Below are 51,136 nucleotides of genomic sequence, written 5' to 3' on the forward strand. Positions count from 1 at the left end.
CCGAAAAAATCAGAATATCATCCAGATACACAATCATAAATTTATCCAAATAATCGCGGAAAATGTCATGCATAAAGGACTGGAAGACTGAAGGGGCATTTGAAAGACCAAAAGGCATCACCAAATACTCAAAATGGCCCTCGGGCGTATTAAATGCGGTTTTCCACTCATCCCCCTGCTTGATTCGCACCAAATTATACGCCCCACGGAGATCAATCTTAGAGAACCACTTGGCCCCCTTTATACGAGCAAACAAATCAGTAAGCAGTGGTAACGGATATTGATATTTAACCGTGATTTTATTCAAAAGTCGATAATCAATACACGGCCTCAAAGAGCCGTCTTTCTTAGACACAAAGAAAAAACCGGCTCCTAAGGGAGATGACGAAGGACGAATATGTCCCTTTTCCAAGGACTCCTTTATATATTCTCGCATAGCCGCGTGTTCAGGCACAGACAGATTAAATAAACGACCCTTAGGGTATTTACTACCCGGGATCAAGTCTATGGCACAATCGCACTCCCGGTGCGGAGGTAGTGAACCAACCTTGGGTTCTTCAAAAACGTCACGAAAGTCAGACAAGAATTCAGGAATCTCAGAGGGAATAGATGATGAAATGGAAACCAAAGGTACGTCCCCATGAGTTCCTTTACATCCCCAGCTTAACACAGACATAGCTCTCCAGTCGAGGACTGGGTTATGAGATTGCAGCCATGGCAATCCCAGCACCAAAACATCATGTAGATTATACAGCACCAGAAAGCGAATAACCTCCTGGTGATCCGGATTAACACGCATAGTCACTTGTGTCCAGTATTGTGGTTTATTACTAGCCAATGGGGTGGAGTCAATCCCTTTCAGAGGTATCGGAGCCTCCAATGGCTCCAAATCATACCCACAGCGTTTGGCAAAGGACCAATCCATAAGACTCAAAGCAGCGCCAGAGTCGACATAGGCGTCCGCGGTAATAGATGACAAAGAACAAATCAGGGTCACAGATAGAATAAACTTAGACTGTAAAGTGCTAATAGAAACAGACTTGTCAGGCTTCTTAGTACGCTTAAAGCATGCTGATATAACATGAGTTGAATCACCACAATAGAAGCACAACCCATTTTTTCGTCTAAAATTCTGCCGCTCGCTTCTGGACAGAATTCTATCACATTGCATATTTTCTGGCGTTTTCTCAGTAGACACCGCCAAATGGTGCACAGGTTTGCGCTCCCGCAGACGCCTATCGATCTGAATAGCCATCGTCATGGACTCATTCAGACTCGCAGGCACAGGGAACCCCACCATAACATCCTTAATGGCATCAGAGAGACCTTCTCTGAAAATCGCCGCCAGGGCGCACTCATTCCACTGAGTAAGCACAGACCATTTGCGGAATTTTTGGCAGTATATTTCAGCTTCATCTTGCCCCTGAGACAAGGACATCAAGGCCTTTTCCGCCTGAAGCTCTAAATGAGGTTCCTCATAAAGCAACCCCAAGGCCAGAAAAAACGCATCCACATTGAGCAACGCAGGATCCCCTGGTGCCAATGCAAAAGCCCAGTCCTGAGGGTCGCCCCGGAGCAAGGAAATTACAATCCTGACCTGCTGTGCAGGGTCTCCGGCAGAGCGAGACTTCAGGGACAAAAACAATTTGCAATTATTTTTAAAATTTTGAAAGTGAGATCTATTCCCCGAGAAGAATTCAGGCAAAGGAATTCTAGGCTCAGACATAGGTGCATGAACAACAAAATCTTGCAAATTTTGTACCTTTGTGGCGAGATTATTCAAACCTGTAGCTACACTCTGAAGATCCATTTGAAACAGGTGAACACAGAGCGATTCAAGGATTAGAAGGAGAGAAAGCGAGGAAGGCTGCAGTATAGGCAGACTAGCAAATGATTCAATTAAGAGCACACTCAGAACTAGAGGGAAAAAAAAAAAAAAAAAAAAAAATTGTAGCAGACTTCTTTTTTCTCTCCTTTCTCAGCCAGTAATTTAACCCTTTTTTGGGCCGGTCAAACTGTCATGATTCTCAATGGCGAGAGAACATAGCCCAGCATATATGAGAACTAGCTCTTGGAAGATGGAAACTATACTGACCATGAACTAAACCTGCCGCACAACTAGAAGTGGCCGGGTAGCATGCCTACGTTTTTTATCCCTAGATGCCCAGCGCCAGCCGGAGAACTACCTAATCCTAGCAGAGGAAAAGACAGTACTGGCTCACCTCTAGAGAAATTTTCCCAAAAGGCAGACAGAGGCCCCCACATATATTGGCGGTGATTTTAGATGAAATGACAAACGAAGTATGAAAATAGGTTTAGCAAAATCGAGGTCCGCTTACTAGATAGCATGAAGACAGAAAGGGCACTTTCATGGTCAGCAGAAAACCCTATCAAAACACCATCCAGAAATTACTTTAAGACTCTAGCATTAACTCATAACACCAGAGTGGCAATTTCCGCTCACAAGAGCCTTCCAGACACAGTAACGAAACAGCAGCTGTGAACAGGAACAAAATGCAAAAACACACAAGGACAAAAGTCCAACTTAGCTAGGAGTTGTCTAGTAGCAGGAACATGCACAGAAGGCTTCTGATTACATTGTTGACCGGCATGAAACTGACAGAGGAGCAAGGTTATATAGCGACTCCCACATCCTGATAGGAGCAGGTGAACAGAGGGGATGATGCACACAAGTACAATTCCACAAGTGGCCACCGGGGGAGCCCAGAATCCAATTTCACAACAGATACCTTTCACAAGGATCTGGATTTGCTCCAGACTGATGACCATGATTGCTTCACCATCATACAACAGGAAACAGCAGGATTACCCAATGTGGCGGATGAGCCACTGACCAACCCAGAGTTGATCCTCTACATAGATGGCTCCAGATTTTCAGATGATGAAGATTTCACATGGGATGTGCAGTGACAGCAATCAAGAAATCCTATGGTCCAGAAGTCTACTGCTTAGCCTGTCACCCCAGGAAGCAGAACTGATAGCGCTGATGAAGGCCTGCCAGATTGCGAAAGGCAAAACTGTGAACATATATACCGATTCAAGGTACTTGCATTGCATAGCACATCATTTTGGACCTATCTGGGCTGCAAGGGACTTCATCACAGCAAGCGGAACAACCGTGAAGCATCATGGAGCCATCAGGGACCTACTGGACACACTCCAACTTCCAAAAATGGTGGCAATATTAAAAGTCAAAGCACGTGGAAAACTGAACACAGTAGAGGCACGGGGCAATAACATGGCTGATATGGCAGCCAAAGGAAGACAATATGGAGAAGTGGGAGAGGTCGCAGAGCCGGACGGCTACTACATGACAACTGAAGACAAGAAACCTGACAAAATGACGTCTTGGGATCTGTTCAAGAAGTTGCAGAACCAGGCTCCGAAGGAGAAGGAAAGCTGGATGGGGAAGGGAGCAACACGTGAAGAAGGATGGGTATACACAATGGACTACAAACCCTTTTTGCCCCGAAGCATGTACCCTATGGTGGTTCAATGGGCACATGGGCCCACACACAGATCAAAGACACAGATGAATGATCTGATCGGTGCTTACTGGCTCGCTCTGGGGATTTTCACCCTAACAGCCAAATTCACTAGCAGCTGTTTGACCTGCGGCAAATGCAACCCTGGACGAGTCGAGCTACTTTCAGAAATAGTGTGCAGATATGGGGTTCCAGAAGTGACAGAGAGTGATCAGGGATCTGCAATCACAGCAAACCTAACACGAGAGATCTGGTCAGCAGTAGGGTCAGATTTAGGCCTACACACTCCCTACCATCCCCAAAGTAGCAGGAAAGTGGAAAGACTAAACGGAACACTTAAGAACAGGATGTTGAAAGTTGCCCAAGAGACAAACAAATTATGGCATGAGACACTCCCAATCACACTATTTAGTGCAAGACACATTCCCAGAGGCCCAGAAAAGCTGTCGCCATATGAAATTTTGATTGGGTCTAGTCCCAGGTTAGGAATATCCTTCCCTCAGCAGCTGACCATGCAATATGATACTTTGTCAGCATATATAATTGAGCTCACCAAGAAACTTGCTAATATCCATTCTCGAGTTTTTTCTTCATTGCCAGATCCAGATTCAGTATCCAGTACGCACTCCTTGAAGCCAGGAGACTGGGTGTTGTTGAAAAAGTTTCTAAGGAAAACACCACTCGATCCCAAATTTGATAGTCCTTTCCAAGTGCTGATGATGACACCAACCTCTGTGAAACTGGAGGGAAAACCCACTTGGATTCATGCATAGCATTGCAAGAAAGCTCCCATACCAGAAGATACACCCAAGCCAGAATGATGTTGTGGATGCTCTGCCTGACCGGATAGATGACCTACCTAATAAAGAATACAAATCGCTGACTACACCTGCTGTTAACTAAGAGACTATGATTACAATGCCATGAACCCCCGTTACAGACCTGACCGCCCATTTGCAAAAGTCTGAATGGAGTGGGGTGTATGAGCTAGGCATGCATCAGCTCACCGGCAGCACAAAAGAGTTGCAGCACTTTGGGACAAGAGGTTACTATGAGGGCAAGTCATATCTAAGGGGGGGATTGTGATGGAAATGTATACATTTCATATAGATCTCACTTGCATATATACTCATATGTACTCATATGAACTCATATATACTCACAGCTAATATATACACTATAAACAATTGCTTAACTTAACCCCATGAGCCAGACCAGCTCAAACTAGACAGCTCTTTGGCATATCTAGACAGCAAAAACAGGACCCAACACCAGATGTCTTTGATGTGTAGATTTTTGCTGAATAGCAGGAAAAAGACGACAGCTACTTATGAAGTGCTAAATCAGCTTGTTGTTTTGCCTTAACCAGAATCTTTCATGTATCCAGACAACCAATAACAGAGGAGCTTGACAATATGGTAATTAACTAAACACCCCTTTCTATATGCAATTTTAAAGCCATGTAGAATTGGTGGAATGTTATTCTGTCACCATGGTGTACAGTCTCATTCTTGATGAGCGCTCAAAATACTCAGTCTTATTGGGAACGGCCGCAGCACACACAGGGATAGATTTATCCAAACCAAATTTCGATAACAGGAATACAGGTGGAACGCACACAAACTGCGGTGGAATGCACCAGCTGCTACTTCCGGTTACCAACTGAGCAGTGGAATGCATACCTTACATAGTTATTAAGGTTGAAGGAAGACTGTAAGTCCATCTAGTTCAACCCATAGCCTAACCTAACATGCCCTAACATGTTGATCCAGGGGAAGGCAAAAAAAACCCATGTGGCAAAGAGTAACTCCACCATGGGGAAAAAAATTCCTTCCCGACTCCACATACGGCAATCAGACTAGTTCCCTGGATCAACGCCTTATCAAGGAATCTAGTGTATATACCCTGTAACATTATACTTTTCCAGAAAGGTATCCAGTCCCCTCTTAAATTTAAATAATGAATCACTCATTACAACATCATACGGCAGAGAGTTCCATAGTCTCACTGCTCTTACAGTAAAGAATCCGCGTCTGTTATTATGCTTAAACCTTCTTTCCTCCAGACGTAGAGGATGCCCCCTTGTCCCTGTCTCAGGTCTATGATTAAAAAGATCATCAGAAAGGTCTTTGTACTGTCCCCTCATATATTTATACATTAAAATAAGATCACCCCTTAGTCTTCGTTTTTCCAAACTAAATAGCCCCAAGTGTAATAACCTATCTTGGTATTGCAGACCCCCCAGTCCTCTAATAACCTTGGTCGCTCTTCTCTGCACCCGCTCCAGTTCAGCTATGTCTTTCTTATACACCGGAGACCAGAACTGTGCACAGTATTCTAAGTGTAGTCGAACTAGTGACTTGTATAGAGGTAAAATTATGTTCTCCTCATGAGCATCTATGCCTCTTTTAATACATCCGATTATTTTATTTGCCTTTGTAGCAGCTGCCTGACACTGGCCACTGAATATGAGTTTGTCATCCACCCTTACACCCAGGTCTTTTTCATTGACGGTTTTGTCCAGAGTTTTAGAATTAAGCACATAGTTATACATCTTATTACTTCTACCCAAGTGCATGACCTTACATTTATCCCCATTAAAGCTCATTTGCCATTTATCAGCCCAAGCTTCTAGTTTACATAAATCATCCTGTAATATAAAATTGTCCTCCCCTGTATTGATTACCCTGCAGAGTTTAGTGTCATCTGCAAATATTGAAATTCTACTCTGAATGACCCCTACAAGGTCATTAATAAATATGTTAAAAAGAAGAGGGCCCAATACTGACCCCTGTGGTACCCCACTGCTAACCGTGACCCAGTCCGAGTGTGCTCCATTAATAACCACCCTTTGTTTCCTATCCCTGAGCCAGCTCTCAACCCACTTACACATATTTTCCCCTATCCCCATTACTCTCATTTTATGTAACAACCTTTTGTGTGGCACCGTATCAGAAGCTTTGGAAAAGTCCATATATACTACGTCCACTGGGTTCCCTTGGTCCAGTCCGGAACTTACCTCTTCATAGAAGCTGATCAAATTAGTCTGACATGATCGGTCCCTAGTAAACCCGTGCTGATACTGGGTCATGAGGTTATTCCTCTTCAGATACTCCAGCATAGCATCCCTTAGAATGCCCTCCAGGATTTTACCCACAGTAGAGGTTAAGCTTACTGGCCTATAATTACCGAGTTCAGTTTTTGCCCCTTTTTTGAATATTGGCACCACATTTGCTATACGCCAGTCCTGTGGTACAGACCCTGTTATTATGGAGTCTTTAAAGATTAAAAATAATGGTCTATCAATGACTGTACTTAGTTCCTGCAGTACTCGGGGGTGTATCCCATCCGGGCCCGGAGATTTGTCAATTTTAGTTATTTTTAGACGCCGCTGTACTTCCTGCTGGGTTAAGCAGGTGACATTTAATGGGGAATTTTTTTCACTAGTCATTTTGTCTGCCATGGGATTTTCTTTTGTAAATACTGATGAAAAAAAGTCATTTAGCATATTGGCTTTTTCCTCATCCTCATCCACCATTTCACCCAGACTATTTTTAAGGGGGCCAACACTGTCATTTTTTAGTTTCTTACTATTTATATAGTTAAAGAATATTTTGGGATTATTTTTACTCTCTCTGGCAATGAGTCTCTCTGTCTCAATCTTTGCTGCCTTGATTTGCTTTTTACAGAATTTATTTAATTTTCTGTATTTATTTAATGCCTCCTCACTACCTACTTCCTTTAATTCTCTAAATGCTTTCTTTTTGTCCCTTATTGCGCCCCTTACAGCTCTATTTAGCCATATTGGTTTCCTCCTATTTCTAGTATGTTTATTCCCATACGGTATATACTGTGCACAGGTCCTATCCAGGGTGCTAATAAATGTCTCCCATTTTCTTTGTGTATTTTTGTGTCTCAGGATATCGTCCCAGTTAATTGCACCAAGATCCTCTCTCATCCGTTGGAAATTTGCCCTCCTGAAGTTTAGTGTCCTTGTCACCCCCCTACTACCCATCTTATTAAAGGTTACATGAAAACTTATTATTTTGTGATCACTATTCCCCAAGTGACCCCCAACCCTTATATTTGATATGCGGTCTGGCCTGTTGGTTAATATTAGGTCTAGCAGTGCCCCCCTCCTTGTTGGGTCCTGAACCAGCTGTGAAAGGTAATTGTCTCTCATAGTTGTCAAAAAACGATTACCTTTGCTGGAACTGCAGGTTTCTGTTCCCCAATCTATTTCAGGGTAGTTGAAGTCCCCCATAATAATGACTTCTCCTTGAGTCGCAGCTTCATCTATTTGCTTTACGAGGATATTCTCCATTGCTTCCATTAGTTTTGGAGATTTATAACAAACCCCTATCAGTAATTTATTATTTTTTCCCCCTCCCCTTCTCTCCACCCACAGGGACTCTACATTTTCATTAAATTCACCTATATTATCACGCAGGATGGGTTTTAAGGAAGATTTTACATATAGACACACCCCTCCCCCTCGCTTATCTGTACGGTCATTTCTGAACAGGCTATAGCCCTGCAAGTTAACAGCCCAGTCATGGCTCTCATCCAGCCACGTCTCAGATATCCCCACCATGTCATAATTATGCTCCAACAACATTAGTTCTAATTCATCCATTTTGTTGGCGAGGCTTCTGGCATTAGTATACATGCACTTGATGTTCCTCTCTGTACCTCTATTCTTTCTTAAATTACTAACTGTTCTAACCCCACCCCCCATGCCACCGCCACCCCCAACTTCCTTATTTGTGCCCAGGTCTCTATCTGCACTATCTTCCCCTCCTATAAAATGAATACCCTCCCCCCCAATCCCTAGTTTAAACACTCCTCCAACCTTCTAACCATTTTCTCCCCCAGCACAGCTGCCCCTTCCCCATTGAGGTGCAGCCCGTCCCTAGCGTAGAGCCTGTAGCCAACTGAGAAGTCAGCCCAGTTCTGCAGGAACCCAAACCCCTCCTTCCTACACCAATTCTTGAGCCACTTATTAACCTCCCTAATCTCCCGTTGCCTCTCTGGCGTGGCACGTGGTACAGGCAGTATTTCGGAAAATACCACGTTGGAGGTCCTTGCTTTCAGCTTGCAGCCTAATTCCCTGAAATCATCTTTAAGGACCTTCCACCTACCTCTAACTTTGTCATTTGTGCCAATGTGCACCATGACCGCTGGGTCCTCACCAGCCCCTCCCAGTAATCTGTCCACCCGTTCAGCGATGTGTCGGACTCGAGCGCCAGGTAGGCAGCACACCGTCCGACGATCCCTGTCTTTGTGACAGATTGCCCTATCTGTTCCCCTAATAATTGAGTCCCTCACTACCAGCACCTGTCTGGCCTGCCCTGCTCTCCTATTTCCCCCCTTACTGGAGCAGTCACTCCTCCGGCTTTCAGAGGACATGCCTGGCTGCAGCAGTGCTACCCCTGTACTGGCACCCCCCTCATCTGCCAACTTAGCAAACTTATTGGGGTGTGCCAGATCAGGACTAGCCTCCCTGGCACTCTTCCCTCTACCCCGCCTTCTATCTGTCACCCAGCTAACTGCCACACTGTCCTGCAGCTCCATCCTACCATCCCCCTCCTCATCTATCCCATTGAGCGTCTGCTCTGTGAGCAGAAGACTCCTCTCCATATTGTCTATGGATCTCAGTGTTGCCAGCTGCACATTTAGATCCAGTATCTGGGTTTCCAAATGCACAATGTGCTCACATCTCGCACAGCAGTATGCACCCTCGACCGGCTGGTCAAGGACTGCATACATGTGGCAAGATGTACACTGGATGGCATTAACAATTGTGGAGCACATTTCCTAATGGGGATTGCACCACACAGAAACGTTAATTAAAAATAAATACAAAGTATTAATTAAACCAAAAAAAAACCAGAAGCAATTTCTCCCTTGGAAACTCCCTGATTCCAAAGTCACTGAATCACAAGTCACACACTTACCGCCGTTCACACTTACGCTCAGGTCACACTCAGCTCGCTCACACTCGCTGTGCTGAAGATTTATAGATTTTTTTTTTCTCTGTCTATCTCCCCTCAACAGCAATCCACCTTGCTGTTCAGATGCACTTCCAAAAAGGACTTGAGCCCCAAACAGCTGCCCCTTATAGCCCCTTAATTATGAGCCCCCACCCTAAGTTAACTCCTTATGAATATAGCTACTCCCAATTCAGCAACTCACACCAATTCACACAGGTATTTGTTAAAGGCCTTCCAAATACCTCCTCACTGAATCACAAGTCACACACTTACCGCCGTTCACACTTACGCTCAGGTCACACTCAGCTCGCTCACACTCGCTGTGCTGAAGATTTATAGATTTTTTTTTTCTCTGTCTATCTCCCCTCAACAGCAATCCACCTTGCTGTTCAGATGCACTTCCAAAAAGGACTTGAGCCCCAAACAGCTGCCCCTTATAGCCCCTTAATTATGAGCCCCCACCCTAAGTTAACTCCTTATGAATATAGCTACTCCCAATTCAGCAACTCACACCAATTCACACAGGTATTTGTTAAAGGCCTTCCAAATACCTCCTCACTGAATCACAAGTCACACACTTACCGCCGTTCACACTTACGCTCAGGTCACACTCAGCTCGCTCACACTCGCTGTGCTGAAGATTTATAGATTTTTTTTTTCTCTGTCTATCTCCCCTCAACAGCAATCCACCTTGCTGTTCAGATGCACTTCCAAAAAGGACTTGAGCCCCAAACAGCTGCCCCTTATAGCCCCTTAATTATGAGCCCCCACCCTAAGTTAACTCCTTATGAATATAGCTACTCCCAATTCAGCAACTCACACCAATTCACACAGGTATTTGTTAAAGGCCTTCCAAATACCTCCTCACTGAATCACAAGTCACACACTTACCGCCGTTCACACTTACGCTCAGGTCACACTCAGCTCGCTCACACTCGCTGTGCTGAAGATTTATAGATTTTTTTTTTCTCTGTCTATCTCCCCTCAACAGCAATCCACCTTGCTGTTCAGATGCACTTCCAAAAAGGACTTGAGCCCCAAACAGCTGCCCCTTATAGCCCCTTAATTATGAGCCCCCACCCTAAGTTAACTCCTTATGAATATAGCTACTCCCAATTCAGCAACTCACACCAATTCACACAGGTATTTGTTAAAGGCCTTCCAAATACCTCCTCACTGAATCACAAGTCACACACTTACCGCCGTTCACACTTACGCTCAGGTCACACTCAGCTCGCTCACACTCGCTGTGCTGAAGATTTATAGATTTTTTTTTTCTCTGTCTATCTCCCCTCAACAGCAATCCACCTTGCTGTTCAGATGCACTTCCAAAAAGGACTTGAGCCCCAAACAGCTGCCCCTTATAGCCCCTTAATTATGAGCCCCCACCCTAAGTTAACTCCTTATGAATATAGCTACTCCCAATTCAGCAACTCACACCAATTCACACAGGTATTTGTTAAAGGCCTTCCAAATACCTCCTCACTGAATCACAAGTCACACACTTACCGCCGTTCACACTTACGCTCAGGTCACACTCAGCTCGCTCACACTCGCTGTGCTGAAGATTTATAGATTTTTTTTTTTCTCTCTCTATCTCCCCTCAACAGCAATCCACCTTGCTGTTCAGATGTACTTCCAAAAAGGCACCTGTTCCCTGGAATGCAGGGAGACTTCCGCTGACGCCACTTCCGGTCTCCGACGGCCGACATCACAGCGCAACCCTGCACACTGTTTTTACCGCCTCCCTCCCTTTATATACCCTGCCTTTTTACTACACCACAGACCAGCGGTGGATGCAGCGTCTGCACTGCCAAGTCACAGGTAATTTTTTCCCAGTTACCTTTATTTGTATATAGCGCTCAGCCCATTAACTAGGCATTGTGTCTGATTCCAGGCTGCAACTAGGTTTTGCCTTCCTCTCCATAGACTGAATAAGTCTCAGTGCATCTATATACGGGTATGTTTTAACCTCTCATTGCACCCCACACATCAATTGCTCTACATACAATGCACTCCTCTCTTTTATACTATAGGTATTTAACCCCATCATATCCAGTGATCTTCTCTCTTTTTTTTGGTCTTAGCTAACCATTCACGTCCCACTTACTCTGGAGTATGGTATGTTTTTCCTCTTAGTACTTTTCATCACATATACATTATGTCACAACCCGCCTCTTCTAATATCATTTTTTCGATTAATAGGTCTTTACTGACAAAAATTTCTTGTATATACTTTAGTTATTTTTCCTTTTTTTCCCACATATATTATGTATTTGCATTTATTTTGGTTACTATGTGTTTCACAGCAACTGATGAAGGTCTATGTTTGAGACTGAAACGTTTTGTCATACTTTGACATACCACTGTCTGGGACCGAATAAAATTATTTTCATATTCACATAAGTTGAGTGCCAGGTTCTGCCTTCTACATATTGTCACGGTTTGGGAACCTACCTGGGCACCACAAAATAGTTGTGCGCACTTTTATCTTCGAACCTGCTGCTCAGCACAGACGTCGCTCTCAGCGTCTTGCTCAGGCTCGTGGTATTCCCTTGGTTACTTCTGGCTCTTCAGCCAAGTCTATGGTAGCCAGTGATGCGCAGGTGCAGTCTTGTGCTCTGGAGTCTAAGTCCAGAGAGCACCTTACTGAGCATGTTCGTGATGTGGCGGCTTCTCATTGGTGGTCGGACGTTAACTGCTCTGGTGATGTGGGAACTCCGGATGGGCCCACAGGCGATGTCTCACCCGACTGGGCGTGTATGGGGTGGAGCCTAGCACATAAAAGGCTTTCAGTGGCGAATGTGGGCGTGCTAGTGTCATCTATGTTTGGTGTATGTGGGTGGATACTCTACCACTCTGCACATTTGTGTGTGTGTGTGTGCGCCTTTGTTCTGAGGCTGTAGTCTGCTATATGCTTGGGTGCTGGTCACACATAGGTTTAGTACAGTCAGGACTGGGGTAATTGCATCTGTTTAGTTCATGTGTGCAGTTAACACAGTTCAGTTACAGAGCCAGCTCAACTCTTATGCATCCTCTCTGTGAAGTCAACAGGGTATTGTACCTAGCGTCATATGAGTTTCTTCCCTTGGCTTAGCATCTGTTTCGTTCATGTGTGCGATTGGCACAGTTCAGTTGCAGAGAAAGCTCAATCCTAGTGCTAACATTCCTGTGACGTTATCTGGGTGCAGTACTTAGCATTCTTTAGTTCAGTACCTCTCTGTGCTATAATGGAGCATGGTACTCAGTGTCCTGTTCACACTGTGTGGGGTTAACACAGTGTGTTCTAGCAATCACTCGCTGTTTGCTTCCGTCATTGTTCACGCTAGCAGCCGATTCATCTCTGCATGGTGGACCCAGGGTTGCGATTGCACTTTATGATTATATTTTATTTAGTGCAATCCACCAGCCCTAATAACCACTGTATATGTAGATAGGAAAAGATGACAAGGGTGGAAAGGGGTGGGTATGGAATGAAGATGGGGAATTGTGGCTAGGGAGTGAAGGCACAGTAGGTGCTCATCCACTCTGATACTACCTGCAAGAATCTTGTGAAAGGGAGAGAAAAAAAGGGGACTGAAATATATTTGATAATTTATATTTTATTAATAGCTAATTTATAACCCAAACTTGTTGATTGTGTGGATGTGTCTGGCCTAAGAGAGAATTACAGGGAGTGAGTGTGTGAAGACAAAGTATGCAAATTGCCTCTTCTGAGAAAAAGAGGACTTAAACTCTATAGCGCCACCTGTTGGAAGTAGCGATCCTACAAGTCACAATCGACCCTTTAACGAGTCGTGCAATATGACTTAGGATAAAAGCCAAATCAGTATCTCAATTCGCAGACACGCTGTTTCGGGCTGTTTGCCCTTGTCAGTGCGAAGCATGAGAACTGATTTGGCTAGGTGAGAGGCTCTGGACTGGGGTCTAAGGGGTAAAGTTTCTGAATTGAAGACAAAGTAGTATTTTGACACGGTCACTGCTTCATATAGTCTTCATTGCAGGTGCATAAATCAAGAAACAGTAGAACGTGACAAACCGCACAATGTCCACATACCGAAGAGGCATACACAGATAAGACAGATCTATAGAGATGATTACATTACCCAGATATGCCCTTTTACACACGTTTCACTTGTGATGCTTCCTCTAAAAGGGTTTCTGAGGAAGCATTACAAGCGAAATGTGTGTAATGTGCGGTTTGCCACGTTCTGCTGCTTCTGGATTTAAGCACTTGCAATGAAGTCTATTTGAAGCAGTGACCGTGTCATGCACATAATACCACACATGCCCTAGGGAATTGGGTTTATAGCATTTATTGTTTGTAATATTTTTGAATGTTTACATGAGTACTGTCACTTTATTAGTCTACAATTTAATATTCATGTGTGGATTGTAAATCCGTTCTATATATTTTTTTGTATCTGGGCTTATTGTGAATTGCTATCTACCTCTCGGCAGAAACCTTACACCTGAGATTGTTAATGACATAGGATGATATGGTATATAATTGTTATATACTGCTCAAAAAATAAAGGGAACACTTAAACAACAGAATATATGTCCAAGTAAATCAAACTTCTGTGAGATCAAATTGTCCACTTAGGAAGCAAACCTGTTTGACAATCAATTTCACATGTTGTTGTGCAAATGGAATAGACAACAGATGGAAATTATTGGTGATTATCAAGACACACTCAATAAAGGAGTGGTTCTTCAGGTGGGGACCACATCTCAGTACCAATGCTTTCTGGCTGATGTTTTGGTCACTTTTGAATGTTGGTTGTGCTTTCACACTCGTGGTAGTATGAGATGGACTCTACAACCCACACAAGTGGCTCAGGTAGTGCAGCTCATCAAGGATGGCTCATCAATGCGAGCTGTGGCAAGGTTTGCTGTGTCTGTCAGCGTAGTATCCAGAGGCTGGAGGCGCTATCAGGAGACAGGCCAGTACACCAGGAGACATGGAGGGGGCCGTAGGACAGCAACAACCCAGCAGCAGGACCGCTACCTCAGCCTTTGTGCAAGGAAGAACAGGAGCACTGCCAGAGCCCTGCAAAATGACCTCCAACAGGCCACAAATGTGCATGTGTCTGTGTCAGGAACCTGAACATTTTTTACCTTTTGTGCATTACTGCCCTTTTCCAAGATGGCGTCTTTGGTCTCATGTGCACTGTCTTCCTGCTATAAAACTCCACCCCAGCCTTCAGTCTGTGCTAGAGTATTCTGCCTTGCATCCAGCTCCTGACCTGATTACTCCCTGGCTATACACCTGCTCCTGTGAACCTGTGTGGTGATCCTGCTACTCAGCTCTGAGTTCCTGCTGCATACACAAGTTTCCAGTAATCCTCCTTCATTTGCTGTTCGTGTTTACTTCCTGCTGCATTTCCTGGACATGTAAGCTGTTTCTGCTTTGCAATAACCTGAGACTATTAACCAGGCCTCCCTGGTTGAGCCAAGATATGATTTGAACTGCCTAATAAGCATATCTATCTGTGCCTGGACTAAGACAAGGATTTATTCGTGTCAAGTATCCTCAAGAATAACTGCTTCATAGACTTTCTGCTTGATTGCATTTTCCTCTGAAGTTTCCTATAGACTGCTAAGCTACATTTAATATTTACTCCAAGTGTTGTGGACTTGAGTTTCTCTCTGCACCTGTTTGAATCACCGTGTGATAATATAGACTTTACCACTTATAAAACTGTGTCCTGTAGTTGTCTTGTTCCACGCAAAGAGTCTCCTGAGTTATCCCCTATAATTATTACAGTCTGCACAAACGGTTAGAAACCAACCCAATGAGGATGGTCTGAGTTCACGATGTTCACAGATGGGGGTTGTGCTCACAGCCCAGCACCGTGCAGGACACTTGGCATTTGCCACAGAACACCAGGATTGGCAAGTTCCCCACTGGCGCCCTGTGCTCTTCACAGATGAAAGTAGGTTCACACTGAGCACATGTGACAGAGTCTGGAGACGCCGTGGAGAACAATCTGCTGCCTGCAACATCCTTCAGCATGACCAGTTTGGCAGTGGGTCAGTAATGGTGTAGGGTGGCATTTCTTTGGAGGGCCGCACAGCACTCCATGTGCTCGCCAGAGGTAGCCTGACTGCCATTAGGTACCGAGATGAGATCCTCAGACCCCTTGTGAGACCATATGCTGGTGTGGTTGGCTCTGGGTTCCTCCTAATGCAGGACAATGCCAGACGTCATGTGGCTGGAGTGTGTCAGCAGTTCCTGCAAGATGACGGCATTGAAGCTATGGACTGGCCCGACCGTTCCCCAGACCTGAATCCGATTGAACACATCTGGGACATTATGTCTCGCACTATCCACCGACTGTCCAGGAGATGGCAGATGCTTTAGTCCAGGTCTGGGAGGAGATCCCTGAAGAGACCATCCGCCGCCTCATCAGAAGCATTCCCAGGCATTATAGGGAGGTCATACAGGCACGTGGAGGCCACACACTACTGGGCATCATTTCCTTGTTTTAAGGCATTTCCACTGAAGTTGGATTAGCCTGTAACTTAATTTTCCACTTTAATTTTGAGCATCATTCCAACTCCAGACCTCCGTGGGATATTAGTTGTGATTTACGTTGATCACTTTTAGGTTTTATTGTTCTCAACACATTTCACTATGTAATTAATGAAGATTTACAACTGGAATATTTAATTCAGTGATATCTAGGATGTGGGATTTTAATGTTCCCTTTATTTTTTTGAGCAATGTACTTCTTCCATATGAGCGTTCCACTTAAAATTATATACTGTATATGCAAAGGATTTTACTAAACTATACTTTGGGACAGATTTAAATAAGTTTTATATACCCGATTATTTTTCTCTGTATAATCTCTTCTTCTTATATGTTTTTATGTGTTTAGTTGAAATAAAGATATTGTATTTCATACTGAAATTTTGTTTATGGGTGTAACGTTTGTAGGCTATGCTGTTGATTTACATACATATACAGGTCCTTCTCAAAAAATTAGCATATAGTGTTAAATTTAATTATTTACCATAATGTAATGATTACAATTAAACTTTCATATATTATAGATTCATTAGCCACCAACTGAAATTTGTCAGGTCTTTTATTGTTTTAATACTGATGATTTTGGCATACAACTCCTGATAACCCAAAAAACCTGTCTCAATAAATTAGCATATTTCACCCGACCAATCAAATAAAAGTGTTTTTTAATACCAAACAAAAAAACCATCAAATAATAATGTTCAGTAATGCGCTCAATACTTGGTCGGGAATCCTTTGGCAGAAATGACTGCTTCAATGCGGCGTGGCATGGAGGCAATCAGCCTGTGACACTGCTGAGATGTTATGGAGGCCCAGGATGCTTCAATAGCGGCCTTAAGCTCATCCAGAGTGTTGGGTCTTGCGTCTCTCAACTTTCTCTTCACAATATCCCACAGATTCTCTATGGGGTTCAGGTCAGGAGAGTTGGCAGGCCAATTGAGCACAGTAATACCATGGTCAGTAAACCATTTACCAGTGGTTTTGGCACTGTGAGCAGGTGCCAGGTCGTGCTGGAAAATGAAATCTTCATCTCCATAAAGCATTTCAGCCGATGGAAGCATGAAGTGCTCCAAAATCTCCTGATAGCTAGCTGCATTGACCCTGCCCTTGATGAAACACAGTGGACCAACACCAGCAGCTGACATGGCACCCCACACCATCACTGACTGTGGGTACTTGACACTGGACTTCAGGCATTTTGGCATTTCCTTCTCCCCAGTCTTCCTCCAGACTCTGGCACCTTCATTTCCGAATGACATGCAAAATTTGCTTTCATCAGAAACAAGTACTTGGGACCACTTAGCAACAGTCCAGTGCTGCTTCTCTGTAGCCCAGGTCAGGCGCTTCTGCCACTGTTTATGGTTCAAAAGTGGCTTTACCTGGGGAATGCGGCACCTGTAGCCCATTTCCTGCACACGCCTGTGCACGGTGGCTCTGGATGTTTCCACACCAGACTCAGTCCACTGCTTCCTCAGGTTCCGGTCACCTCTTCTCGTTGTACAGCGTTTTCTGCCACATTGTTTCCTTCCAACAGACTTACCATTGAGGTGCCTTGATACAGCACTCTGGGAACAGCCTATTTGTTGAGAAATTTCTTTCTGGGTCTTACCCTCTTGCTTGAGGGTGTCAATGATGGCCTTCTTGACATCTGTCAGGTCGCTAGTCTTACCCATGATGGGGGTTTTGAGTAATGAACCAGGCAGGGAGTTTTTAAAAGCCTCAGGTATCTTTTGCATGTGTTTAGAGTTAATTAGTTGATTCAGAAGATTAGGGTAATAGGTCATTTAGAGAACCTTTTCTTGATATGCTAATTTATTGAGACAGGTTTTTTGGGTTATCAGGAGTTGTATGCCAAAATCATCAGTATTAAAACAATAAAAGACCTGACAAATTTCAGTTGGTGGATAATGAATCTATAATATATGAAAGTTTAATTGTAATCATTACATTATGGTAAATAATGAAATTTAACACTATATGCTAATTTTTTGAGAAGGACCTGTATGTATGACCTCATTTGGGCTTTTTATATATGGTTAGACAAAGGAACTACATATAGCGGCAAAAGGTGTATACATGATAACCTCATACTGCAGGGAAATACATATATTTTAGAACAACAAAGAAAGTGATAATACAACATGACAATATTTAGGAGTATTTCACCAAACACCATTCGATGTGAATACTTTTCTGCCCAATGATGACAGAAGTATTCTAGGAGTGATACCTTGATACGGCTAACACGGTACCACAATATAATTTGTTACTGTACATCACCAAACACCATTACAATCCTTAAATCCCCATGTTCCTTTTAACTAATGTGGTTACTCACATTACTCTTCACATATTGACAACTATATTGTCCTTGTCACAGACACTACTTACTACCATATGACACCTCTTATTCACTCTCACAATGCGCTGCAGCTACTCCTATCAACCTTTGTGCATGCCTACCATACATGCTAACGACTGATGTAATTTTATGTCTCGATTCCGGCTAGAGCTCTGATAATGGCATTCCATTAGCTGCAAAGTTAGTTAGCGAAAGTTTTTCCAAGATGGCAGCTCAGTCCGACATGGCTGTTCAACATATTTAGTACTGATCGTTCTCATACAATGAGTGTTTTTATATTAACATGGCCAAACATGAGGAATGACAAGAGGTTGTCCTAGTAGTGGTAAACCCCTTTAAGAAGATATAATTAATTTTCTGTTAAAATAACTCCAACATTTTGAACATGAAAAAGACTTCTCCCCTCTGTGACTTCCCTGATTTTTATTAAGAGATGATTTATGAGAAAGGATTTCCCACATTAAGAACATGAAAAAGGTTTCTCCCGTGTGTGAGTTCTTTGGTGACTAAGAAGAGATGATTTCTTCACAAAACATTTCCCACATTCTGAACATGAAAAAGGCTTCTCCCCTGTGTGAGTTCTCTGATGTTTAACAAGACTTGATTTATCTACAAAACATTTCCCACATTCTGAACATGAAAAAGGCTTCTCCCCTGTGTGAGTTTTCTGGTGCTTAACAAAATTTGATTGATGGTTAAAACATTTCCCACATTCTAAACAGGAAAAAGGCTTCTCCCCTGTGTGAGTTCTCTGGTGCTTAACAATATTTGATTTCTGGTTAAAACATTTCCCACATTCTGAACAAGAAAAAGGTTTCTCCCCTGTGTGAGTTCTCTGGTGCTTAACAAAATTTGATTTCTGGTTAAAACATTTCCCACATTCTGAACATGAAAAAGGCTTCTCCCCTGTGTGAGTTCTCTGATGATTAACAAGACTTGATTTATCTACAAAACATTTCCCACATTCTGAACATGAAAAAGGCTTTTCCCCTGTGTGAGTTTTCTGGTGCTTAACAAAATTTGATTTACGGTTAAAACATTTCCCACATTCTGAACATGAAAAAGGCTTCTCACCTGTGTGGGTTCTCTGGTGGCTATCAATAAGCATTTTCTGGTTAAAACATTTCCCACATTCTGAACAGCAAAAAGGCTTCTCCCCTGTATGAGTTCTATGGTGATTAATCAAATCTGATTTCTTTGTAAAACATTTCCCACATTCTGAACAGCAAAAAGGCTTCTCCCCTGTGTGAGTTCTATGGTGATTAACCAAATCTGATTTCTGGATAAAACATTTCCCACATTCTGAACAGGAAAAAGGCTTCTCCCCTGTGTGCGTTCGTTGGTGCTTAATCAAATCTGATTTCTGGATAAAAGATTTCCCACATTCTGAACAGGAAAAAGGCTTCTCCCCTGTGTGAATTCTCTGGTGCTTAACCAAATCTGATTTCTGGTTAACGCATTTCCCACATTCTGAACATGAAAATCTTTTCTCTGTTATGTGTATTTTTTCATGTTTAAGAAAAGTCTTTTCCAGAAAACTATTTCCATATTCTGAGTATGAAAATGGCTCCTTTCCTTTTGAATCAATTTGTTTTTTAATGCTTATTTTGTGACGTTGATTTTCCTTAGTAGTTGGTAATGAATCAGAAGACAGATCCTGTTTCAAAGGATCAGATGACAGATCTTTGCTGTGAAGGGAAGATGATATATCTGGAGTAATGGCATTCACTTCAATTGTATCCTGTTTAATCTCAAGATCATCTGATTTAAAAATTGAAGATGTCAGCTGTCCCTCTGATCTCCTGGTACAATCATCTGCTAAAAATAAAACCAATTAATAATTTTGAATAAAATATCCTCAAATGTTATACTTTTGAACATTTTTACTTAAGCTGTTCGTAAAAATTACAAGCTTTTTAAAAATACTGAATTATTCACCAAAACGATGACAGTTCAGTCTAATTGAAAGCCTCATAGTATGAACCAGTGGATCGTGGTGTTCAACGGTTTGTTCATTCTGCCTCCCAAACATGGAATAAAAAGCCACCAATGTTATATAGGCGAAAATTATACCAATAAAACTTCTACTTATCTCACGAAATACAAGACACCACTAAAGTCCATCATCTACCAGTGGAAAAACAAAAGGTTTCCACATTATTTGTGGCTCAAAAGCTCTTGAAAAGTCACATGGCTTCCATAAACCAATCCAGCAAAATCCGCTTTCCCAAAGTCAAATTTCCACTCACTTCTGAGCTTTGTAGTGTGCCCAAACCACATTCAGCATCCATATATTTGGTTTTACTAAAGTGAGAAGAACCCACTTAATTTACAGTGTGTGTGTCTTCTGGAGCACAATCTGGGCACTATGTGTTGTATAATAAGATGGCAAATTTCTGTAAAGTGGCAGTGGAGTCAAAATAGTCACTACTCCCATAGAATAATTTACTGAGGGTTATAATTTCCAAAATGGAATCACTTCATGGGGATTTCTACTGCTTTAGTTTTCTGTAATTTTGTTATATTAGGGCATCTGCAAATGGTGTGCCCCCTCTCCATTGGAATCTGCTCCTGCGATGTTTGATTCCATCACCAGGCGGCGCCTTATTTATTGTGCAGGCATTGCTGGTAATAGAGGTCAAAACTAGAAGCTCTGGTTGGTGCCGGCTCTGTCCAGCCACAAAGATTAGGGTGTCTGAGACAAGTAGTTTCATCCAGTCTGGCAGTATGGATTTGTGTGCTGTCCAGCTGGAGTAATCTGCTACTTGCTTAAGCCAATTAGAAAGCACCGAACATTACTAAAGGTTGAAGCATATTGCCGGAAGCTGCCAGATACAGCCTTGTTTGCCTCTGGTTCAGTCATCTGTGCTCAGCTCCCCGCTGTTGTATTTGTTTCCTGCTGTGATCCCGGCCCGGACGATGAGCAAGGCAATCCCTGGCATTAGGAAAATGGAGTAGGTGGTCACTGACAAGGCGGTAAATCCGGGAGCCCCAGTGGGACGTTAATGAAGGCAGAGGAGGCGGAACCCGGTGCGCAGAGTATTGAGTGACAGCTGGGAGGTGTTTCTGTCCAGGGGAAAATATATGCCCCCAGGTCTATTTCAAGGTATCAGAGAGAAATTATAAAAGCGATTATTTCAGCGTTTTCAGGGAACCGAACTAAAAAAAGAGCCACTTTGACAGAATGCAGCATTAGTGCTGCACAAGGTGGCTCTTTTAGTTAAAAACGCCTGAGGGGGGTGACAGGTTCCCTTTAAACAGTTTTTGCCTAAGGGTATGTAGAGATGGGCCGATGATAAAGACACATATGTGGACACCAATGTAAGTAATGATTCTGAATAATTACTAAAGAATAATAGTGCTTGTCAAGAAATTTTTAGAAGACTATAAAAATACCAGATCTCTGTAATAAGGCCTGAATGACCTATGTGTCCTCCTAAATATGAGAATATATGTGTGAAATCTTACTGCATTTGCCCAAACCTGTAAGGGATAGAGCGTCAGTCATATCCCTATAATGGGTCATATAATGATCATATGCATGAGAAATAGATTTCTCTCATCCCTGGTGACAGTTTGCCAAGATGAAGGGTAGTGCTAATATTGCTTTCATAAAGTGCTGATAAATGAGCAAAAATATAGCTTATAAAAACAAACGGAAACCATGATACATGATAAGAACATGCTGCCCCAAGTATGCCAAGATAAATGATAGCATCCTATGTGTCGAAGCAAACTATACTTACCCAGGCCTATGAGGAATAAAAGATGTGCCGCGTAACAACGCGTGTCGCTATGCCATATAGCTTCGTCAGGGGAAGTAAACTTCTTGTTTACTTCCCCTGACGAAGCTATATGGCTTGTAACTTACGCTGTATCCCTTACAGGTTTGGGCAAATGCAGTAAGATTTGACACATATATTATATTTAGGACACATAGGTCATTCAGGCCTTATTACAGAGATCTGGTATTTTTATAATCTTCTAAAAATTTGTTGATAAGCACTATTATTCTTTAGTAATTATTCAGAATCATTACTAACATTGGTGTCCATATATGTGTCTTTATCATCGGCCCATCTCTACATACCCTTAGGCAAAAGTAGTTTAAATTTATTACACACTAACATTCTGCTGATATATCATATGCAAATACTTGGAATCATCCCCTTGTGGGCATATGCTTTGATGTAATTGGTCCATCGTAGCATTGCCGACATAGGCCTGGAGAGTTATTTTATTGTAATTGTGTATTTACTAACACGCCTTAAGGTACCGTTACACTAAACGATTTACCAACGATCACGACCAGCGATACGACCTGGCCGTGATCGTTGGTAAGTCGTTGTGTGGTCGCTGGGGAGCTGTCACAAAGACAGCTCTCCAGCGACCAACGATGCCGAAGTCCCCGGGTAACCAGGGTAAACATCGGGTTACTAAGTGCAGGGCCGAGCTTAGTAACCCGATGTTTACCCTGGTTACCATTGTAAATGTAAAAAAAAAAAACACTACATACTTACATTCCGGTGTCTGTCACGTCCCTCGCCGTCAGCTTCCCGCACTGACTGTGTCAGTGCCGGCCGTAAAGCACAGCACAGCGGTGACGTCACCGCTGTGCTCTGCTTTTACTTTACGGCCGGCGCTCACAGTCAGTGCGGGAAGCCACCTGCGGGGGACGTGACAGACACCGGAATGTAAGTATGTAGTGTTTTTTTTTTTTACATTTACAATGGTAACCAGGGTAAACATCGGGTTACTAAGCGCGTCCCTGCGCTTAGTAACCCGATGTTTACCCTGGTTACAAGCGAACACATCGCTGGATCGGTGTCACACACACCGATCCAGCGATGACAGCGGGTGATCCAGCGATGAAATAAAGTTCTGGACTTCTAGCTCCGACCAGCGATGTCACAGCAGGATCCTGATCACTGCTGCGTGTCAAACACAACGAGATCGCTATCCAGGACGCTGCAACGTCACGGATCGCTGTCGTTCTCGTTGGAAAGTTGCTCAGTGTGATGGTACCTTTACTGTGAGTCATTGCTATGCTTCATGTTTATGTTAATTTTAAATGTTTATAATGGTTGCACTGATTGATTACCCAATAAAGCTTGTTTCACACTTTATTTAGTGGTGTGCACAGTTGTTTGTGCCTTCTTTTCCCTTGTTTGTGCCTTCTTTTCCCTTGCTTGCGCCTTCTTTTCCCTTGTTTGTGCCTTCTTTTCCCTTGCTTGCGCCTTCTTTTCCCTTGTTTGCCTCAGCATTCATTTGGGCGCAATGGTAGCACCCCGTCATCAACATTATTTCTTTATTTATGAGGGATGCCCGCTTCTCCTTTATATAGCTATGACCATCTTTTAATCTGCCCGGTGATCACTGACAGTGACCCCAATACATTGTGTCTGCAAACTATTCAAGCAAGATCTGCATTCAAATAGCTAAATGGTGCTCCTTCCTTTATTAACCCTGCTATGTGCCCTGAAAATAGTGTAGAATCATATATAGGGTGTTGTCGGATTCAAGAGATGTTGGAAAATAATTTGGAAGGTCCATTGGTTTCCTATTATTCTGGTGAAAACTCTATGGGTAACTAGAGTATGTAGCGTGATGGCTATTTGCAATGTAAACAATCGTAAGGGCCAATATTTTCTGTCAGATGAGTTTCAAGAAGAAATATTAGACATCTTTATAATAGTGCAGAGCTGAGGTGTCTTAAATTTAGATCTCAGGCATTTGGAAGAGCTAATGGAGACCTTCTTTTAAAGGTTACCAGGTAGTTGCAGACTCACATAAGTGAGGCAGGCCGATCCCACCATCATAAAACTACCATACAAAATGTACCTGTACTAAAAGAACTAGAATAAAAAAACATGGTATATCCCCAACAACAACATATGTTTGGGAGAAAGGTCCATCACTAAACTGGAATTGCACTTATTTATGGTGGACCATTGGAGCTACTGAGTTGAAGTTCTGAAATTATTTATTGCTCCCCATATCGGGAGAGATTGGGCAGTAATCTCAATTCCTTATGATCGAAAACATAATCAAATTTATGACGTGGAGTGAATCCATGAAACCAGAGCTCGAGTCATGCCAACATATCTCCTGCAGGCATGAATAAATGTATATTATGTATACATGTATATTACAGCCATCAGCCATGCACAGCTTAGAGATATATCATGGCACAGGTGTAATGGTTTTATGTAGTTTATCACAATGCAGTTTGAAGTTAGTTGGTTTTAAAAGAAATTGAAAAGTCAGGATAAAGGGAAATTCTGCTGTTCTTGTACAGAAATTCACACTTGGCCTCACTGCACATTTAATGTTGTCAATCATAAAAGTGAAGTTTGGCCAGAAAGTCTGGAGCTGATCTTGTAGGGATCATATGAGCACATTCAGCAGCACAGAAGGGAGAGAAGGTAGATTCATCCAATAAGATATCAGGGTTCTAGGAAGCCGACAGCATCATTACCCTCCGCTTTCTCTTACACGCCTATCATAATAGTTTTCTTCAAGTGATTTTCTAACTTGTCAGCACATTCTACGTACGCTGTCATTTGGCTTTGTAATTTACAGATCTGGGCAGGTAACGGTCAGCATCTTCTAATTGAAGTAGGTGGATCTTCCAGGTTGTAAGTTCTATAAAAAAGGGCTTTCAATGTCCAAACTCATTTGAACATAGTTTGGCGGAGGAGAATGTTGTGTTGTTGGTCTAGAGAAAAACTGGAGATCGCATGATTGTGATACGGCCGGACTACATGACCCGATGAAGCAGCCACAGCTGGTGACGGAGAAGAATCTGTGACTTCTCTGTATTTAGTGGTTACTACTCACCTGGGTAGTCATATGTAGGAATCTCCTCTTTACACCACTCATCACCCCTCACATATGGCTCTGCAGAATTCATATGGGTTAGATCTTCACCCTGAAACAAATATTGTAAAAGTCATAGATAGATGGAGAAGTCACATCTATGATCAGCTCTAATCCTAATCCATCTCCCCTTTTCTCATTACACAAGTTCTGGGATGTGTTAAGAGAAGCATAGAGTCTAGATCATGTCAAATAATTATTCTCGTCTACTCCTCCTTGGTCAGATCTCCTCTGGAATATTGTGTCCAGTTCTGGGCACCACATTTAAAAAAAAACATTGAAAAGCGGGAGCAAGTTCAGAGAAGAGCTACCAGGATGGTGAGCAGACTGCAAAGTATGTCCTACGATGAATGGTTAAAGGATTTGGAAATGTTTATTTTGCAAAAAGAAGGCTAAGAGGAGGCTTAATAACTGCCTACAAATATTTGAATGGATGTCACAGTGTAGAGGGATCATCCTTAGGCCGGCGTCACAATTCGCGTAGGGAAATACGGTCCGTTTTTGTACAGGCGCAATACACAGAAAAGTTCCTGAGCAGTGATCCGTATTCAACGCGAGGATGCGACTATTTCTCTAAAAATTATCCGTGTGTCATCCGTATGGCATCCGTACAGCGAGACAGCTTGCAAAATGGACATACAATGGATCCATGGGCTCAAATATTCATGAAAACATATATACAGTCTATATATATATATATATATATATATACAGTACAAACCAAAAGTTTGGACACACCTCATTTAAAGATTTTTCTGTATTTTCATGACTATGAAAATTGTACATTCACACTGAAGGCATCACAACTATGAATTAACACATGTGGAATTATATACTTAACAAAAAAGTGTGAAACAACTGAAATTGTGTCTTATATTCTAGGTTCTTCAAAGTAGCCACCTTTTGCTTTGATGACTGCTTTGCACACTCTTGGCATTCTCTTGATGAGCTTCAAGAGGTAGTCACCGGGAATGGTTTTCCAACAATCTTAAAGGAGTTCCCAGAGATGCTTAGCACTTGTTGGCCCTTTTGCCTTCACTCTGCGGTCCAGCTCACCCCAAACCATCTTGATGCGCCCCCTGATGGCATAAACTCATATGAACTCTAGCGTGGGAAAATATTCAGAAAAATTCCCACGCTAGACTTCATAGGAGTTTATGCCAGCAGGGGGCGCATCACCGCATGTCTACGGTGCTACGTTCCCCTGCATTCCATTCATTCCCCAATTTTTACAACCAGGAGCAACAGCTGCATTAGCAGGCTCCTGGTTGTAAATTTATTTAATCCCTTCAGATGGATTTACAGAGTGGGACATGACTGGTCGCCGGAAAGGTATGGGATATTGTTGCTTTTTTATTTTTTTACAGAACGATGGTCTTTAGGTGGATTAAGCATACAATAAAGATTTTAAAACCCTATGTGTGTATTTATTTCATTAAAATACTTTATTCATAATGTGTGTGTATTATTAACCCTTTACTACTATTGGATTAATAATGGATAGGTGTCTTATTGACATCTCTCCATTTCTAACCAGGCTTAATGTCACCTTACATTAGCAAGGTGACATTAACCCTTTATTACCCCATATCCCACCGTTACTCGAGAGTGGGAAGAGAGTGGCTACGTGCCAGAATAGGCGCATCTTACAGAATTGCCTTTTCTGGGGTGGCTAGGGGCATATGCTTTTAGCCAGGGGGGGGGGGGGGGGGCAATAACCATGGTCCCTCTCTAGACTATTAATATCTGCCCTCAGTCACTGGCTTTCCCACTCTGGCAGAGAAAATTGCGCGGGAGCCCACGCCAGTTTTTTCAGTGATTTCACCCTTTATTTTAACACCCAGAGCCACCAAATTTTGCACACAGACACTTCTCACATTAGTAGTGAGGAATATGTAAAAAAATAAGGGATATGAAATGGTGCATGTAAACCATGTCTCATATCCTGCCGGGTTTGATAAGGAGATAGCAAAAGCCGGCAATTGAATTACTGGCTTTTAAGCCATCCAGCCCTGTATGAAATTATATATATGTGTCTCAATGACATATACTTATATATATATTGAGGCAGTGACCCCTGTTACAGCTAGGGGGCGCTGTATGTACTCTCCAGAATGTGCATGGAAGCGTAGTGAGGCCATAAGGGTGTACTGCAGACACAGGTGTCGCTGTAATTAGAATAGTGAAGCAGTGACTGATTTAAAGCCCTGGAGTAGAGGGGGAGGTGTGTCAGTGTTGAGCTTGGAAGCAGACAGAGCAGTTGTCTGCAGAGCTCTCTCTGTGTGGAGCAACACAGAGGCAGAAGGAACCAGAGAGACTAACACCCTGTATCTTGGGCCGTCTTGTGTTTACCTGGCTGCAATCCGGAGGATAAAGAGTGCAGTGCACTGAGTGAGTACAGAGACTTGATAACGGCATGTGGTCACCAAGGGAAACTGGACAGATGGAAGTTCGGCCTGTTCATTGACTGCATCATATAGCCAAGTATTACTAATGGACTGTATGAAGAAGCCGTATAAGGTATAGACTGTGTGAGGTAACACAATAAAGGAACATTTTGTTTGAACTTGCTTGGGTCAATGCTTTTTCACTGCGTATGGTCCTACCGCTGCATTACATATGGTGGAAAGAATGTGGGCCATGTGAACTAAGGCATACCCAGAGAGTGCTGTAGATCGTTGTGCAAGTCTGCTGGAGAAATGGAGGAGCTTTTGGAGCAGGTTGTGCTCAATCAGCAAAGGCTTCAACAAGAGACGCTGCAGTTTCAGCATTCACAGCAAGAAGGAGTCTATTTGTGCCCAGCCAGTCTATATCACCACTACAGGCACAGCCGGTAGCGAACCTGAATTGTGCCAGGTACTTGTGAATGGGTGCCAAACAGAGGCTCTCCTGGACACGGGGAGTAAAGTGACTCTGGTCCATCGGTCCCTTGTTGCTGGGGACAACCCCAAAGGATCGAGAGTGGAGGTGATGGGTATCCATGTGCAAAACTGGGAGTACCCGACCGTGGAGGTTAATTTTCCCACAACAGGTGGGGACATTAAACATGTGATGGGAGTGGTGACTACCCCTGACGAAGCGGTCTTGGAAACCGCGATACGCGTTGGGTCCTCCCACCTCCGGTCCTGCTCTTTCCACTGGCCGTTCAGGTCACTTCTTTATTCCAGGTGATTCTTGGGCAACTCTTTATACTGCTTGGGCTGCGGTCCTGTCAGGGTCTTCACGGCTGCCATACTCCTCTTTATTTACATGAGTAGCCACCTTGCTTTGTGCATCAGGGTGGGTGCCCCCTTCATACCTGGGGCAATATCCATGTATTAGCAGCCCACTGGGGACCTTGCCCTCTCTATCATTCGCTGGGATCTAGCACACTCAAAAGGTTTATATTCCTCTTATTTGATGTGTGTTTTATATTTTATTTTTCCAGCAGTATACTTTATTGTATGTGTATATTTGTATTTTTGATCATTGCCATGTGGATTATTGTGGTTATATGTGCAGATTGTATCATGAGCAGGCCCTATGGGGGAGGTTCTTTTTGTATTGGTTTTAATTGTTTTTAGCATTTTGTTACCAATAAAGTTTGTTCCTTTTTCAGATATTTGATTGGTGGTGTGCAGATTTTATAGTGCCTTCTTTTCTTCTTCTGGGGGAGTGGTGAAGACTCTTCCATATGGGGCTGTGTTGGGGAGAGATTTGCCCCTGTTTTGGTCCCTGTGGGAGACAAGGGTCAACCCTCACAAGGAAAGTGTTGTACCGGGTGCAGAACCCAACGATATTGATATACCTGCCATAGGGGTCGCCAACCTAGGGACAGAGTGTAATCCCAATAGGCTCCCCCTAGATGTAATGGCAGGAGAAACTAAAGATGTTGTTTCGGGCATAGAACCCGAAGATCCTAAGATGTATGCCACAGGGGTCGCCAATTTAGGGTTAGAGTGTAATCCCAATAGGCTCCCCCTAGAGGTTGTGGCAGTAGAGGTCGTGGGGACCCCATTGAACCCTGAGCTGAAGGTGTTCCCTGCTAAGGTTAGCACAGCTCAGATCCAGAGTCCCACACGGAGACGCAGATATAAAAGACGCAGGTATGAAAAGAGCTGGGAGTGTATGGTCGCAGAGGCGACTGGTGACGTGCGCATGAGGAATCCTCTGGCACCGGTCAAGGATGGGGTCGGGGGTCAGGGTAAATTAGATAGAGCGCTCACTAGACAGCAGTGTCGGGAGGCTCAGGTTCGGGTGCTGCGTAGTACAGATGTATGCCGGAGTTGCCAGCGCGGTCCGCAGTGTTTCAGCGTGATATAGTCACTGAGGCAAAGGTAAGGGTACAGAGGAAACGGTACCAGGGGCTCGAAAGCAGATACTTAGGTGACAGGATGACCCGTGGGGTTAATGTGCCCAAAATAAACAAGCTCGAGACCACCCAAAACTGGGCCAAATCTGTGGTTAAACAGAAAAGAGGGCTTGCCTTCTGTAATGGAGAACAAGGTGGGTGGTCCTATAATGAAGTGTGGAGGAGAAACGCAAAGGGGAGGGATGCATGCGCCGATCGATGGTTCCAGTCCCTACTTTAGTTTCTTAGTGTAGTGTCAAGCGGGGATGTCACAGGGGCATACCGACATCCTGTCTCGCGCCCTTATGGGGTAACAAATGTTCAACCCCACAGGTATGAACAGGGGGGAGGATATGTGAGGCAGTGATCCCTGTTACAGCTAGGGGGCGCTGTATGTGCTCTCCAGAATGTGCATGGAAGCGTAGTGAGGCCATGAGGGTGTACTGCAGACACAGGTGTGGCTGTAATTAGAATAGTGAAGCAGTGACTGATTAAAAGCCCTGGAGTAGAGGGGGAGGTGTGTCAGTGTTGAGCTTGGAAGCACACAGAGTAGTTGTCTGCAGAGCTCTCTCTGTGTGGAGCAACACAGAGGCAGAAGGAACCAGAGAGACTGACACCTTGTGTCTTGGGCCATCTTGTGTTTACCCGGCTGTAATCCAGAGGACAAAGAGTGCAGTGCGCTGAGTGAGTACAGAGACTTGATACCGGCGTGTGGTCACCCAGGGAAACTGGAGAGATGGAAGTTCGGCCTGTTGTTGACTGCATCATATAGCCATGTATTACTAATGGACTGTATGAAGAAGCCGTATAACGTATAGACTGTGTGAAGTAACACAATAAAGGAACATTTTGCTTGAACTTGCTTGGGTTACTGCCGTTTCACTGCATATGGTCCTACCGCTGCATTACTATATATATATAATATATATACTAGATGGTGGCCCGATTCTAACGCATTGGGTATTCTTGAATATGTATGTAGTGGCCCCCGGAGCCAGGCCAGGCCTTGACCGATGCTCGTCGCGACGCTCCGTTCCCAGTAATGCATTGCGGCAATAACACGTGATGATGTAGCGGTCTCGCGAGACTGCTACGTCATCATCTCGCGAGACCGCTACGTGATCTTGAGTTACTGCCGCAATGCATTCTTGGGAACGGAGCGTCGCTAGGACCGGGATAGGCTGGCGCGGATGACAGAAGGTGAGAATATGTTGTTTTTTTTATTATTATTTTTAACGTTATATGTTTTTACTATTGATGCTGCATAGGCAGCATGGGCACACTTACACGGTTAATGGCAGAGTTAAGGGACTGCGTTACACCGCGTTATGGCGTGGTGTAACGCAGTCCTAAAATGCTATGTGGGCGCTGACTGGAGGGGAGTATGGACGGGGCACTGAGTGGACAGAAGTGGGGAGGGACTAATTCGTGGCAGGACTGTGCCTGTTGCTGATTGGTCGCGGCCGATTCGTTACAGACAAACAGACGGAAGTACCCCTTAGACAAATATACAAAAATATATATATTTATTTATTCTATTCTGACCTGTCAGTGTGATTTTACTGTACACTGCGCTGAATTACCGGCTTTTCTATAGAACACCGCTGCGTATTTCTCGCAAGTCACACTGATGGTCCGTGTGTAATCCGTATTTTTCTCGTCTCCATAGACTTTCACTGGCGGATTTTTTGCATGCTGCGATTTTCTCAGTCCGTAAAATACGGCTGCGAAATATACGGCAGATAGGAGCTGCCCCATAGAGAAACATTGGTCCGTGTGCAATGCGTTGTTTTTGCCCTCTCATACATCTGTAAATCTCTCTAGTGTGACCCCGGCCTTATTCTAATTTACACATGGAAACCCAAGGAGCAATGGAATATATCTGAAACTATGAATCTAAGTATAAAATACTAATACTGGTGGATAAAATAAGACTGGACACGACCTTCACAGAAATCTACACATTAGAGGGTAGATCTCATGACACCTTCTCTCCATCTACCTGATGATCCTGAGGAACACTGTGATCTTCTTGTTTACAGTCCCGTGGAAGAAGAGGACGGGGACATCTCTCTGGTGTTGTCCTCTTACTGGATAGATCTGGAGGAAACACATACAGGGACTGAATTCATTCTTTACATACAGATAATTATAGGCCGCGTGTATTTAGTCTGGTCTATTACCTGGTGATGTGAGGGGCTGGGGAACCTCCATCATGACGTCCTTGTACAGATCTTTATGTCCTTCTAAATACATCCACTCCTCCATGGAGAAATAGACAGCGACATCCTGACACCTTATAGAAATCTGACGCATACAATAATAAAGTCATCCCCCCGATCAATTCATAACATTACTGTATAATGTCCCAGCATTCCCAGTAGTGTCACCTCTCCATTCAGCAGCTCAATCATCTTGTAGGCGAGTTCTAAAATCTTCTGGTCTTTGATGTCCTCATGTATCAGGGGGTGAGGTGGAAGCCCCGTGATTGAGCTCAGGGGTCTTCCCCATCTCTCAGACACAGGGTCCTGACAGCGCTCACTAGAGGTCTTCACTACTGTGTAATCCTGGTTATGGAGAGACATAAAAATACATCTCACTACAGACATTTCCAGAGTTCTCACCTCTCCAGTTCTGTTCATCTGTCATTCCCATAGATAAGAATGATGTAATGTGACGTCATCAGAATCTCTCACCTCTCCAGTAAGCCGGAAGAGGATCTCTAGGGTGAGGTGTAATATCCTCTCCGCCATCTTGTCTCTGTCCATATCCTTTCTTGATGAATAAATTAGGAAAATTCTCTCATATAGAAGATCTTTACTGAGAGGATCCGATAATGTAGAGACCTGAATGAGAAGATGAGCCGATGTAAGATCATAAAAATCCTGTGTAATAATACAATTACTGGACATAATAAGGGAAACATAAGAGGAGATTTTTTATTTTACAGTATTTAGTATTCTTTACATCTACTAATAGAACCTGTATATTTTAGGCCACAGACAACAAGCAGTTTCTTCCTCGTTTACATATCATAGGGGAGGTCTAATGACTCCTTTCCATCTACCTGATGATCCTGAGGAACATCGTGGTCTTCTTGTTTACAGTCCTGTGGAAGAAGAGGATGGGGACATCTCTCTGGTGTTGTCATCTTACTGGATAGATCTGGAGGAAACACATACAGGGACTAAATTCATTCTATACAGAGAGATAATTATAGGCCGTGTGTATGTAGTCCTGTCTTTTACCTGATGATGTGAAGGACTGAGGAACCTCCATCATGACGTCCTTATACAGATCTCTGGGTCCTTCTAAATACTCCCACTCCTCCATGGAGAAATAGACAGCGACATCCTGACACCTTATAGGAACCTGACACATACAATGATACCGTCATCCCCCAGGTCCCTTCATAGCGTTACTGTATAATGTCCCAGCATTCCCAGCAGTGTCACCTCTCCAGTCAGCAGCTCAATCATCTTGTAGGTGAGTTCTAGAATCTTCTGGTCATTGATGTCCTCATGTATCAGGGGGTGAGGTGAAGGCCCTGTGATTGGGCTCAGGGGTCTTCCCCATCCCTCAGACACAGGGTCCTGACAGCGCTCACTAGAGGTCTTCTTCACTACTGTGTAATCCTGGTAATGGAGAGACACATTAATAAATCTCACTACAGACATTTCCAGAGTCCTCACCTCTCCAGTTCTGTCCATCTGTTATTCCCATAGATAAGAATGATGTAATGTGACGTCATCAGAATCTCTCACCTCTCCAGTAAGCCGGAAGAGGATCTCTAGGGTGAGGTGTAATATCCTCTCCGCCATCTTGTCTCTGTCCATATCTATCCTTGATGGGTAAATCAGGAAAATTCTCTTCTATAGAAGATCTTCACTGAGAGGATCCGATATTGTAGAGACCTGAATGAGAAGATGAGCCGATGTAACATCATAAAAATCCTGTGTAATAATACAATTACTGGAGATAATAAGGGAAACATATGAGGAGATTTATTATTTTACAGTATTTAGTTTTCTTCTTTACATCTACTAATAAAACCTATATATTTAGGCCACAGACAACAAGCAGCTTCTTCCTCGGAGTCGGCAGCTGAATACGTTTCTCATAGACCCATCTTCCATAACGCTAATTCTCGTCTCATTTACAGACACTGGAATCGGCATTAGCAATACTGCAGGAGATATTCATTACACGTGACAGGAGAAATAACTACTTCATGATGAGGACGACATCTTCATCTTCTACTACGGCTCTAGAAACATATTTGTCCAGAGTCGGTCACTGACTCCATCCCCACCGGCGTCTATATGAAGGTTTCCCGTCTTCCCCGCACTGTAATCACGTTAGATCTCAGGTCTGATTCACACATAGAAGTTTGAGGCTTTTATAAAAAAAAAACTGTTTTGACAGACACCGTGGACAGAAATTATTTGATCCCAAAGTCTCCATGTACAGAGTTTTATGAGATTTATTTCTGGCCTTAGGCTTTCCTATATTACAAGAAAAACACCAGAAAAATCAGATATTAAAATGATTCAAAAGAAAATTGGCTCCAACGATTCTTGCAAAAATAAAAAAACATAAAAAAGCAGGAGACATATTTTATTATTTTTTAACAAGTGAAACTTTTTTTTTACAAATTAACTATTTTGGGCACCAGAACATAGATGTACACCGCAGGGACGGCACAGGAGCGGCTGCAACAAAAGCCCTGGCAGTTTAACCACTTGCTGCTCTGAAAAGCAAACATGGCATCTAAGAAGGTGTGACAGAGTTCAGCTGAATGCCCCTCCGCCCCCAAGTACTCGATAGTATGGGGCGGCCTGGTTACTACGATACTTACATGCCTAATAATGGGCCTGCAATGTATGAAGGTCTATTAGGCCGGGCCAGAGGCAGCGCCCAATAAGTTACCTTTTAATCACTGTATTGGTTTGTACTCACTCGGCTGCGGTTGAGGTCGGCACAGACAGTGGTATTGCTGCAATGTCCAGGCAAGTTTATTTAACCCCTTTCTGTCATTAGACGTACTATTCCGTCCATGTGGGGTGGGCCCTACTTCCCAAGGACGGAATAGTACGTCATACGCGATCGGCCGCACTCACGGGGGGAGCGCGGCCGATCGCGGCCGGGTGTCAGCTGCCTATCGCAGCTGACATCCGGCACTATGTGCCAGGAGCGGTCACGGACCGCTCCCGGCACATTAACCCCCGGCACACCGCGATCAAACATGATCGCGATGTGCCGGCGGTGCAGGGAAGCATCGCGCAGGGAGGGGGCTCCCTGCGGGCTTCCCTGAGCCCCCCGCAGCAACGCGATGTGATCGCGTTGCTGCGAGGGTCTTACCTCCCTCCCTCCCTGCTCCAGACCCGGATCCAAGATGGCCGCGGATCCGGGTCCTGCAGGGAGGGAGGTGGCTTCACAGAAGCCTGCTCAGAGCAGGCACTGTGAAGCAGCCTGCACTTCTCGCAGATCGGTGATCTGTCAGAGTGCTATGCAAACTGACAGATCACCGATCTGTATTGTCCCCCCCTGGGGCAAAGTAAAAAAGTAAAAAAAAAAAATTTCCAAATGTGTAAAAAAAAAAATAAAAAAAAATATTCCAAAATAATGAAAAAAAAATATATATATTATTCCCATAAATACATTTCTTTATCTAAATAAAATAAAAAAAACAATAAAAGTACACATATTTAGTATCGCCGCGTCCGTAACGACCCGACCAATAAAACTGGCCCACTAGTTAACCCCTTCAGTAAACACCGTAAGAAAAAAAAAAAAAAAACGAGGCAAAAAACAACGCTTTATTATCATACCGCCGAACAAAAAGTGGAATAGCAGGCGATCAAAAAGACTGATATAAATAACCATGGTACCGCTGAAAACGTCATCTTGTCCCGCAAAAAAAGAGCCGCCATACAGCATCATCAGCAAAAAAATAAAAAAGTTATAGTCCTGAGAATAAAGCGATACCAAAATAATTATTTTTTCTATAAAATAGTTTTTATCGTATAAAAGCGCCAAAACATAAAAAAAATGATATAAATGAGGTATCGCTGTAATCGTACTGACCCGACGAATAAAACTGCTTTATCAATTTTACCAAACGCGGAACGGTATAAACGCCTCCCCAAAAAGAAATTCATGAATAGCTGGTTTTTGATCACTCTGCCTCACAAAAATCGGAATAAAAAGCGATCAAAAATGTCACGTGTCCGAAAATGTTACCAATAAAAACGTCAACGCATCCTGCAAAAAACAAGATCTCACATGACTCTGTGGACTCAAATATGGAAAAATTACAGCTCTCAAAATGTGGTAACGCAAAAAATATTTTTTGCAATGAAAAGCGTCTTTCAGTGTGTGACGGCTGCCAATCATAAAAATCCGCTAAAAAACCCGCTATAAAAGTAAATCAAACCCCCCTTCATCACACCCTTAGTTAGGGAAAAATAAAAAAATTAAAAAATGTATTTATTTCCATTTTCCCATTAGGGTTAGGGTTAGGGCTAGAGTTAGGACTAGAGTTAGGGCTAGGGTTATTGCTAGGGTTAGGGCTAGGGTTGGGGCTAGGGTTAGGGCTAGGGTTGGGGCTAGGGTTGGGGCTAGGGTTGGGGCTACAGTTAGGGTTGGGGCTAAAGATAGGGTTAGGGTTTGGATTACATTTACGGTTGGGAATAGGGTTGGGTGTGTCTGGGTTAGAGGAGTGGTTAGGGTTACTGTTGGGATTAGGGTAAGGGGTGTGTTTGGATTAGGGTTTCAGTTATAATTGGGGGGTTTCCACTGTTCGGGCACATCAGGGGCTTTCCAAACGGGATATGGCATCCGATCTGAATTCCAGCCAATTCTGCGTTGAAAAAGGAAAACAGTGCTCCTTCCCTTCAGAGCTCTCCCGTGTGCCCAAACAGGGGTTTACCCCAACATATGGGGTATCAGCGTACTCAGGACAAATTGGACATCATCTTTTGGGGTCCAATTTCTCCTGCTACCCTTGGGAAAATACAAAACTGGGGGCCAAAAAATAAGTTTTGTGGGAAAAAAAGATTTTTTATTTTCACGGCTCTGCGTTGTAAACTGTAGTGAAACACTTGGGGGTTCAAAGTTCTCACAACACATCTAGATAAGTTCCTTGGGGGGTCTAGTTTCCAATATGGGGTCACTTGTGGGGGGTTTGTACTGTTTGGGTACATCAGGGGCTCTGCAAATGCAACGTGACGCCTGCAGACCAATCCATTTAAGTCTGCATTCCAAATGGCGCTCCTTCCCTTCCGAGCTCTGTCATGCGCCCAAACAGTGGTTCCCCCCCACATATCGGGTATCAGCATACTCAGGACAAATTGGACAACAAATTTTGGGGTCCAATTTATCCTGTTACCCTTGTGAAAATACAAAACTGGGGGCTAAAAAATCATTTTTGTGAAAAAAAAAAAATTTATTTTCACGGCTCTGCGTTATAAACTGTAGTGAAACACTTGGGGGTTCAAAGTTCTCACAACACATCTAGATAAGTTCCTTGGGGGGTCTAGTTTCCAATATGGGGTCACTTGTGGGGGGTTTGTACTGTTTGGGTACATCAGGGGCTCTGCAAATGCAACGTGACGCCTGCAGACCAATCCATTTAAGTCTGCATTCCAAATGGCGCTCCTTCCCTTCCGAGCTCTGTCATGCGCCCAAACAGTGGTTCCCCCCCACATATCGGGTATCAGCATACTCAGGACAAATTGGACAACAAATTTTGGGGTCCAATTTATCCTGTTACCCTTGTGAAAATACAAAACTGGGGGCTAAAAAATCATTTTTGTGAAAAAAAAAAAAGAGTTTATTTTCACGGCTCTGCGTTATAAACTGTAGTGAAACACTTGGGGGTTCAAAGCTCTCAAAACACATCTAGATAAGTTCCTTAGGGGGTCTACTTTCCAAAATGGTGTCACTTGTGGGGGTTTTTAATGTTTAGGCATATCAGGGGCTCTGCAAACGCAACATGGCATCCCATCTTAATTCCAGTCAATTTTGCATTGAAAAGTAAAATAGCGCTCCTTCCCTTCCGAGCTCTGCTATGCGCCCAAACAGTGGTTTACCCCCACATATGGGGTATCGTCGTACTCAGGACAAATTGCACAACAACTTTTGTGCTCTAATTTCTTCTCTTACCCTTGGGGAAATAAAAAAATGGGGGCGAAAAGATCATTTTTGTGAAAAAATATGATTTTTTATTTTTACGGCTCTGCATTATAAACTTCTGTGAAGCACTTGTTGGGTCAAAGTGCTCACCACACATCTAGATAAGTTCCTTAGGGGGTCTACTTTCCAAAATGGTGTCACTTGTGGGGGGTTTCAATGTTTAGGCACATCAGGGGCTCTCCAAATGCAACATGGCGTCCCATCTCAATTCCAGTCAATTTTGCATTGAAAAGTCAAATGGCGCTCCTTCCCTTCCGAGCTCTGCCCTGCGCCCAAACAATGGTTTACACCCACATATGGGGTATCAGCGTACTCAGGACAAATTGCACAACAATTTTTGGGGTCCAATTTCTTCTCTTACCCTTGGGAAAATAAAAAATTGGGGGCGAAAAGATCATTTTTGTGAAAAAATATGATTTTTTATTTTTACCGCTCTGCATTATAAACTTCTGTGAAGCACTTGTTGGGTCAAAGTGCTCACCACACATCTAGATAAGTTTCTTAGGGGGTCTACTTTCCAAAATGGTGTCACTTGTGGGGGGTTTCAATGTTTAGGCACATCAGGGGCTCTCCAAATGCAACATGGCATCCCATCTCAATTCCAGTCAATTTTGCATTGAAAAGTCAAATGGCGCTCCTTTCCTTCCGAGCTCTGCCATGCACCCAAACAGTGGATTACCCCCACATATGGGGTATCAGCATACTCAGAACAAATTGTACAACAAATTTTGGGGTCTATTTTCTCCTGTTACCCTTGGTAAAATAAAACAAATTGGATCTGAAATAAATTTTGTGTGAAAAAAAGTTAAATGTTCATTTTTATTTAAACATTCCAAAAATTCCTGTGAAACACCTGAAGGGTTAATAAACTTCTTGAAAGTGGTTTTGAGTACCTTGAGGGGTGCAGTTTTTAGAATGGTGTCACACTTGGGTATTTTCTATCATATAGACCCCTCAAAATGACTTCAAATGAGATGTGGTCCCTAAAAAAAAATGGTGTTGTAAAAATGAGAAATTGCTGGTCAACTTTTAACCCTTATAACTCCGTCACAAAAAAAAATTTTGGTTCCAAAATTGTGCTGATGTAAAGTAGACATGTGGGAAATGTTACTTATTAAGTATTTTGCGTGACATATGTCTGTGATTTAAGGGCATAAAAATTAAAAGTTGGAAAATTGCGAAATTTTCAAACTTTTCGCCAAATATTCGTTTTTTTCACAAATAAACGCAACTTATATCGAAGAAATTTTACCACTATCATGAAGTACAATATGTCACGAGAAAACAATGTCAGAATCGCCAAGATCCGTTGAAGCGTTCCAGAGTTATAACCTCATAAAGGGACAGTGGTCAGAATTGTAAAAATTGGCCCGGTCATTAACGTGCAAATCACCCTTGGGGGTGAAGGGGTTAAACTTCATAAACCGCTCAGGATAGTAAAACAAAAGAACAGCCTTTTCAGGTACAAAGTGAAAACAAAGTAAAAAGTCCATACAGCACACAGCGGGTCCGCCTGCTCAGGATAGTGTCCAATTCTTTAGCACTGACCAACACACAGGAGATCCACACATCCAGCACCAGACACTGAATGAGAGACCCGGCCTCCATTTTTATCTGCCAAATCATGCCCCTGGGGTTATACGAGCAGTCATTGCCACCCATCTCTTATGACTGCTCGTAAAACCCGGCCCTGAGAATGGCTTAATAAGTCTCTCAGCACTATATGTTCTGGAGCATGCTTCCAAGCTCACATCACCGCACCTAATAGCCGCAATGATACATATCTCCCCTCAAGGACTTGTCTGGCAGCCATCGTACACCCCCATACAAGTTAGATTAAAGCTAAATGAAAGCACTGATTTCAGGGGGTTTGGTCGACTATATAATGCATTTGGGGGCCTCACGACAGATGATGTCAGGGCAGAGAAGGATCTGGCATCCTGAATTTCAGAGGCTAACCCATTTGTTCTTCCTGTAGATAATCCTCCTCTAGAGGAGTCTGGAGGCGACTCTCTCATACCGACCACAGGAAAGCTGGAATATTTGTGTGGATGGGGGAGTCGGGAGAGATGGCCGTCTGCCCAATGACCGTTCAGCCTACACTTATCTCATGTGTATGGGGCCGTTAGTATTACACTGACAGCAGTGATGATACACGGCACTACAGGAGTACAGGGCATCACTGGAGCCATCAGAGGCTTGTATTCAAGAACTGAAATAAATTACCTTTTAGATGATATTCTAATTTTGTGAGATGCAAATGTATGTGTGGGGGTACGGTGGAACTGTGGGAATATCTTTTGAGTGAGAACTGGCAGTACTGTGGAAACTATAAAACTGTGTGAGGAGCATCATATATAATGAATAAGGGGTGTAACATGGTGTGTCATAAGAAGAACAATTCCTCAGGGCGCACTGTGCGGCATTTGTACAAAATAACTGCCATCCGCCATCCAGACGGGACCCTACGTAATCAGTGGGAAGAGGGAGAGTTTCAGGAAGGAAGAGTCTAGATGGTACACCAGGTCAGGTGACCTTGATGACACAGTTTCCTGTTATTATGAAGGTCATAGCTCCAAAGCCGGAGAACTCATTGTGTATCTGATATTGTATATTTCACCTCGTAATCACCCTGTTCTGCATTATTCACTGTTGCCATAGTGATCACAATTCCTATTATCAGGGAAATAAATAATTGTATTGGTTGCTTCCACATTGTGTTTTGTCTGTGTGTTGTTTCCTTGCTTGATAAAGGTCTGTTGACCGAAACGTCGCTACAGGAGGCAGAATAAATGTAAGCTCCTATTTTATCACCATCCATTGTGGCACTGACTTTTTGTTCTTTGTGGTCTTGACACTGGCCAGGATGGGCTCCCTGGTTTTGGACGTGCGCCCTTGTGTCCGCTGAGACCTTCAGTTTATATATGAAAGGGTGCGGTTTTGATTTTCTTTTGTTTTGACTCTGTGTGTTGTATCCGGTCACCTGCCTACAGGGGCATAATGGGGGCATTATACTGTGTGGGGGGCATCATATATACAGCATAAGGGACATAATGGGGGCATTACACTGTGTGGGGCCAAGACAGGGGCCCTGTACTATGAGAAAAATCTGTTTCCTCACTTCCTGTCTTCCATAGTTGAGTTGTATGTACCCCAAAAGATTCTCAGCGCTCAGTAATGGGGAATCTCCAGCACCTACCTCCACCCGCAGAGCCGCACTCCACATATATGGCTGCTCTGTGCGCACAGGACCTGTGATGAGGTCACAGGAGGGGAGGAGTCAGGGGTCACATGATCAGGGGCCGCCCTCAGGGAATGATATCCGCAGTGAAGACCCTACATGGAAACTTCTCCTCAGTCAGTGACATTCCCGCCATTATTCCCCCTCACTACTGGCACAATTACCCCGCGCCGCCTTTTCTACACAGTGTTATGTGTGGAATGTAACGTGTGATTTCTCTGGAGACAAATAGACCCCACACATGAGGGAATTATCACCAGTTACCGGACTTCTACTATATGGCGACATATGATTGTGCTATCGACTCCTTACCAGGAGCTGAAATTACGAAATCTTGTTTATTTAACCCGTTCCCTTCCAGAGTCCGGTTAAGGCTCATATACGGCCATCCAGTTCTCCAGTCGTCGTGAGTTTTTTTGGTAAAAGGATGGAGGGCGGCGTCCGTGCTTGGATTTTAGAAAGATTAATACAAGCACGGTGCACAATCCCTATCCTTTACCCCTTATACCTGACCTGTTTAACCCATTATCTGGAGGTAAATGAATTCACAAACTCAACGTGAGTGGGGCATATAACCTTATACGTGTACGCCATGGTGACGAATGGAAGACCGCATTCAATACACCTGAGGGTCATATTAAAAATTTGGTGATGCCATTCGGATTAACTAATGCTCCGACAGTCTTTGAAAATTTCATAAATTATATGTTTTTCTCACTGATGAGTAGATTTGCAGTAGTATACCTGGATGATATAGTGAGTTACTCACGTACTCTGCACGAGCATCATGAATATGTCAGACAGCTGGAGTGGGAAAAACATTACCTATCAATGCTCCTTTGACATTTCGAATAGAGCTCCATCATTAAAAAAATGTCCTAGCAACAAGAAAGATAAAAAAGAAGATGGATGATTTGCTAAAAGTGGCATGTCTTCCGAATAAAGTCATTACATGCGATCTGAAACATTGTCTATGTTGTCAAGCGATCTGCCATGGTCTCTCTGAACTCACCCTTAATTTTACAGGTGAAATGACCATGTCATGTTCCACCAGTTATGTTACCTATGTGATTATATGCTAATGTCAGAATGTATATGTGGGAAGGACGACCCAACCCCTCCACAAAAGGCTGAACTCGCACCCTGCCAATATTCAAAAGGGTTTTCTCAATCATTGGCTTTCACGCCACTGCACCATCAAATGCAATAAAGATTACAAACAAATAAAGACTAAATACCACAGTATATGATGCCATGCTTGGGGGTAAACTGTCCGAGGTGTTAAAATTGAGAATGAACCAGTGGACCTGGCTGCTTAATTACCTACTTCAATCATGAAGCTGGGTATTGTTCTTGTGAATAAAATGACATGATGCAAGGTGTACAAGAGAATCACATTCACAAAAACCACCCCTCAGTGTTCTGCAAATATAATGACATAGGTATATGCGGTCTTATCGCTTACCCTAGGGGTGGTTTCCTTGTCTCCGGCATCCAGAGCGCTTCTCCAATGGATCCTCCGTTCTGTAGCCTGAGTCATCGGCCGACACTCTTTGTATCGCATTATTCACCTCATCTACAATACCTCCCTCATTTTCCCTCACTCCCATTCACTACACATTCTATCAGCTTCCACCATGGCAGCTTGACCCCGATACATGCTCACTAGGTTTATGTCTCCTGTTACCAGAACAGCCGCGATCAGGAACCAACACGCGCTCTTCGAATAGACAGCCGTCACATACAAGATTCAATCACATTCTTGTTTTGTCATCACTTCCATTTCTCACTATGTAACACCCCAGGCTGACATTCATTCTTATTACTTATTAACCATTGGGTTAAGTATTTGTCTTCTGGTTTTATGGATTCTTTTCCAATAATCCTCTTTTTTTCAGTCCGATGCTGATCCATCAAGTTCACTAGTGGCGCACAGCTTTACACCACTATACCTGTGACTTCAGAAACTTACAGAACACCAGTTCACATCTCATATAGGAAACTACTGACACAACTGAATAAAACCATTTATAAATGATTTATATAATGGCAAGAACTTTTTCTTTCATTTCACATACATTTTTATTCATTCTTTTAGGTGACCTCACTAAATTCATAGGTACTTTTTAATATAATTAATGTATGTAAGTATTTTTTTGTTTTTTCATGAACCATAATTTATTTTACTGACTTTCTCATGAACTTTTTTCCATTTATGACACCACACCTGACAATACATCTGTAGGAACAAATGCCCTGGTTCCTTTTTCTACCCCAGTTACTCTCTCCCAAAAAGGATAAAATAAATCATTTTTTTCCCCTAAAGCCAGGAAAAAGAAAAATTCATATAGGGGATCCAGGGGAGGAAGAAAGAGAACAAAAGATAGGGAAAATAACCCGCTCTTCCAACCACAAATAGTTCAGCCTTCTAATATGTATATAATCTACCAGGATATCAGTTAACAACTGTAGAATCCTCATTATTTTTTAAAGGTCTCTACTTTTGTCCCTCTTTTTATCCTAAAGATTTTGACCTTTTTCTTGACCTATAAATATTTGTTAGGAAAATGACACTAAAACGACACTTTATTATTGACAGTGAAAAATCAAAATCCACCCTTCCCATACCACAGGATAATAATGGTTACCATATACTGTAGATCTTAGAGGGAAGTCCAATTTTTATCCCCCAGAGAGCAAAGGTCATCACCGTAACACTTTCAATGACCTAGTCCTTAATAAATTTAAATCTATCACGGAAAATTGGAGGAACAAAATAAACACACAAAACCTGACTGAAGGAGAAAGGAAAGCTGTCCGGTCACTAAGGCCGGGTTCACATTTGCGTCTGTGTGTGCAGCATAAGATCCGCATCGATCCGCATGCATCACGCGTACATATCTTTAACATTGTGTATGCAGTGACATGTTTATGTATTTGTTCGCTTGCGGATGCGTACACATGCGTCCTTTGGAGGTGTGCGGCGGGGTCCGACGAACGCAACTGTTACGGATCTGCTGAAACTAAGAATAAGGTAGAAGGGGGAAAACTGACCCTGCACTATAACTAGGCTGAAACCCTACGATGGAGTGGGTGACCTATTCCTTGCGAATAGATCCACCGACGATCATAAGTTAATCTCAAGTGAAGACCTATAGATAAGGGGAAGGGGTTCCCTAAGGCTAGGTTCACATTGCGTCAAGTACATGGCGTTAAACGGATGCGTTAAACGCATGTACAGAAAAGGAGCAAAAAAAAAGTGAAATTCGTCGTCACGGTAACGCTAGCGTTAACGCATGTGATCGCGTTTTTTCATTTTGATGTCCGTTTACGAAGTATCCGTTTGTCTGCGTTTGTCACTGTCAATAAAGTTGTTCTTTTTTTTTTTTTTTTTTTTTTTTTTTTCCCTTTTGTCATTGTCGGGTGTGGGCACAGACTCATTCTCCATTTTGAAAGCATTGAGTGAACTTCTGCTAGCAAGATGTTTGTGTCTGAGCTCGTCAGATTTCGCTTGATGCGGTTGCGACTTCGTCAGAGAAAGCGTAGTTCGCAAAGGAGATATTGGATCCACGAAGTGAATTTCTTGCGGAGTACATATGGTGCCTTTCACACCCTGTATGTGCAGCTTCGGGATCACCCCTCCAAATTCCAACGCTATCTAAGGATGTCCATTGAGACCTTTGATGTTCTGATGACACATGTGACCACCCTCAAACGCTATTAAAACGTGTGGTCCTATTTGGAAATTTTTCATGATTTGCGTCTGACTGCGTTTGCCATAGCCTTCTATGGCAGAATGAACGCTTCCGTTAGTAGTGCGTTAGCTTGACCGGACCCGAGAACGCTGCAAGCCGCGTTGAAGGTCCGTCAGAAAAAAAACGTTATGTGACAAACGCATACCAATTTAGGGATGCGTCACGATGCGTTAGACAATGCAAGTCTATGGGCGCGTTAGTATGTGCGTTACATTGCGTTTTTACTACTTAAAAACGAGTCCGTTAGACGGACACACCTAGCGCAATGTGAACCCAGCCTAAAAGAACTAAAGACTGGGTACAAAAACGGGTCACCTCCTAGTACAAAACACAGAGAAGGCTCAGAAACCTATAGAAAACAGAAACTAAGGCTAGCAGAACCAGAGGTACCAGTACTGAACAAATAACACACGCAGAACACAAAGCAAAGCACCAAGCTAGAGCTCAAGCAGATTAACACTGTTGTCCAGCAAGGACTGGGAGGCAGGTGCTGGTTAATAAAGAGTGACAAACACCTGACCCAAGACAAACCCAGCACCAGTGGAAAAAGACCAGCAGCCAGAACTCCACAAGAAAATGGTGTATAGTAACAAACTAAACAGATTCTACCAGTACCTCCCCTTTAATGAGGATCCCCCGGATCCTCTAGGCCGGGCCTTATTCGGAAACCTCCTGTGAAAAGCCCTAATTAATCTTGAGGCTAAGACGTCCACAGCTTTCACCCAGGAATTGTCCTCGGGATCGAAACCGTTCCAGGACACAAGATACTGTAACCCTCCTCTATGCCACCTGAAATCAAGAATGCATGAAATCTCAAACTCGCAGTCCTCATCAATTGGAGCAGAAGATGGCAAAGCCACTTGATCTGGCGTGTCAACTTTCCTCAGCAAAGATACATGAAAAACTGAATTAATTTTCCAGGACGAAGGAATGTCTAATCTCACCGCTGCCTAATTGACAATGTGAGCCACTTTGAAAGGTCCTACAAACTTCGGCCCCAACTTTTAAGAAGGGATCTTCAAACGCAGATTCCTAGAGGACAACCAAACCATGTCCCCAACAACAAACCTCGCCTCCCTTCTTTTCTTGTCAAAAAATTTCTTAGACTTCCTATTAGCCTATTTAAGATTATGGCGCACACTGGTTCAAACCCTTTCCAAAGTTCAAGAAAAACTCTCCTCCTCTGGCACTGCCGCTCCAATCCTAGAAAAAGGACCGAAAGATGGATTCTTCCGAGTACAACAAAAGAAAGGAGAACACCCAGCCGAAGAAGACGTATGATTATTGAGAGCAAACTCAGCTAATGGTAGATATTCCGACCACATCTCCTGATTGTCCGCTAGAAAACATCTCAAAAACTGCTCAACGTCCTGGTTCTTCCTCTCGGTCTGTCCATTGGACTGCGGATGATAGCTCATCGAAAATGACAACTAAACCTTAAGTCTGTCACAAAAGGCACGCCAAATGCGAGCCACAAACTGTGGTCCCCTATCGGAGACAATGTCAGTGGGAACACCATGGAGTCTGATAATCTCTTTCACAAATGCCCTGGCAAGTGTCTTAGCACAGGGTAATTTATTGAACGGGACCAGATGACACATCTTACTGAACTGGTCCACAACGACCCAGATAACAGAAAAACCCTCAGAGACCAGCAGGTCGGTTATAAAATCCATTGCAAGATGCGTCCATGGAGAACTAGGAACCTCTAACGGGCAAACCAACCATGCCGGCGGAGAACGAGAAGCGTTATACCTAGGGCACACGGTACACTGACGCACCCATTAGACAACTTCTCTTAGCCACCCCGGCCACCAGAAACTCCGACTGATCAACTTTCTTGTTTCGGCAATCCCTGGATGACCCACCAAACAAGACTTATGACATTCCGTAAACAAAGCTCTCCTCAGGGCTTTAGCAGTAAAGAATAGTAATAACGGTCCTAGGTGTGCTGGAAATGAGACCAAAACAAGGATTTTAGTGTTGAACCACAACACGTTTCAACGGCTAAAACGTCTTTATCAGGTGGAAGTTTATTAATGGAGAACAGGAAGGGGTATTTAAACAAATAGCAACCAATACAATTCACAGTCAGCAGGTCACATGATAAGAACAAGTCACATGATAAAATAGTTAGGTCACATGGTAAAAACACAATAGGAACAAAATTATATAAAAAAGATTAAATAAAGCCCCTAGACCTGATTAAAATATAAAACATGATAAAAAGCAGAAATAAGACAACATTTAATAAAATGACATTATAAAAACACTATAAAAATGACTTAAAAACAGAGAGATCACTTGTTAACCCTTTCAATGGTAAGATTTAACCCTTCAGGCACCAGAGTCCCCAACTTAAGAATCCAGAAACTTTCCCTATTAATCAAGCTCCCATACCGATCAGATATATTGTCTGGTATAAAATCTATAATCGTTGGTTTAAGAGATTCTAACATTTTTTGGTGCTTGGTTAAAAAATGCTTTGATAGGCTATGCAACATAAAACCATTCCTAATATTTTGGCGATGCTTGTTCAGTCTTGCGTGCATGGTCTGTATAGTCCGTCCAACGTATTGGAGCCCACATCCGCATTCTATTAGATATACTACAAATGAAGATTGACAGTTAACATGGTAGTTGATTCTGTAATTAATATTAGTAGTATTGGATATGAATTATTTAACACCATTTCTGATATTACAACATAGACATTTTGCAGATTTGCAAGCAAAACAGCCGGGATTTTTTGTTAGCTGGGTCGCGGATATGGCACTGGGGCTAATAACTGTATTGCTGGGTGCAACTAGGTTGCGGAGTGTGCGATTCCGCCTATAAATTACTCTGGGGTGGGTAGGGATGTGACCTGAGAATATCGGGTCACCTTCCAATATGAACCAATATTTTTTCAAAAGTCTTTGGATAGTAGCATGAGATTGATTAAAAGTTGTAACCAAGCTCCAATTGGCAAATTCAGAGGTCACGGATTTAGCACCCCTACTAGTTTTACTTTTAATTTTCTGTATACATTCATATTGGGACAATATTCCTGTTTTAGAAAGGGCGTCTTGAACCAGTTTCTTAGGGTAGCCTTTTTGTAAAAAACCTCTTGTGCAATTTTTTCTTATGCGCCAATACTGCCCATACGGGATGTTACGGATCCATTTGGGAAGGTGTCCACTATTAAAATTCAAGTAACTATTCACATCCACCTTTTTAAAGTGTGTAGTGGTGGAGAAACAGCCCTCAGTGTCAACATGTACCATTAGATCTAAAAATTGAATTGAGGAGCGTGAGAAATTAGCTGTAAAGGTAAGACCCCAAGAATTAGAGTTGAGACTGTGAACAAATTCAAGGGCTTCCAATTCAGTGCCTGTCCAAATTAAAAAGAGATCGTCTATGAAGCAACGATAAAAAACAAGCTTACCAGCAGCCAGATGGGACTGCGTGATGAGGACGGACTCAAAAGCCCCCATAAACAGATTTGCGTAACTAGGGGCGAATCTCGTCCCCATCGCGCAGCCCTTTATCTGGCAATAAAATAAATGCTCAAAAGTGAAAATATTATTATGTAGAACAAATTTAATAGCATCTAATAAAAAAGTTCTTTGCAGTTCAGGCATTTGATCATCCAAAGACAAGAAATGTTCAACCGCCTCTACACCCCGATCATGGAGTATATTGGAGTAGAGGGCTTGAACATCCATTGTTATGAGGACACAATTAGGGAAACGGGGGAAAGCCTGGAGAGTATCAATTAGGTCAGATGAATCTTTAAGGTATGACTCAAGACTAATAACATATTTCTGCAAAAATAAATCTACGAAGTGAGATAAGTTGCTGGTGATGGAGTTAATACCGGAGATAATGGGGCGACCTGGGGGGTTAGAGGGATTCTTATGTATCTTGGGCAAAAAATAAAAAAAATGGAATTCTGTAATGAGAGAAAGCCTCAGGGCTTTAGGCACAAATAATTTCCCATATGGAGTGTTAGTTGGTGCCACATCCTGGGCTTTAAGAATGCTATTTTTCAACCAGAACCTAATGCTGCCACCACCACCCCTCTCTGCAGAATAGATTTTTCCTTTTCAGTATTAACCGCTGGGGAGAAACTTTGAGACAAAGCATCAGCTTTATCATTTTTTGTCCCAGGGTTGTATGTCACAGAGAAATGGAACCAAGCAAAAAATAATGCCCACCTAGCTTGACGGGCATTCAAATGTTTAGTAGTATCCAGGTAGATCAGGTTTTTATGATCAGTAAAGATTTGTATAGGATGTCTAGCGCCCTCCAAAAAATGTCACCAATGCTCAAACGCAAGCTTAATAGCCAGCAATTCTCGGTTCCCAACATCTTAGTTGAGCTCTGCCTCTGAAATTTTTTTAGAAAAGAAAGCACAGGGATCCACCCCATCCTCTCCCTCCTGGGACAGAACAGCTCCCACTCCTACTGATGAGGCGTTCACCCCTACCAGAAAGGGCTTAGGATCAAAACAGGAGGCCCCCCTCTCGGGAATCGTCAGATTAAATAAACCACTCTTAGAGAGAGTAGCACCTGGGATGAACTCAGTAGCGCAATCGTAATCTCTATGAGGTGGTAGAGCTTGTGACTCCACTTCTGAAAGTACTTTCCAGAATTCCTGAATGGCTTCAGGTAGCTCATTTTTCACAGCAGCAGCAATGTGTACATCACAACATTTCCCATAACACTCCTGACCCCAGGATCTTATCGTACTTGACAACCAGTCCAGTACAGGATTATGCATTTTTAACCAGGGTAACCCCAGGACAACTGGAAAAGGCAAATTATCAACTACAAACAAATCGAAAGATTCCTGGTGTTCCATATTCACAGTGAGTGGAAACCCAGTGACCTTTCGAGAATCGCACCCATGCTCTAGAGGAATGTTATCAATCGCTACTACAGGAAAAGGGCATGATAAAGGTACAGAATCAATCTTATACTTGTCTAGAAATTGTTGATCAATCAAATTAAGTGCAGAACCACAGTCCACCATCACTTGAAAATCAATCGAATGGCCACAACAGATAGAACTACCAGAAAAAGAAACTCCTGCCGACCGTAAAAATGCAATGTGAAAGGGAGGGTTATTCTGATTGACCTTTTTTTTCTCTTTTCCTTGTCTATGCGTCCTTCACATTGCTTAATAAAGTGGTCAGCCTTACCACAATAAAGACATAGCCCCTCAGAGAATCTTCTCTGCCTTTCCTGGGAACGAGAGGACATCACCCCAAGTTGCATCGACTCCCCACAGTCAACGGGGTTCTCCAGCAAAATTGAAACCTTCTTCTCATTCTGTCTAATCTTTAATCTTCTATCCACCCGGATAGCTAATTGCATAGCAGCCTCAAGTGTAGCAGGTGCAGGATATGCAATGAGCAAATCTTTAACCCTGTCATTCTAACCTGCTAAAAACTGACTCTTGAGTGCTGGATCATTCCAGCTGACCTCTGCAGACCATAGTCTGAACTGGGTACAATATCTCTCAGCGTCGCCAGAACCTTGTTCCAGCCGCCTGAGTTCTGCCTAGGCTGTAGTGTCCCGACCAGGATCATCATATAATACCCCCATAGCAGAAAAAACCGCTTCTACTGACATCAATCAAGGGTCATCTGGACGCAATGAAAATGCTCAAACTTGCGGCTCACCTCGCAATAACGACATAATCCCCACACGCTGTAATTCAGTCCCTGAAGACCTGGGTCTAAGCCGAAAATAAAGTAAACATGCATTTTTAAACGAAAAAAATCCCTGACGTTTACCAGAAAAACATTCAGGTAAACCCACCTTAGGTTCTTCAGAGCGGATTCCAGGGCAATTACTCATGTGCTGTTGTAAGCTGGAAACTTCCAACGTTAACCCTTGCAGGTACCGAGCAAGATCTTAAACGCTGTTCATGTTGCAGAAATCCAGGAGGGTTTTTTTTTTGTACTTCTTTCAGGCAGGACAAACTGTTACGGATCTGCAAAACAGGGAGAGGGTAGAAGGGGGAAATCTGACCCTGCACTATGACTAGGCTGAAACCCTACGATGGAGTGGGCGACCTATTCCGTGCGAATAGATCCACCGACGATCCTAGGTTAATCTCAAGGGAAGACCTATAGATAAGGGGACGGGGTTCCCTAAAAGAACTAAGGAGTGTGTACAAAATTGGGTCACCTCCTAGTAGAAAGCACAGAGAAGGCTGCAGAAACCAACTGAGAACAGAAACTAAGGCTAACAGAACCAGAGGTCCCAGTACTGCACAAATAACACACACAGAACACAAAGCAAAGCACCAAGCTAGAGCTCAAGCAGATAAACACTGGTGTCCAG

General features: G+C 43.1%; 1 protein-coding gene across 3 annotated transcripts; it reads right to left on the reverse strand.

Moving 5' to 3' along the window:
* Window positions 1-18,807: 18,807 nt before the first annotated feature.
* LOC143767643 (uncharacterized) lies at window positions 18,808-41,141 on the reverse strand. Of its 3 annotated transcripts, none has more exons than XM_077256091.1 (11): window positions 41,004-41,141; window positions 33,373-33,522; window positions 33,064-33,243; window positions 32,857-32,980; window positions 32,676-32,773; window positions 32,305-32,454; window positions 31,999-32,175; window positions 31,792-31,915; window positions 31,611-31,708; window positions 25,240-25,330; window positions 18,808-20,217 (listed from the first exon to the last, which is right to left on the reverse strand). In XM_077256091.1, exons 2-11 carry the CDS (start codon window positions 33,442-33,444, stop codon window positions 18,860-18,862), a joined length of 2,472 nt encoding a protein of 823 aa, XP_077112206.1. In that variant the 5' UTR covers window positions 33,445-33,522; window positions 41,004-41,141; the 3' UTR covers window positions 18,808-18,859. The 3 variants fall into 3 exon arrangements, with proteins under 3 accessions (XP_077112206.1, XP_077112207.1, XP_077112205.1); XM_077256092.1 differs by having other exon boundaries at window positions 18,808-20,214; window positions 41,004-41,039; XM_077256090.1 differs by lacking the exon at window positions 41,004-41,141 and having other exon boundaries at window positions 33,373-33,616.
* Window positions 41,142-51,136: the final 9,995 nt, after the last annotated feature.

This window comes from Ranitomeya variabilis, chromosome 4, assembly GCF_051348905.1.
Source record: "Ranitomeya variabilis isolate aRanVar5 chromosome 4, aRanVar5.hap1, whole genome shotgun sequence".
NCBI lineage: Eukaryota > Metazoa > Chordata > Amphibia > Anura > Dendrobatidae > Ranitomeya > Ranitomeya variabilis.

Excerpts from the sequence above, each read along its gene's own strand:
- LOC143767643 (XM_077256091.1), bottom strand. The coding sequence starts at position 33,444 with ATGGACAGAGACAAGATGGCGGAGAGGATATTACACCTCACCCTAGAG. Across the intron at positions 32,455-32,675 it reads ATGTTCCTCAGGATCATCAG|GTCTCTACATTATCGGATCC; the intron begins GTAGATGGAAAG and ends CTTCTCATTCAG. Across the intron at positions 25,331-31,610 it reads GTGTTCCTCAGGATCATCAG|GGTGAAGATCTAACCCATAT; the intron begins GTAGATGGAGAG and ends TATTTGTTTCAG.